General features: G+C 50.3%; 2 protein-coding genes across 4 annotated transcripts; both read right to left on the bottom strand.

Annotated features, from left to right (window-relative positions):
- Positions 1-12,398: 12,398 nt before the first annotated feature.
- Positions 12,399-35,359, bottom strand: STMN4 (stathmin 4). 2 transcript variants are annotated; one of them, XM_053249651.1, is made up of 7 exons: positions 35,244-35,359; positions 28,373-28,469; positions 25,939-26,034; positions 22,958-23,166; positions 18,006-18,197; positions 17,336-17,391; positions 12,399-12,461 (listed from the first exon to the last, which is right to left on the bottom strand). In XM_053249651.1, the coding sequence occupies exons 2-7, from the start codon at positions 28,383-28,385 to the stop codon at positions 12,458-12,460; spliced, it is 570 nt and encodes a 189-aa protein (XP_053105626.1). In that variant the 5' UTR covers positions 28,386-28,469; positions 35,244-35,359; the 3' UTR covers positions 12,399-12,457. The 2 variants fall into 2 exon arrangements, with proteins under 2 accessions (XP_053105626.1, XP_053105633.1); XM_053249658.1 differs by lacking the exon at positions 12,399-12,461 and having other exon boundaries at positions 13,657-17,391; positions 22,958-23,163.
- Positions 35,360-50,278: 14,919 nt separating this feature from the next.
- TRIM35 (tripartite motif containing 35) lies at positions 50,279-68,424 on the bottom strand. Of its 2 annotated transcripts, none has more exons than XM_053249628.1 (7): positions 68,103-68,424; positions 66,179-66,647; positions 60,529-60,624; positions 58,940-59,170; positions 57,844-57,866; positions 56,041-56,162; positions 50,279-52,648 (listed from the first exon to the last, which is right to left on the bottom strand). In XM_053249628.1, exons 1-7 carry the CDS (start codon positions 68,177-68,179, stop codon positions 52,077-52,079), a joined length of 1,590 nt encoding a protein of 529 aa, XP_053105603.1. In that variant the 5' UTR covers positions 68,180-68,424; the 3' UTR covers positions 50,279-52,076. The 2 variants fall into 2 exon arrangements, with proteins under 2 accessions (XP_053105603.1, XP_053105614.1); XM_053249639.1 differs by lacking the exon at positions 68,103-68,424 and adding an exon at positions 67,330-67,639.
- Between the last annotated feature and the right edge of the window lie 1,922 nt (positions 68,425-70,346).

The raw sequence follows: 70,346 nt of genomic DNA, 5'->3' as shown, positions 1-70,346 counted from the left end.
AGTCTCTACCCCATAGCCAGCCCGAAAGCCAGTTTGAAATGGGTCTAGATAATCATTTTCCTCCAAGGCTGTCCAGAGCTGGGAAGCCACCACCCTCTCAGTCTCCTTGCCCAGCCATGGAAGGTTGGAGACGGGCCTGTGATTATTTAACTCTGAGGGATCCAAGGCAGGCTTCTTCAGAAGAGGTCTAATCATTGCCTCTTTAAGACAAGGAGGCGTCCTGCCTTCCCTCAGAGAAGCATTTATGATCTCTACCAGGCCTTCTACAACAACCTCCCTGCCAGATAGTATAAGTCATGTCGGAAAAGGGTCAAAAGAACCGGTGGTAGGTGGCACTGTTCCAGTCAGCTTGTCCACATCCTCAGGAGTCACAATTAAGGGGTTGATTCTCCTCATTTGTTTCAAACCCTAACCCTTTTTTCAAGCTAAGGATATGTGGAAACATACCAGCGGGGATTCAAACCGGCAACCTCTTGCTTGCTAGGCAAGTTACCTCCCCGCTGTGCCATTAGGTGGCGCTAAACTGGCATTGGGGGCTCCCAGTTAAAGCCATTGGGATGGGAATGAAGCCCTGCAAGCCTGCACACTCAAGACCGAAGTAGCCCTTCCATGGCAAACATTCCGTGGCTGAGTCCAAACATTTCCCATCCCAGCTCAAAACAAGATTGCTACTTGGTGGTGATGCTGCAGTTAGGAGAAGGACATGCTTGTTTGTTTTCTTGAATCATCCTTTTAATAATCCTCCAAGAGTCACTGAGCTGAAGATCAAAAATGGACAGCCGGGGATCCCAGCTCTGCAACCCCAGCCTTAGAGCGGAGGCCAAACACTTTCGGGTGAAAACAGCCAGTCAGGCTGAGTGTTCAGACACAGGAGAGGAGGTGAAACTGCCTTGCCTCTTTCGTGTTTTGAGGGATGGGGAGTTTTAAGGCTGAGGGTGAAACGCCTGCCACCTCCCTATACTGCCCCCCAACATCTGCCAACCCCACTCCAAGAATGCCCCTAGTGCAATATTACATCCCAAGTCTGTGGAGAAAATGGCACTCGTTTTCTGTGGGAAACAGAATTTTTTTCTCCAGTCTGTGGGGACGGATCTGCAGGAGGGCGAGTGAGCTGCCCCTATGCTCTGCCCCGCTCCCAACCACCACCACCTCTAGAAATTTGAAAGATGCATGTCCACTGCAGAGGGGGAAAGGAGGTTCTCCTTCTGCCCCACATCACAGTGCTGACCCAGGTCCTCCCCTCCCAACTGTTGTTCTGTCCTTGTCCCCCAGGAAGGAAGCACTCATTGCCCCCCCACACACACACACAACGCAGAGTCATCCTGACCCCCAAGGGGGCCAATCCGTCTGCTCTTGAGTGAATGGAAAACAAGGACCTGCGTGCCCAGGGCATCGTGTCTTTAAGGGAATGTCTAACCCTTTAAGCCAGGGCTGGCCTCACTCTCAACAGTAGCAGCTGGTCCTAAGGAGCCGGGGGGGGGCACCAAAGGATGCTGCTGGGGCTGCTCCTATCTCTCGTCCTGCCCTGCCTGAGACAAGCTTTGCTGCCTGCAGGCTGGCCATTCATCAGGTAGAGCTGTGTGGTTACTGCACAGCTCTACCTGATGAATGACCAGCTTGCAGGCAGCAAGATGGGGAGAGGGAGAGAGGAGCAGCCCAACCTGCCTCCTTTGGCGTGCCTCTGGCTCATTAGGACCAGCCACTACTGGGTTCTAAACCAGGGTTCCTAGATGCTGTTGGACTACAACTCCCATCACCCCCAACCACCGTGGCCTCGGCTTTAAGCACTGCCTGCTCAAATTGGCTGCTCTGGAGCTCTCCCGGTATCCGACTGCCACCTTGTGGCCATTGGTGTACAATCCACATTCTGCCTCAACAGATTCCCAAGCGAGCAAAACTAGAAGATGGGCATCAAAGCATGGATTCTCAGGCATTCTAGAAATAGGGTAGTGACAGGATAAAGCCAGCCTAGCGACGGGGTTGGTTTGGGTTATATGAGAAGCTCTGACTTCAGTGGCACACCTAGGCCATTTGGCCAGGACCAACCCTGCTGCAAAGCCCCCCGTCCGCCAACGTGATTCCCCCCCCCCCGCCACTGCGAGCCCCCTCACCATGAACCTGCCACCACGAAGCCAAAGTAGTCTAGCCGCCACGTATGCAGGGGGGTGAGCCAAGCAGGCCTCCCCCCATGGTGGCAACGGGCAGAGCGGGAGCGACCGCTGAGCCTGGCTGTCCAGCCCAGCAGCCCTTAAGAACTGTGAGGTGCTCCAGTGGGCCTGCGGAGTTCGATTGCCGACGATTTCCCCCTTGTCGTGGACGGACCACCATCTAGTTAAAGTGGGACTCATGACCACTTCCAACCTCCACAGGGGCGGAGGGCCCAATAGGATGGTCCTCCCAAGAAGGTTATTGGATCCAATAGGATCCCAAGAAGGCTTAGAGGGATCTAGTGTTGGCTCTGCCGGTGACCCTATTCACACTCTGGTGGAGAACTGGAACAATCACCTCACCAGGGGAGTGGACACAATCGCTCCTAAGCGTCCTCTCCAACCTGCTTCGAAACTGGCCCCTTGGTATACAAAAGAACTACGGGGGCTGAAGCGGCAAGGTAGACGACTAAAGCGCAAGTGGAGAAAGTCTCAAGGCATCCTCTAGATCAGGGATTCTCAACCACCGGTCCGTGGACCGGTGCCAGTCCGTGAGGAGTTGTGCCAGTCCATGCTGGTCCATCAGGAATTAATCCCCCCACCAAACGATTGTGAGCCAGTGGGGGCCACCACTGCTGGGAGCTCTCCAGAGCTAATTTCTAGGCAGGCAGCCCTCACTGTTGGGATAATGTTCATTTCAAGGAAGCTAAATGAGTGTTATCCCAACAGCAAGGGCTGCCTGCCTAGAAATGAGCTCTGGAAAGCTCCCACTGGCAGTGCCTCCTGGCTTGAAGTTGTTTTGGGAGGTGCCTGGGGGTGGGGATGAGGAGGGGCTGACCCCTTTACTAACTAATGGTCCTGGAAACTGTGCACAAAGGATGTACATAAGAACAGCCCTGCTGGGTCAGGCCCAAGCTGGCCCATCTAGTTCAGCATCTTGTTTCGCACAGTGGCCCACCAGATGCCACTGGAAGCCACAGGCAGGAGTTGAGGGCATGCCCTCCCCCTTGCTGTTACTCCCCTGCAACTGGTACTCAGAGGCATCCTATCTTTGAGGCTGGAGGTGGCCTTTAGCCCTCCGACTAGGAGCCGTTGATAGACCTCTCCTCCATGAAGTTATCCAAACCCCTCTTCAAGCCATCCAGGTTGTTGGCTGTCACCACATCTTGTGGCAGAGAATTCCACAAGTTGATTATAAAAAAAGTATTTCTGTTCATTTGTCCTAGATTTCCTGGCAATCAATTTCATGGGAAGACCCCTGGTTCTAGTGTTATGGGAGAGGGAGAAGAATTTCTATCTATCCACTTTCTCCACACCATGAATGATTTTATAGACCTCTATCATGTCTCCCCACAGTCATCTTTTTTCTAAACTAAATAGCCCCAGGTGTTGTAGCCTAGCCTCATAAGGAAGGTGCTCTAGGCCCCTGATCACCTTGGTTGCCCTCTTCTGCACCTTTTCCATTTCCACAATGCCCTTCTTTAGATGTGGTGACCAGAATTGTACACAGTACTCCAGGTGTGGCCACACACATCAGCGTATACTTGAAGTTGGGGTTTTTCATCCAAATGTGCATCACTTTACACTTGCTAACACTGAACCACATTTGTCACCCATTCACTCAGTTTGAATGTACCGGTCCATGACTCCAAAAACGTTGAGAAACACTGCCCCAGATTATTATACAGAGCACATTTGAAAATCTATGCTCAGGTGATATATGCAGCAATAAAGCAATTCTTTTCTGCCCATATCACATCCACAAGTTTATGTCCAACGGAGTTGTTCAGGGTTGTAAAGGGGCTAGTGTGTGCACCTTCCCCCTTGAACCTGTACTCAGAAACAACAAGTACTCACTGTGGTGTTTTAAAAGAGTTTTTTGTGGACAAAATCTCTCACATTCGGGCTGACTTGGATTCAAACTCCACAATTGTTACAGTGCCTGATGCCGAAGTGTCCAGCAGCTCCTCTTATGTGACGACCCTGGATCAATTTCAATTTGTGACTCCTGAGGATGTGGACATGTTGCTTGGAATGGCTGGGCCTACCACCTGCCCTCTTGATCCTTGTCCAACAGGGCTTATACTGTCTAGCAGGGAGGCTGTTGTAGAGGGTCTGGTAAAGAAGATTAATGCTTCCCTGGGGAAGGGCAGGCTGCGTCCTTGTCTTAAGGAGGCAATTCTTAGACCGCTTCTGAAGAAGCCTACCTTGGATCCCTCATTGTTAAGCATCTACAGGCCTGTGTCCAACTTTCCATGGCTGGGCAAGGTGATTGAGAAGGTGGTGGCCTCCCAGCACCAGGCAGTCTTGGAGGAAACTGATTATCTAGACCTATTTCAAACTGGCTTTTGGACAGGCTATGGGATGGAGACTACCTTGCTCGGCCTGATAAATTATCTCCAATTGGGAATTGACAGAGGAAGTGTGATTCTGTTGGTCCTCTTGGATCTCTCAGCAGCCTTCGATACTATTGACCACAGTATCCTTCTGGAGCTTCTGAGGGAGTTCGGGGTGGGAGACACAGCTTTGCAGTGGTCCCGCTCCTACCTCACGGGCAGATTCTAGATAGTGTCCCTTGGAAACTCCTGTTCTTCAAAATCTGAACTTTTGCATGATGTTTCTCAGGGCTGCATATTGTCTCAGATGTTGTTTAATATCTACGTGAAACCACTGTGAAAGATCATCAGGAGATTTGGTGCGGGATGTTATCAGTATGCAGATGATACCCAAATTTTTTTCTCCATGTCAGCATCATCAGGAGAAGGCATAACATCCCTAAATGCTGGAAGGGGAACTTCCCAGTGTATTGTACAGCGTGCCACATGTATGACTATTTGCCCCATGGGCAGAAGTCATGGGTGTGTGCTCGCTGCAAGGAGCTCCTGGCTCTCAGGGAACAAATCCGTTCCTCGAGACCAAGGTGGCGGATCTGGAGAAGCTCAGGGAGACAGAGAGGCATGCAGATGAGACCTTCAGGGATGTGATAGAGGCATCCCACTCCAGGGCCGGTAGCTCCTCTGCTGTCAGGGAGAATGAAGGTCTTGGGCAAGGAGGACATCGGTCTGAGGAAGAGGGAAATGCTCCTTTAGAAGGGACCCCTTCCGTGGATGATGAGCCCATATCCTCTCGCATGGGGGATACTCTTCTGGGGGGTGGGGGCCTCCGTGTAGTGGGTGATTCAATCATTAGAGGGATAGAGAGATGGGTTTGTGACCCGCGTGTTGACCGCACGGTGACTTGCCTGCCTGGTGAGAAGGTTGCGGACATTATGCAGCGTCTAGACAGGCTCCTAGGCAGTGCTGGGGAGGAGACAGCTGTCGTGGTGCACGTCGGCACCAACGATGTGGGGAAATGTAGTTGGGAGGTCCTGGAAGCCCAATTTAGGCTGATAGGTAGCATTTTGAAGTCCAGGACCCCCAAGGTAGCTTTCTCAGAAATGCTACCTGTTCCACACACAGGTACAGTGAGACAGGCATAGCAGAGGAGTGGATGAGACGGTGGTGCCGGGAGGAGGGGTTTAGATTTGTTAGGCACTGGGACACATTTTGGGGCAAGCAAGGCCTGTACAAAAGGGACGGGCTGCACTTGAACCAAGATGGAACCAGACTGCTGGCGTTTAAAATCAAAAAGGTTGCAGAGCAGCTTTTAAAATGACACCTGGGGAACAGCTGGTGGGAGCTGGGCAGTATCCCGTTTGGCAAAAGCCATCCTTTAAAGTGTGAGGCTGCAAAGAATTCAGATAAAACGAAGGGGACAGAGCAGAACCGCATAAAGAGCAGATGGGAGCCAGTGCCAGCAGGTCAAAGAGTCAAAAGAATAGCATACATCAGGGGAGAGTTTCAGCGTATAGGTCCTTATATGCCAATGCCAGCAGCCTCTGAACCAAGATGGGTGAGCTGGAGTGCTTGGTTGCTAACGCAGTAATAGAAATAGTGGGCATAACAGAAACATGGTGGAACAATGAGAACCAGTGGGACACTGTTATCCCTGTGTATAAGCTCTACAGAAAGGACAGGGAGGGGTGCCTTGGAGGAGGGGTAGCACTGTATGTTAAAGAAGGGATAGAATCTAACAAGCTAGAAAACCTAGGTGGACTGGAGTCCTCCACAGAAACCCTGTGGGTGACCATACAAGGCCTGAAAGGGAACGTGCTACTGGGGATGTGCTATCACCCTCTGGATCAAAATGCTGACAGTGACTGGGAGTTGCAGGAGGAAATCAGGGAGGCATCAAGGAGAGGCAGGGCATTAATAATGGGTGACTTCAATTACCCACACATAGACTGGGTAAACTCACAGTCAGGTCAGGACAAAGAGGTCAAATCTCTAGATACGTTGAATGGCTGTGCCCTAGAACAGTTGGTCATGGAACCAACCAGAGAGAAGGCGACCTTGGATCTAATTCTGAGTGACACCCAGGACTTTGTGCGTGACGTCAGGTCATCGACCCTTTAGGGAACAGTGACCACAGTGCCATCAAATTCAGCATACATGCAGGGAGAGAATCACCAAGGAAGTCTAACACGGACATTTTGAATTTCAGAAGAGGAAACTTCTCCTAAATGAGGAGTATGGTGAAAAGAAAGCTGAAAGGGAAAATCAGGAGAATCACTTCGCTCCACAGTGCATGGAGTTTACTCAAAATCACAATACTAGAAGCCCAGTTAGACTGTATACCCAAAAGGAGGAAAGGTACCACTAAGTCCAGGAGGATGCCAGCCCAGCATGGCTAACGGGTACCATCAAGGAAGCCGTAAAAGGGAAGAAGACTTCCTTCCGAAATTGGAAGGCCAGTCCAAATGAAGAGAACAGAAAAGAACACAAACTCAAAAGAAATGCAAGGTGACAATAAGGGAGGCAAAAAGAGAGTTGGAGGAACATTTAGCCAAAAGTATCAAGGGGAATAACAAAAATTTCTTTAAGTACACCAGAAGCAGGGAACCTGCCAGGGAGGCAGTTGGGCCATTAGACAATGAGGGAGTGAAAGGGATTATTAAGGAGGATATGGAGGTTGCTGCGAAGCTGAACAAGTTCTTTGCGTCTGTCTTCACGGCAGAGGATACTGAGCATATACCTGCTCCTGAACCAGGCTTTTTAGGGATGGAAGCTAGAGAGCTGAGTCAGATAGAAGTGACAAGAGATGATGTACTAAACTGTCTGGAAAAACTGAAAGCTAACAAATCACCAGGGCCAGGTGGCATCCATCCAGGAGTCCTCAAAGAACACAAACAAGAAATTGCTGACCTCCTTGCTAAATGTTCCACTTATCCCTGCAATCGGGCTCTGTACCAGAGGACTGGAGAGTAGCAAATGTAACACTGATTTTCAAAAAGGGACCCAGGGGCAATCCGGGAAATTACAGGCTGGTTAGCCTAACATCCGTTCCAGGCAAATTGATAGAAAGCATCCCCAAGGATAAAATTGTAAAGCACCTAGAAGAACAGGCCCTGCTGGGAGTGAGCCAGCATGGCTTCCGCAAAGGTAAATCTTGCCTCACCAACCTTTTGGACTTCTTTGAGAGTGTCAACAAGTGTGTGGATCAAGGTGATCCAGTTGACATAGTCTACCTGGACTTCCAAAAAGCTTTTGACAAAGTTCCTCATCAAAGACTCCTGAGGAAACTTAGCTGTCATGGAATAAAGGGACAAGTACATGTGTGGATTGCTAACTGGTTGAAAGACAGGAAACAGAGGGTAGGTATCAATGGAGAGTTTTCACAATGGAGGGAAGTAAGAAGTGGGGTCCCCCAGGGATCTGTACTGGGACCGGTGCTTTTTAATTTATTCATAAATGATCTAGAAGCAGGGGTAGGTAGCGAGGTGGCCAAATTTGCAGATGATACCAAACTCTTCCGGGTAGTGAAATCCCAAACAGATTGTGAGCCGCTCCAAAAGGATCTCTCCAAACTGGGGGAGTGGGCGACAAAATGGCAAATGCAGTTCAATGTTAGCAAGTGTAAAGTGATGCCCATTGGGACGAAAAACCCCAACTTCAATTATATGCTGATGGGATCCAAGCTGTCGGTGACTGAGCAGGAAAGGGATCTTGGGGTCGTGGTGGACAGCTCGTTGAAAGTGTCGACTCAATGTGCGGCAGCTGTGAAAAAGGCAAATTCCATGCTAGGGATCATTAGAAAGGGGATTGAAAATAAAACAGCTAATATTATGATGCCCTTATACAAAACTATGGTGCGGCCACACCTGGAGTACTATGTACAATTCTGGTCACCTCATCTTTAAAAGGACATTGTTGTTGAACTGGAAAAGGTGCAGAAGAGGGCAACCATGATGATCAGGGGCCTAGAGCACCTTTCTTATGAGGCAAGACTACAACACCTGGGGCTTTTTAGTTTAGAAAAAAGACGACTGCAGGGAGACATGATAGAGGTCTATAAAATCATGCATGGCGTGGAGAAAGTGGAGAGAGAGAGATTCTTTTCCCTCTCACACAACACTAGAACCAGGGGTCACTCCATGAAATTGATTGCCAGGAGGTCTAGGACCAACAAACGGAAGTACTTTTTCACACAACACGTGATCCACTTGTGGAACTCTCTGCCAAAGGATGTGGTGATGGCCAACAACCTGGATGGCTTGAAGTGGGGTTTGGACAACTTCATGGAGGATAGGTCCATCAATGGCTGTTGGCCACCTCCAGTCTCAAAGGCAGGATGCTCTGAGAACCAGTTGCAGGGGAGTAACAGCAGGAGAGAGGGCATGCCCTCAACTCCTGCCTGTGGCTTCCAGCAGCATCTGGTGGGCCACTGTGTGAAACAGGATGCTGGACTGGATGGGCCTTGGGCCTGATCCAGCAGGGCTGTTCTTATGTTCTTATGCCTGTCTGGAGGCAGTAATGGGCTGGATGAGGGATAACAAACTGAGGCTGTATCCAGATAAGACGGAGGTACTTATTGTGCAGGATCGGAACTTGGGAGACAATTTCGATCTGGCAGTTCTGGATGGGGTCATGCTCCCCCCAGAAGGAACAGGCGTGCATTCCGGGAGTGCTTCTGGATCTGAACCTCTCCCTGGTGTCCCAGGTTGAGGTGGTGGCCGGAGATGCTTTTTATGAGCTTTGGCTCATATGCCAGCTGCATCCTTACTGTTAAGTCAGAGTATGCTTACAGGAGGGTAGCAAAATTTCTCTTCATAGCAAGCAAGATTCGGTTTAGAGTGATTGAGGCACGAGATGCTGGTTTGTGCACTTCAGATTAACCAGTTTTATTTGACTGAAATTAGCCATGTATACGGTATTTGGAGGTATTAATGTTTTATGTATTTCATGTATTTACTGAAATACATAAAACGTTAATACCTTGTTGTTGTTTCTTTTTCTTTTTGTATTTATGCTGGCCTTGGGCTGAAATAAACAAATACATATGCCAGCTGCATTCGTTTCTTGAGATGAACGACCTCAAAACGGTGGTACATATGTTGTTTACTAAAAACTGGACACTGCCATAGGTTGTGATTCCCTGTGGGAAGAGAGTGGCTCCACTCTGGCATCTCCGTGGCGGAAGCCCTGCCTCGGAGTGGGAAACCGGCTTGGTTTGAGTCCGGAAGTACCAATGAGGACTAAAAAGGTGGGCGGCTCTGCTCTTCTTCCTTCCACCTCTCTGGTTTCTGAATCTTGTGCCCTTCTGTGGCGAGATGGCTCTTTATTTAGCCAGCCTCTGGGGGAACATTTGTTTTCTGTCACTTCCAAAGAGGCAGTTTAGAAACCAATTGCTCATCCCCAACAGAATGCTTCTGGAGTCTGGTTTTAGAGCCTCGTTTGCTTTAGTGCCTTGTGTTCTCTTTTGCCCACAGAGGACCGGCTGGGATTTTTTACCTGCAAGTGGGGACCCACAGCCAAATGTAATACCTCGTTACAGGGTATTCCCACCTCCTTAGAGGGGAGGGCTCCTTTCCAGCCAGCCTGGAGCAGGAGTCTGGGAGTGATCTTTGGGGTTCACCGCCAGGTATGGCAGGAAGGGCAAGGACACCTTTTTTCTTCCCCACCCTGTGAAACCATCCCTTACTGCACCATATGGCCCTTTTTTGCTATGTAGCAGCAAAGGTCTCTGTAGAGTGGAGAAGGGGAAAGGCGTACAGTGCATGCAGGGGAGTTTTCAAACCTCACGATGCATCTCAGTCTGTAGCCAGCCTAAATCGTTTTGTTCTTTTGTTTTTGTTTTTGTTTGTTGCAGGGGGAGGGGTATGAGCAGCCCTACCCATGTAGCTCATGTGAACAGCCTCCTATTGTCTACTAGGGATGTTAGGTGTTAAGGCAGAGAGTGCAGGATTTCCCCCTTGTTCTCCCTCATTTCTCTGGCTCTAAGTCCCTTCTGATTAGTAGACGGATATTCATTCCCTCTGTTCTCTCTGTCCCTTCTTCTTCCTTTCACCATGAGTTAGCTAGTGCAGAGTGCAGTTTGTAAATTCGGGGTGGGGGGTGGACTTCATGACGTGTTGTAGTCTTTAAGCAATTGTCTGCAGGGCGCTTTCCAGATTAGAGCCTGCAACGGGGTCACGGTGTATCTCTGAAGTGTGCTTTCGCACTTCCTGTGTTGTGACACCGCAGTCCCTACGCTGACAACAGGGTGCCGTTCACAGTTTGGATGCCTTGTTTCAAATTTAGTCACTGCAACATAGTGCTATAACATTGTGTATCTGGTGTAAAAAAGTTGTTGTTGTTTCGGGTTGTTAGTTGCCACAAGACTGCTCCCCCTGCTGTTTATGTTTCCAATGCAACTTGCCTGAATGGAGGCATTTTGCTGCTGTTGAGCAGCTAGGCTGGAAACGGCCCAGATCTCCTCCGTGAGCTCTGTTCTCATTAAACTGGGTCTCTCTGCTAAATAAGGGGCTAATTCAAATTCTCCCCCAGGGGTGGCGCCACCATTGCACAAATGGGTTCAAAGAACCTGGGCCACCACGCTCAGGGGCCGGGGCTCACACCCCAGCCATGCCCCCTGCTTCTGACGCCAAATGCAGGGGGCATGGTGCACACACAAATGGACTGTGTGCCCCATCTTCAAGCATATTCCTCCCAGCACCACATTTGCAGCGAGGTCAGAAGTGGATCTCCCTGTTTCAAAAGGCAGGGAGCCACGTTTCCGGCCAGACTGGGAAGGCACGCTGGCAGAGCTGCTCCTGGCCTCACTGCAAATGCGGCACTGGGCGGAATATGCTTGAAAACAGGGCATGCGGCTCCATTTGCAAGAGCGCCATGCCCCCCTGCGCCCCCCCCCCGGTAACCTCCAGGCACTGGAAGGTATTCCCCTCAGGGGATGGAGCCGCTCTGGGAAGAGCAGAAGGTGCCCAGTTCCCTCCCTGGCAGCATCTCCAAGAGAGGGCTGAGAGAGATTCCTGCAACCCTGGAGAAGCCACTGCTAGCCTGTGTAGACAATACTGAGCTTGATGGACCAAGGGTCAGACTCAGTATATGGCAGCTTCCTATGTTCCTTAAGACTCCGGTCTGAAGCCTGGGAGACACTGCTGCCATTCAGTGTATTCCAGGGGTTCTCAATGTTGGGTCCCCAGATGTGATTGGACTTCAACTCCCATAACTCCCAACCAAAGGCCACTGGGCCTGGGGATTATGGGAGCTGAAGTTCAATAACATCTGGAGACCCAACGTTGAGAATCCCCGTTGTAGACGATGCTGAGCTAGATGGACCAAGAGCCAGACTCCGCTTCCTATGTTCCCATGATATCAGATGCTGCTTGGAGTGAAAAGATCATTCCAGTTTTGAAAGGTCTACACTGGCTTCCAGTTTGCTTCTGGGTGCAAGTGGTTAATACCTTCAAGGCCATAATGTTTTGGGCCTGAGGACTTCCTGCTCCTGAATGAGTTTCCCCACCTTACAAGATCTTCTGGGGGGATTCTGCTCTGTGTGCCGGGCCTGTTTGGTGGTTGCCCCCAGGTTGAGGAACTCTTTTCCTGGGGAAGTGTGGAATGCCACCTCTCTTCTGGTATTCCAGAGGCTCCTAAAGACTGCTCAAGCTCTTTTTTGGGTGGGGGTGTGGCAGGGGGTCTATGCTGATTTTTCTAGACCAGGGATAGGCCACCTTGACTCTCCAGCTGCTGCTGAGCTACAACTCCCATCATGCACAGTGGCCTACCCCTCTAGAGCAGGGGTTCCCAACCTTGGATCCCCAGAGGTTGTTGCGGGGTGGGCGGGAACCAACACGTTGCTGTTCTAGATGCTGGTTTTTCAGCTCGGTTTTTAGCACAGTCATTGATTCTGTACATTTGCTATTGTGGCTTTTATTGCATTTTTGGTCATGTTTTTGTGTTGTTTTCATTGTGCTGTGAACTACCTGGGGACCTTCAGCTGCAAAGAGATCAAGAAACATAAAGATAAATAATAAAAGGTAATAAAATATAATGTGGCTCCTCTGTTGCTCCTGGCAGTGGCTGCTGCCTTGGCGCTCTTCCTGAACAGATGTATCAGGCACTAAAGTTTTCAGAATGGATTTCTCCTGAGGAGGTTTTCATTCCCCCAGAGACAGAAACTGCAGTACTGATAAGTGACCACCCTTAGTTACACACATGATGCTTTCCCACTCATAGGAAGCTGCCATATACTGAGTCAGACCATGGGTTTATCTAGCTCAGTATTGTCTTCACAGACTGGCAGCGGCTTCTCCAAGGTTGCAGGCAGGAGTCTCTCTCAGCCCTATCTTGGAAATGCTGCCAGGGAGGGCACTGGGAACCTCAGATGCTCTTCCCAGAGCGGCTCCATCCCCTGAGGGGGAATCTCTTCCAGTGCTCACACTTCTAGTCTCCCATTCAGATGCAGCCAGGGAGGACCCTGCTTAGCTATAAGGGGACAAGTCATGCTTGCTACCATCAGACCAGCTCTCCTCTCACTCAGGGCAAGGGCAAAAATTATAGATGCTTAAGCATTGATCTCAATGGATTTAAGCACTCTAAATTCTGTATAAGATTGTGGCCCGAACGGCCAATTCTTGTCAACATAAATAAAAATAAATAAACACGCACAGTTTGTGCAAACACTTTGTTACTCTAGATGTCAGTCAATGAATTGCCCCTATTTCCCTGAAGAGAAGATGACTCAAGACAGCCCCCCCCCCGCCGCTTAAAAACCGAGGTAAATAGAGCTTATACCTCTACTTCCCCAAAAGGAAGAGGACCCCCGATTTCTAACATCAAAGAACTTGGGGAGGAATATGAGTCTTGGGTTCAGGTAATAAGCTAGAGTGTTGGACTAGGACCAGGAAGACCCGGGTTCGAATCCCCATTCAGCCATGATACTAGCTGGGTGTCTCTGGGCCAGTCACTTCTCTCTCAGCCTAACCTACCTCACAGGGTTGTTGCGAGGATAAAAGTAACCATGTTCCTCTGAGCTCCTTGGAGGAAGAGCGGGATATAAATGTCAATAAGTAAGTAAATACATACATACATACCAGTCTCTCTATTTTAGCTAATTTCCCTCAATGCACACCCCCCACACACCACACACCCCCACGGCCTTGCGTGGCAGGGATCCAGTGCATGGAAAATGGTCAGAAAGAAAAAGGAATGCCAGCAGTTTTATTTGCATCCATCGTGTACAAAAACAGAGAGGACCGTTCCTTGCCATCACTGGAACAGCGACCCAGCCCCTTCCCCTCTCCCTCTTGTTCACCGCTGGAGCGCAGCGTTTTCATGTCAAGGAGGAGCCACCGGGGGACGAACGGCCCTCATTGGGACCCTCCCCAGGGTCGCCCCCCTCGCACTCTGCCCCTCCTCGTTTAATCAGCCGCCTAGATGCCTCATCCGGATGCTGGGGAGCCAGAAGGCCCAAGTGGGACCTGCAGTCAAGATGGTGCATGTCAGAGCCTTGTAGCTGGAGAAGCCCATCCCAGGAGGTTGAGACGCCCCTCTTTGCCGCAGCCCAACCACACCTGCACCATCATCCCACCCACCCACCCACCCACAGGCCCTGCCTCGTGCCTGTCCTGCTTGGTTACCCTCATTTCTCTTCTCCTGTCGAAGCGTCTTGGCTTGAGGGATCCCAGGTTCCTGTCATTTAAGCTTCTGCCTTCACGTGGTCTGTTTCTGGCATGCCTACTTGATCGACATCCTCAAATGTGCCGGGGAGGCAAATGTGGGCTTTCCATAGCACTGAACTGTGCTCCCTGCCATGGGTACAGAAGCCATGGGAAACCCAGGTTTGCCTCCTGCTGTGTGGGCAGTGGCCCCTCCTCCTGGCTGATGAAGTGTCTTGTGGGACTCAAAAGCTTGCATATTCCAGCACCAGCTGAAATGTGCATTTCCTGAATCCTTCATGTCAATCTTAGGTACCTCTAGTTAGTGTTGCATCATTAAGTTAATGATTAGGAAATGCACTCTGCACACACTCCAATGCATTCTGTTCCGTGCTATTACTTTGCATGTTCCGAAGCCGAGACAGAGTAAGCGCAAGCCACTTTGCAAAACCTAAGCAGCTGCACAGTCTGAGAAGAGCGCCCCAGGACCCCTTTAACATGACAGAGGATGCTGGGACACCATCTTCAGGCCATACACCGCTGTTTAAAAAATATATTTTGACCTCAGAATGCATCGCAAGACACACACACACACACGTGCCCATGCAAAAAGACGCGACTGGCATCGGCAGGATCAAAGCAGGACGCCAGCCACAGCTTCCACTGGCTGGCAGAGGGCCTGATCAGTTGTGTGGACTGGCAAGGTCAGGATCCATGCCTGAGGGTCAGGCAGCAGCCTAGAAGCTTGTGAGCTCAGAGGCCTGCTTCAGTAATGTTTCAGGGTCATGGACAGCGTGATCTGGTGGTTAGAGTGTTGGACTGGCACTGGGATGACTCGAGTTCAAATCCCCGTTCAGCTTTGAAGCTCATTAGGAGGGTTCTCACAAGCAGCAATAGGGCAGGACAAGTCTAGCCTCCTACCAGGTGCTCGCAAAACGTGAGGTCGGGGCAAGGAAGCGATCGTCTGTCAGGTCCCCTGGGGCGGAGGGCTTTCCCTCCTGCCTCATGAAACAGCTGGGTGCAGCTGCTGGGTGGGACAGAGCCCTCCTTCCCAGTGGGACCCCTTTCCCCTCCTCCTGCCTTGCTTTTTATGAACACACAGGAGCACTCCCGGCTCTTGAACCTGGCTGGGAGGACGCTTGTCCTGCCCTGTCGCCAGTCATGAGAACCAGCCTATGGGGTGTTTCTGGGTCAGTCACTTCTCTCTCAGCCTAGCCTGCCTCACGGGGTTGTCGTGAGGACAAACATAACCGCGTACGCTGCTCTGGGCTCCTTGGAGGAAGAGCAGGAGAGGAGAGATTAGGGTTGCCCTAGTCAAGCTTCCCAAATCCAGGAGGCCTAATTTGCATATTATGTAAATTATGTGGCAACTCATTTGCATTTTGTTTGTTTGTTTGTTTGTTTGTTTGTTTGTTTGTTTGTTTGTTTGTTTGACAGATTTATATACTTTCCCCTCCTTCTCTGCCCTCCCATGTGATCAGATTCAGAGTCAAATCCGGGCAATCCGGACAGCGCATTTGAAATCCGTGTAAATCCGTGTGGAATTTAGCAGCCGAGTGAAGCAGCCAAAATCCAGGGGCTACCCTCAATTCCGGGGAACATGGCAACCCTAGGAGAGATTTAAATGTGAACAGAGCTCTGCAAGCGCATGGCCATGCATACTCCCACAGGGCAACCCCACTGGGTGCTGGTAAACATGTGCCTGGCAGGAATGGGGGAGTTGCTATGGAGCCGGGAAATGGCAGGCAAGAAAAGGGTTGAAAAGCAACCCTCGCCCACCACGCCTCTGCTCGGCAAAAGCCCCTCCGGAAGCTGCTTCCCCGTAGCCCACCCAGTCGCCAGGATTCAAATATGTCCAGCTGGACCCTTAGAGACAACTTCTAAAGGAAGTCTAAAAGTGACAATTTTAAAGGAAGAATCCTATTAGATATCTTGCCAAATCCTACATTTTACAGATATAAAAGGTTGCAATTCTGTGCACACTTACCTGGGAGTCAGGCCCATTGAACACAGTGGGACTTACTTCTGAGTAAACAAGCACAGAATTGCAGTGTGGCCCAAACTGCTTTCCTAACTGAGAACACGGCAGGTGGGGAAGGGGTTTGAGTTCTAGCCAGGAAAAAGAATTTCAATCTGAATTTATGCCAATTCCTAACAGTTCCACCTCTGCTGCTGGTTATACTGTATAGCTTGAAATCAGGTGCACCTATAGACTGCATTTTCTCTGTATGTTCTCGTTCATTTATAACGCTGCCTATAAAATTGTACGTCTCAAGGGTTTGCAAGCAAAGTGACCCAGCAACGATTTCCGCTATCTGTATCACATTTAGGGAGCTTGCCATATCGAGTTTGAGTTCAAAGTTGTGAGGGTCAGGGGAATTCTGTTCATATCTGGCAATACTGAATCTCTGGCAAAAGCTATTTATTAATATTTTTGAAAGAGAGGGCCGTGGCTCTGAAATTACCACCACATGCACCTTCGGTAAAGTCAGGGGTTCTCAACCTGGGCTTGGACTAGAGCTCCCATCGTCCCCAGCGGAAAGGGTCAAAGGCCAACTGACTCACCGCTAAGAACCCCTGAAGCAATGCCAGGCATGTAATGTCTGCAAGTTAGAGACAAGATGAACGATGATGAAGGAGACACAGAAATGAGGGATTTTTTTTTTTCCACACTAAGGACCGACATTAATGGCGCAACGCACAAGACAACACTCACCCCAGAGGTGACATTCCTCCCTCTGCTTGCTCCTTGGCCTGTCACCAAATTTAGTTCACCCACTTTTCCACTTCCCCACCTCCACCCCCTCCCCTCTCCCTGCCTTGACATCATCCCCACCTCATCTGCCATCCCTAGCACCCCTCTCAGTTAGTCTGGGTTCCTTACTGAACGCCACCAGTGCGGGGAAATGACAGAAACCGGGCCTGTCATTCTGGAGGGTGTCTAGCCACCCACCCCGCCCCCTCCCCTCCCCCCCCCCAAATGCACGCTTCTTCCTCCCAGCGTCCTCTTCCCCTTATGTTGCCCTCCCTCCCTGGAACACACGAGATGGCTTCACCACTCAAATCTTTACATTCACAAACAATGAAAGCAGAGGACAATCCCGATCATCAGTCAACACTTTGCGCAAAGGCGGCTGCCGCCACGGCTGCCACCTGCCGCCATCTTCCCTTGGAGCGCCCAGTCCAAAAGTCACGTGTCCAGGGGCCTCTTTACCTTGAGGCCTCTTCCTTTAGCTCCTTGTTCTTCCGGACCTCCTCAGCATGTTTGTCCTGTGAAGAGAGATGGAGAGAGGAGGCACCTCCTTAAGATGTGTGTCTGCACTAAACACTGAAACCAGCTTCAAACCTCTTTAACTGCGGGCCACTTCAGACAATACTTCCAACATGTGGTGATTAGATTCCTCTACATGTGCACCAATGATCATCTGAATGGGAAAAACATACAATCTCTACCCATGATTTAAATACTAGATATCATGAAGGATTTAAAACGTGATTAGATGATCGTTCCATTTGCTAAGTGGTATTCCCCCACCCCTAAGCACTGAGTTCGAATTGCAAACACAACAGAGCCCAGGATAGGAACTGGTCTGTCCATCTCCATTTGTTTTCCATGTGGCCATAAAAAACCACAGATATACTAATTGTATGTTTAACAGTATCATTTGAACTGGCTTTATCATCATGCTTCCCGATCAAGGTGCCCCACAACTGGATTCTGGTCTTGGCTGAGCTTTAAGAAGCGAATGTGATTCGAACCAAGACACCACGGAAACAGGGAAAGTGCATCCTTTTCTTCCACCCATGGTAGCCTGCCATGCATCTCTCTGATTCCCTCCAGTCTGCCTCTCCCAGCCCTCACCTCACCACAGCTGGAGGCTCACCTTCTCCTGCAGGCGTTCCAACATGGCTGCTAAGTGTGCCTCTCGGTTCTCCTTGTTGGACTCCATTCTCTGCATCAGCCTCTCCTTGGCCGTCTTGATGAAATTGTTGTTCTCCTCGATGGCTTTCTGGATGACCTCTCGCTCATGCTCCCTCTTGCCAGCCAGGTGCTTCAGGAGCTCTGCTTCCTGGTACTGAACCCGCAAAGCGAGAGATAAAAGAAAAGTAAAGAGTGGTTATCAGAGCCAATGGGAAAGCGGATTCCTAGGCCAGCGGCCATAGTCTGGACCCCACTGGAAACCCTAGTCCACCCAAGTCCTGCCTTCTGTGCTGCCATCTTGGGTTTGCTAAACCTTTGTCTCTGGTTCATATTGAGAGAAGAGCTGAGAGAAGGTCTTTCCTTGACTTGATCAAGGGACCAGTTCACACAGCCATGCGCTCCTGACAACAATCACATCATGTCTTTTCAAAGTGCTGAGTGAGGCTTTCATCATCAGTGCAAAGAAAATTCACAGCCAGTCAGATTATCAAGACAGGAACTTGGTTCTTCTCTTGTTGCATCAGATGCTGCATAAAGGTAGATGGCCAATTTCTGCACGTTACCCTTGATTTTCCAGACAGTGGGCCAGGGAGGGACCAATCATACCGCCTAGATTCTTTGGAGGAGGCGGTATATAAGAAAATTTAAATAAATCATCAATCTTGCTGTGCAAGCAGAGCCATGCACAGGCGGTCAGGCTCTATAATAAAGTTGGGACTGTGGCACACAGCAAGAGCCCCACAATTATGAATGGATGCCCTTGGGCGCCATGGGAAAATGGGAATACCCAGGTCTGCCCTTGGGGATGTTCCTGGGCCCGACATGGCCTAGGTGATGCTGGTGGCCAGGAGAGGCTGGTGCCATATGCCTCTACACGGAAAAGGTGGATCTAACATCAGTTACTCACATTTTGGTGACTTCCCGGCTAGGCTACTCCTTTGCATGGAACTGCCTTTAAAGATAAACTGCATCTGGTCCAGAATCTGCTGCCGGGGTGCTCATGGAAGCTCATTGGGACACAACTGTAACACCCATCCTGCGGCAGCTGCCCTGTTTACCCCTTTGATTTCTCTGAGCAAAATGCAAAGTGTTGGTGTTCACCTTTAAAGTCTTATACCATCTGGGGCTCGGGTCCCTGGAGGACCCCCTGTACCCATATGGACCTCTCCAGATCAGTGTTTCTCAAGTCCATCTGGCAGCAGTCAGAGGGCTTTCCAACAGTGGGACCCACACTGGGAAGATCCATCTGGCCCCATCACTGGCAGTGATTTGTATACCGCCCTTCCAAAATGGCTTTAGAAAAGCTTTTGGTTGAATCATTTTTAAACTATCTGCTGAAGCATTTTTTAAATAATCTGTAGCTTTATCCTCTGTATTCCTTGTAAATCTGGAACCTTCTGCATGCACGCCCGCAGGTGCTCTTCCCAGAGCAGCCCCACCCCCTATGGGGAACATTGTCCAGTGCTCACACATGTAGTCTCCCATTCAAATGCAAACCAGGGTGGACCCTGCTCAGCAAAGGGGACAGTTCCGTGCTTGCTACCACCAGACCTGCTCTCCTGACCATTTCAGTTTCTCTGGAGAGCAGGATGGGCCAGCATCTGAGGTCAGGTGCTGGTGGGGGAGATTGTCTCCCACACGAGCTGGAGAGGCTGTGATGGCATTTAAGACCAGCGGTGCTGCTGCAGCTCAGTGGTAGCGGCCCCAGACCCAGACCCTGGCAGCATCTCCAGGTGATGAGGCTGGGAAAGACCCTTCCCCGTAGGGTACCCTGGAGAGGCACTGCCGATCAGCGCAGAGCCGGGGTTCCCGTGGTGGTACTCCAGGTGTGGCTGGACTACAACTCCCATCATCCCCAGCTATCATTCGTTGTGGCTGGGGGTGATGGAAGTTGTCATTCAGCCACATCTGGAGTGCCACGGGTTGGGAGTCCCTGGTGGAGACAATCCAGAGCTGAATGGAGCCGTGACCTGGCCCTGAATCAAGGCAGCTACCTATGTCAAAGCATCACATGAGAGCAGTGCTGCTAATGCACATGAGCTGAAGTGGGAGGAAATGGTGAAGGGGTCATCCAAGAGCAGTAAAATCCAGGTGTGGCTTGTGCGAGGAAGGCCAAGGCCATGGCAAGTGTGCAATGCACAAAGCACGGAGAAGTCATTTCTGAGATGGCAAAACTTACAGCACTATTAAGAGATGAAAACTTGGAATGTTTTAAAGAAGATTGGAAACCATTTTTGTTGTATCTAAAGAATTATTTTCCTACTATGGACTTGACAGCAGGGTTTGAAATTTAGTAAAAATCGCAGGTTGGTTAGATTAATTATGTTTGTAAGGGTTTGAATTTACGTTTTGAATTATTATTATAGCAAGGGTAAATTTTATAGTTGATGATTCACGAAGAAATGTGAGCGGGAAGTCCACCTTTTTTGTGTGTATTTGTAATGAATGATAATATTACGGTTGTTAAAATTAATAAAAATTGAATTTGAAGGGGGGAAAGAGAGAGAAGTCATTTCTAAATCTCTCTCCAGGCAGTGTGGGAATCCATCGCTTCCCATGTGGGTAAAGCAGCCAAGAGTTCACAGTGGCTCCAGCGCCCTCTGAGGACAGCAGATGGAACAGGGGAACAGAGTGGGTGGCCTCTTCTCATCCTGCTCTTCTCATTCATGGCCTCCATCCAAGGTCAGGCAGGGACAAGGATAAATGGGATCCACCTCCTAATGGCTGATCAATAATGCACATCCTGATCATTAGGGGAACTTCCTGAGACCAGCCCACAGAGCCTTCTCTGCTCAGAAAGGTTTTGCATGGGAGCTGCTTGCACATGGGCCCACCCCCTTCCTCCATGGTGCCTTCCTTTCCCCGCCTTCCCAAACTCAAGGTTTGATAGCATCCGACATGCAGCATGGGGGCAGCAACCCATCCTACAGACATTATGTCATGTTTCATTACATCGATGCTGCTGTTTACCCATCTTATGATATACAAACAAGATGATTAACCCCTAACTATAAGACAAATGAAAAAGAATGAAGGTCAGAGTAAAAACATGGTTATAATGCTTTGGTGTCACATATACTGAAAATTGTATTTAAAGCAAGCAATGCCAACATAGAATCCTAAACCAATAATATGCACCAGTTGTGTGTGTTTAAGGCTGTTTGCTTTAAACATTCACAACTGGTGCATTTTAGGAATACACCAATTGTGCATTCCAATTATATGTTCAGGAAATAAACGGTTTTACAATGTAGATTCTATTCGTTCATAATTTATTAATAACTTAGCATTCTGAATTTCATGTTTTAATCCTGAATGTTATTCTTTTTCATTTGTTTTACTAATTTTATGAGCCAGAGCCACACACAAAACAGTGAGAAGATCTGAGGGGGTAATACTTCAGATAAATTCAGGAGAGACCTTCTACAAAGGTCGGAATTAATTGATGGAATTCACTGGGTGCTTCCAGAGGGAGAAAAACTTGGTTTGAAAATGGAAGTTCTTTTCACTTGTATGCCTGGGGTCCAGATTACATATACTTCTCCACTGCACAATTTTGCAGCGCCATCTGCTGGCCATTTGCTGCCAATCCATGATGAAAATTGAAATTGTGCAATGAGGCAATACATCATCTGGACTTGGGGTACACAGGCAAAAATAACTTCCCTATTCAGACTAAGTTTTTATCCATCTAGAATCTCCCACTCTCTCCAGACGTGATGCCGGCCAGAGGCACTCTTACCCCCAGACTTCAGGGACAAAGTCAGGGCCTCCCCAGCCCCTGGGGGCTCCCAAATCCTCTTTAGTCTGTCCCGGGTGGTGTGGTCACCCAGCTGAGCATGATGATGCTTAATTTGCGTGGCGGGGGGGGGGGGGCTCCAAAGGCCTTGAGGTCCAGGCTCCAAAATTACGTAGGTGCACCTCTGATTCTGGCCACTAACTTAGATGGCTTTAAAGAGGATTTGACAATTTCAGGGACATTGCTAGGCACTTTCAAGGGCCTGGATCCACAGGACCTCACTCAGGGCAACAGCCCCACCCCAGCATGAGCTGAGAGGGCATGCCTTGCCTGCTAAGGAGGCGGTGGCAGCTGCTACCCATTGCCATTGTGCTGTGGGGTGGGGGTGGGGCCTGCCGAGAATGGAGATGCCATGAAGTAGCAGCCAGGGAGGATGCCCAACAGAGACAGCTCAGGTGGCCCCTCTCACTCCTGCCCCGCTCAAGAGCCACGCTGCCTGCAGGCTGGTTATCTGTCAGGTAGAGTTGCGTGGTTAACTGCACAGCTCTACCTGGCAAACGGCCAGCCTGCAGGCAATGCAGGTCTCAGGTGGGGCAGGAAGAGAGACGCCCGAGCTCCTGCCAGGAAGCAGAGGCAGCTGCGCTTCCTTTGGCACTTGACTACAACTCCCATCATCCGCAGCCACAGTGGCCTTTGGCCATGGGAGTTGTAGACCAACATCATCTAGGGATCTGTGGTTAGGAACCCCTCCTCTAGAGGAAGCCACACAAAGTCTCTCATGACCGTTTTAACCCCACCACTTCTAGCAAGGCTAACAGTGGCGATGCTGTTCCTTCCGGCGTTATAATCTGTGCTTGGGAACGACACCTCTGAGGTCCAGCAAACATCTCAGATTGTCAACGCTTGCAAATGTTGTCCTTACTGAAAGCCACCATCTCCTGGCTGTGGCTTCACACACAGTATGGCTCACCAATGAAACTGCTAAAAGCGTGAAATTGGCCGTCAGTGAACGATCAGGAACCATCCCAAGCCATTCAGCTCTTTCATGGTTTTTCCTGAAATGTGGATCCCTTCCATGGGAGAGAAGAAGGGAGCAATCTTCCTCCCCCTTCCAATCCACCTCTGACAGGTCTGCTCCATTTCCTTCCCTGCCCAGGGGCTCCTCTGGGTCTCACCTTCCGTCGCTCCTCAGCTGCTTCCAGCTTCTTCTGGATCTCCTCCAGCGAGGGGTCACGGCGGCGGGGCAGGGAGGCATTGAATTCAGGGATCCCATCGAAGGAGGGTGGCTTGAGGATGACCTCAAAAGACTGGCCCGAGGTCCGCTTGTTGAGCTCAATGACCTCCATGTCAGAAATGACGCACCAGGTAAGGTCCACAGTGTCTACTGAAAGAGAGACGCAATCATGCCAAGGAGCAACTCAAGGAGAGACGGGCAGAGCCTCCTAGTTTGTTTGTGCCAGGAGTAAATCAGGGCAACCAGATGATGTTGCTACACATCCTCCAGTCCAGACATCTGACCACATGGTCTTGGTCCCAGACTGGAACGGGTGGGAGTTGGGCCCCTGCCACAGAGCCCCAATGCAAGGCTTCCCCATCAGTGAGCCAGTGTGGTGTAGTGGTTAGAGTGCTGGATTAGGACTGGGGAGACCCGAGTTCAAATCTCCATTCAGCCATGATACTAGCTGGGTGGCTCTGGGCCAGTCACTTCTCTCTCAGCCTAACCTACTTCACAGGGTTGTTGTGAGGAGAAACTTAAGAATGTAGTAGTACACCGCTCTGGTCTCCTTGGAGGAAGAGCGGGATATAAAATGTAATAATAATAATAATAATAATAATAATTTAAAAACCATGTGAACTGGATGAGTGGTGCCCCTAAATCATGCCTGTTAGAGGGGAGTCATAGACACCCACTTCCCTCTTTCCTTGGGACCTTTAAGGCTATGGTTATCAAACAGGCAACTCCAGAAACTGACCCCCACAGATTTTAAAATCTAATTAATAACCAATTTTATTGAATACAAAACAAGGCTAGAATCATCTAAACACTCAGAATGTTCCCACGTGTCAAGAAACACGCAAGATGGAAATGCATATTAACACTTCGCCTATGTTAGAGATTATGGTTTTATATGATTAAACTCTTTAATGAGTGTTACAGATGGATTAGGAGTAGAATACCTTAAACCTAAAGAAGGGGGAATGGGAAACCAAGGTGGGAAGGGATTAACCGAATGAAATACTCTAGCTGATGTTGAGGAGCGCTTTGGAATAGGGGTGTGCAGAACCCATTCAAATTGAACCTGGTTTGAGTCAAACCAGCCTGGTTCAACCGGTTTGAGCTCAAGCCGAAAGGATTCCCCCAAAAGAGGAGGCCAGTCCAAACCAAACTGGGCCCGGTTCGGACTGAACCAGTTCAGCCCGGTTTGACCGGTTCAAGTGCCTTCCTTGCAAAGGGGAATCCAGTAAGAATACCTAAAGCGTAGTTGGGTGTGGGGCAAGAAGGCACCTTACTGGCTGTGGTGGCAGCTGTTTCACATGTGCAGAGGCCGGAACTGGGCTGCCCACTGGCCTGTGATGTGGGGGGGATGGGGGGGCTAGAGGGGCCACCGCTGTGAAGCCACCACTGTCATAGCCGTGGAGCTGCCACCACAGCCAGTAAGGTGCCCTCTCGCCTGCCCCCTCAAACCCCTTTTTAGGCAGGGAATTCCCCTTCGCTTCTAAAGGGGAATCCTTACCAGGCTCCCCTTTACAAGGAAGGCACTCGAGCCAGGTCGGCCTGGTTTGACCTGGTTCAACAGTACGAGACAAACTGCTACGAACCAGTTCACAGACTGGGTGGCTGGGTTCGAATTTGGTTTGAATTTGAAGCAAACCACCACTGCTGGTTCCGTGCATAGCCCTACTTTAGAACCAAAAGAGGGCATTTAAAACACACAATAAAGGTAACTGAGTGCAGACTAAACCCAGTCAGAGAGAGTTCAGGTTCCTAAGACAGGCCAGGCCGGTCTGAGTTATCGAAGCTGAAGCCGAGTCAAGACGATCTCAGAAAGCGGAGCTCAGGAAGACGGCTGCATCCGTGAAGGGAGAAAGACTGTCTTGCCTGTTTTATAACCATAGCCTTAAAGGTCCCAAGGAAAGAGGGGAGGGGGTGTCTATGGCTGCCCTTCTCCCCCTTCGTACCATGCCCCAGAATCCTCTGCAATGCAAAAGATGCATAGATATTTCTTGGCAGAAAAACTGGAGCAGAAGCTCTCACCGTGAGACCTCCGTTGCCGCTGGACTTCAACTCCTATCATCAACAACGACTATTGTAACTAGGGATGTTGGGAGTTGTAGTCTGGGGACTTAAAGCTGGGCATCTCTGCACTCAACAGACCTCTGGATTGATCCAGGAAAGCTCTTTGGATGTTAACTGAATCAGAGTTGGCCCTTGATGAAAAGTTGCAGTGCTCAAAACATATGAGGCAATCCATTATCTTTTCTGCACCTTGAGTTCATCTCCTCCCATTTTGTGGGTGTGTGAAAAGGTTGTGCCGTCGAGTCGGTGTTGACTCCTAGTGCCCACAGAGCCCTGTGGTTGTCTTTGGTAGAATACAAGAGGGGTTGACCATGGCCATCTCCCACACAGTATGAGATGATGCCTTTCAGCACCTTCCTATATCACTGCTGCCTGCTATAGGGGTTCCCCATATTTTGGGGAACACACCAGCAGGGATTCAAACCAACAGCCTCCTGCTCTCTAGACAGGTTGCTTCCCCGCTGCGCTATTAGGTGGCTGACTGGACCCCAAATCAGCTGAAAGCCAGGGCTGAAGTGGCTGTCTAGTGGCAGGAATCACTGCGACCACCTTGGCTGCAAAGCAGCATCCGCCTGAGGGCTCATGTGGTCTCTCCTGTGCTCTCTGCAGGGTGTGGGTGTTTCTGCATGGTGTTGTCTGGGATAGAATCATGCATAATGCATGTCAGCTAGAAGAGATGGTGCTGAAGCCTCCTCAGAGCCCTCGGGAGAGGGTGGAGTCTCAAACGTGGTCCTCTCCATCCCCTGCAAAATGCTCGTAGGCAGAAGCAGCTGAGGAGATGGGACCCAACCAGCAGCAGCTGCCTCCATCCTGAGCCCACAAAGTTGGGGGAGATCATGGGCTGGTCGGTGCACCTACCTTCATATTTATAAGACGGTTTGTTTAAAGGGTCGGAGAGGAAACATGAGCAGAAGAGAGACACCAGCGGGAGCTCCTTCATCTTTTCTTTGTAAGCTGCAGAAGAGCACACAACCGAGGCAAGTTCAGACTCTGGCAACCAAAGAGGCTCCTGCCCTTCCCAAGGACTTGGAACCCTCTGCGTGCTTCCCGACGGAGAAAAACTCCACTTGATCCCATAGGTTGTTTTTGCTTCTGTATGTAGAGTCTATGTGACATACTTTTTTCCCATCACGCAATTTCTCAGAGCCATCTGCTGGCCATTTGCTGCCAATCCACGATGAGAACGGAGTCTTTTCAGACTATCTTAAAAGTACTTAAAAGCGTAAAATCTCATCAAGGATTTGCAGCAGGTGGCCAGCAGGTGGCGCTACAAAACAATGGGGAAGTACCTCATCTGAACACCAGGTATACAAGCAAAAATAACTTCCATTTTCAAATGGAGTTTTTCTCTGTCTGGAAGCACTCAGGCACACCCCACAACAAACAAAGGGTCCACCGTCCTATACTCACCTGTGCTCCAGTTCAAAGGGTCTTCACTCTCGTGTGATCATAAGACTAGAACAGCAAATGAGCCGTACTGGATCAGACCAAAGAGGGCCCATCCAGTCGAGCATTCTGCTTCTCACAGTGGCCCAGTAGATGCCTCTGGGAAGCCCACAAGCAGGATATGAAGGCATGCCCCCCCCTCCTGCTGTTGCCCCCCTGAAACTGGCACACTGCCTCTGAACATGGAGGCTTCGCATAACCAACATAAGAACATAGGAACATAGGAAGCTGCCATATACGAAGTCAGACCATAGGTCCCTCTAGCTCAGTATTGCCTACACAGACTGGCAGCGGCTTCTCCAAGGTTGCAGGCAGGAGTCTCTCTCAGCCCGATCTTGGAGATGCTGCCAGGGAGGGAGCTTGGAACCTCCTAGTCTTCCCAGAGTGGCTCCATCCCCTGAGGGGACTCTCTTCCAGTGCTCACACTAGGGATGTGAGAAACGTTTCGGGTACAGAACGATCTGTACCCAAAACAGCCAATTTCGGGTGATTCAGATCCGAACTGAATCACCCTTCTACCCCCCCGCCCCGCCCCCCGAAATTTTTCGGAGCCAAAACGAATCACCCCCATTTCGGCTCCGAATTATCTGTTGTTTCGGCAATGACGTCTATTTGAATTTCCCGCCTTTTTGCCTCCCATTGACTTCAATGCAAAAAGGTCTGATGTGACGTCTACTCGAATTTCGGGTCCCAGGGGCAAAAGAGTGGGGTGGGGTGGTAGTGCCTAATGGGTGGAGGCTACCACCCAAATTGCAGAGGGATTGGGCAAAGGGCTGGCTTTTGGTGAATTTTTGAAGTTTACGCGTCTTTAAGGTTTTCCACCATTAGGTATAATGGAGGGTGTATCGCTTCACGTCAGGGGGAAAGGGGTGGCCTAGAGCAGTGTGGGGTTGGTGGTAGTGCCAGGCAGGGGCAAGGAAGCTACCTGAATTTTTTCAAAGGATTTGGGCAGAGGGCTGATTTTTGGTGAATTGTTGAAGTTTACGCATCTTTAAGGTTTTTCCTTATAAGGTATAATGGAGCTTTCAGCAGCCCCATAAGTGCACTTGGGGGGTGCTGGGGTGGCCCAGAGCGAGTGGTGGTGTAGTGCACATAGGGTGCCAACCACCCCCATGGGTTTCTAACCCATGGGGTACAGGGTTCTGTTGTTTCTGAGGTGTTCTGAGTGTGGATTCTATGAATCTCATTTGCTATCATTTTATTGTATTAACTTTAAGGCAGTATATAAATTGAACAATCAATCAATCAGTCAGTCAAACAATCTTAGTAGTTTTTTGCTAGTAGTGCAAATGCGATGGAAGGGTGACCCCACAAGTGGCTTTTATGGCAGGGGCTCCCAGCCTTGGGTCCCAAATGTTGTTGGACTACAACACCCATCATCCACAGCCACGTCGGGTGAAGGCCACTGCTCTCTCTCATGACCAGGGAGGCCCCTGATTTGACCTAACTTTTGCAGACTGAGTGAAATCACCGGCATGAAATCACCAAGATCTTGGAGTGTGAAGAGCTAGGCACTGCGGACCTGGGGGGGGGGGACCTCCTGTGCTTATCCAAACAGCCTCCCACACAAAGCAGCATCAGGACTCAGCCGGGGTGGGGCGTTCTGCATCCTCTCTGCAGGGCGCTTCCCATGTTCCTGGTTCCATGCACCACTACGACAGATACCAGAAGCAGGAGAACCTACTCTCTGCTCCAGCCCTGATGGTGCCAGAGGCTTTGGTGGGGGTCCCTCCCGGGGGGGGGTCAAGGTCCCACACCAGCTGCGCCCTCTTCTTGCTGCAGCAACTAGCATTGCTCCTGGGGCCTGTGTGTTTATTGGGTGCCAAGGGCAACCGTGCTCCCATACCTGCCAGCGTCATGGTTCCTGCTGCTCCTGCGCTTCCGCTGACTGGGTGGGTGGGTGGGCGAGGATCGTGTCCAGCCGAGAAACAACCCTTTGCAAACTGCAGAGTCAAAAACAAAAATGCACGGGCATTTGGTTAGGGTTCCCAGATGTGCTTTGGGGGGGGAGCAAAGAAATGTCACCACAGCAAGACAAGGCAGTCAAGACACATGGGTTCACCCAGGCTTTTAGCTAGGTACTATTTTAATTGTTTGATTTTTAATCGTTTTAACCTTTTACGTTTTAAATTGTTGTCATGTTGTAACCTTTTTATCTGTTGTTTTTATTGTCTTGTTGTAAACCGCCCGGAAACTTGAATGAATGAATGAACAAACAAACGAATGAACAAGTGAGCGACCAACTCCACCGCGCTACAAAAAGCGGCATGTGAAAGAGCCACCTCCTCTGTTGTGGTAGCCGGGCTGCGGTATTTCAGACCGAGGCTGGGGTGGGGCAGTTTCTGGCACTTTCCCCTCATGCCCCTTTGTCATGGTTTGGATGGCAAGATGCCACTTGGGAGAGCCAGGTTCAAATCCCCACTTCCCGATGGGCCAAGCACTCTCTCTCAGCTTAGCCTACCTTAGAGGGGTGTGTGTGAGGACAGGAACATATCAAGCTGCCTTACACTGAGCCAGACCCTTGGTCCATCTAGCTCAGTCTTGTCTACACTGACTGGCAGCTGCGCTCCAGGGTTTCAGGCAGGAGTCTCTTTCTCAGCCCTACTTGGAGATGCTGCCAGAGATTGAGCCCAGGGCCTTTGGCATGTAAACATACAGATGCTCTCCCACTGAGCTACAGCCCTGCCCCCTAAGGCAGGGTTTCTTAACCGTGGGTCCCCAGATGTCGTTGGACTATAAGTCCCAGAATCCCCAGCCACAAAGGCCATGGCTGGGGATGATGGGAATTGTAGTCCAACAACATCCGGGGACCCACGGTTAAGAAACCCTGCCCCAAGGGGAATATCTTACAGCGCTCACGCATGTAGTCTCCCATTCAAATGCAAACCAAGGCAGACCATGCTTAGCAAAGGCCAGCTCTTCTCCCTGAAAAAATGGAGGGGAGCAGAATGAACGCCACCGTGAGCTCCTTGGAAGGAGGGTGGGAGATAACAGAAAAACATCTGCACGCACACCTGGCACTTCTGGCCAAAGAAGGAAGAGAGTGGCAGAGAGGTCTGCTACCGCCCTGACGGAGCCTTTGCAAACGAAGCGCCAGCTGGGGGGAAGTGGAGGGAGGGGTAAGTGCACCCTCCCCTGCCCTTAAAGTTGTCCCCCCAGCCCACCTTCGAGCCTCCAAACCGCCTGGTCAAACCTGTTCGGAGGCCCGTAAAAGGGCCTCCAAACAGGTCCGTGCACATCCCTATCAGCAGGGTGCCGTCCACATTCCCGAGGGCTAATTTGGGATTTTCTCTTTATGGTAGAGCACATCTGTTGCGGAAAAATAGCTGGTTTTTTCCCATTGTAGGAGTTTGAGATTCTGGGAATCGTTTTCAAGACGATGCTGCCAAGACGAAGCAGGTGACCCCTTTGCAGCATGTGATCTGGAAAGCGCCCTGCTTTCAGTAGGGTGTAAGCCACAGTCACATGTGGGAGGAGAACTAGTCTTGTGATAGAAAGCCGGAATGGTCCGCTTTGCTAAGCAGGGTCTGCCCTGGTATGCATATGAATGGGAGATTTGATGCGTGAGCACTGCAAGATATTTCCCTGAGGGGATAATGGGGCCACTCTGGGAAGAGCAAGGAGGTTCCAAGTTCCCTCCCTGGCAGCATCTCCAAGACAGGGCTGAGCGAGATTCCTGCCTGCAACCTTGGAGGAGCTGCTGCCAGCCTGTGTAGACAATCCTGAGCTAGATGGATCAAGGGTCTGACTCAGTAGACGGCAGCTTCCTGTGTTGCTGCATCCCACTCATTAAAGTGTTCTTAGCATCACTTGTGAAAAGTGGCTTGTGCTCTCCTGGTGGGAAGCATGGGCATCCCCACGACCTTTTTCTGGGGGCGGGGGGAGCAAAGGCAGGTATCCTATACCCCACTCCCTGAGAGTATGCCCCATTTGAATTCAGTGAGAACCGGCACAGCCCAGCGGGGGTTGAATGCCCCTCTTGCCCCCCACTCTGGTTGCCCACGGTGGGAATTCTGCACACAAGCACCAAAAAGCCACTCCGCGGGGCGCTTTGCAGAGAACGCAGGCAAGGGATCCCCCCTCCCCCCGCTTTCTTCCAGAATCCAGCAAACAAAGGATCCGCATGTTCAGCTGCACATTCCCGGGTGGAGCACTGAAAAGAGGCTCTGGGGCTAGACTGTCGAACCCCAGGCCAAGCTTGGCCTCACCCTCCTCACCAAGACATCCTGCGACTGTGTCCCAGCTGTCTGAGAGCTGGCCGGGGTTCCTTGAAAAGCAGGTACTCTGCACATGCTCAGAGACAATCCTTGCCACTCCGTTTTGCCTTCTGGGTGCTCATGAAGCTCCTCTAGACCCTTCACCCCACAATCCTGCCAACCTCCCATGCTGCTCCTCCTCCCTCGTGGTGTCCAGGCGGTCCTCTGCCCTCCACCCTCCTCTACAAAGAAGTCACATTTTGATTTCTAAGATGTGATGCGTCTGAGCGCCCTTCCCTCTTGCTCCAGGCAGGCTGGTTTCGGGGTGATGGACAGGAAGGGACACTTTCCTTTATGACAGGGGTTCTTGACGACGCAGGGTCCCCATATGTCGTTGGGCTACCGCTCAGTTGGGGGGCCCCAAGCTGAGACCCCCAGTGCTTTCTCACGACTTCACATGCTCAGAGAGCTCGGGAGCTCAGCCTTGCTCCGGTGAAAGGGTCTCCCTCTGCAGCAGCTGCCTGACACCCACTCCTCAAAAAAGGTAACCTGGGCCGGGGGAGACAAACAAGCTGTTGCAGGACTGAGGCAGGCTGCTGTCCTCTGACGAGCGGTTTTGCCAGGCATGCTTCATCAGGAAGGGTGGGAGGAGGCCAAGGCAGCCCTGTATAATAGAGGATGAGCTCATTCGAGCTGGAAACAGGCAGGGAGGGAGGGAGCATGGCGGAAGAGGTCTCGCTTTGCAGCCACCTACAAAGGCGAAGCTTAGAGAACACCCCGACACCTCTGTGCCCAAACACATGCATGCACTTATATGTGCCTGGGTTGTGTGGGCATTTATTGACCTCCTCGATGCGCCGTTTTCCTGAATCTGATGGCTCAAAGCAGCACACGACACGGCAATCTACAGCTGCAGTCAAAGAAGCAGGCGGCAAGGTCCATTCTCCTCCCATCGGCAAGGAAGCCGGCCTTCTCCTCCTCCGCCCACAACTCTCTGCCCCCAGCACCCCGAGCAAGCACTGCTGCAAAAATGTGTCCGAAGGGGAGAAGCAGGCTCCTGGGGGCACACTCTCTCAGCCTCTTCCAGCCCGGCATGGCTGAGACAAAGCTCAACCCCTCCTCCTTTGGCAGCATCTAGCAAGCCAGCTTGTGCCAGTCCCCACCACCCTACCCAGCTTCTGAGCATCTCCGCCCCGTCTGTGTCTCCCTAATCAAAGAAGCAGGTGTGGGACCCAGGCCTGGCTTGGTTTCCGGGAGGGTCTACACTCAGCCACCCTGGAGAAGTCACAGCAGTTCCCATGCTTGGATTACGGGCACAGGGCTTGTCTCTCGGCGGCCTTCCCTTGCCGGCGCTGCCTCTCAGGCAAGCAACAATAATGACGTAAGGAAGAAGATGGCTCTCTGCCGCCATGTGGCCTCGGGTAGCTTTAATGCAGTTGTGGGGAAGGCAGGAAACTTAGGGAACCTGGGGCGGCTAAGAGCTCCTGCTCAATACACTCCGCATAGTCACCTTTAAGCCATCCTCATAAGCTCTTTAGGAACATAGGAAGCTGCTGCATACTGAGTCAGACCATCGGTCTATCTAGCTCAGTATTGTCTTCACAGACTGGCAGCGGCTTCTCCAAGGTTGCAGGCAGGAGTCTCTCTCAGCCCTATCTTGGAGATGTTGCCAGGGAGGGGACTGGGAACCTCGATGCTCTTCCCAGAGCGGCTTCATCCCCTGAGGGGAATCTCTTGCAGTGCTCACACATCAAGTCTCCCATTCAGATGCAACCAGGGCAGACCCTGCTTAGCGATGGGGACAAGTCATGCTTGCTACCACCAGACCAGCTCTCCTCCCTCTTTGCCTTTAAGGTGTTTAGATGCCTTGCTTTTACTTACATGGAAGGCAGCATGTCCATGCAGCTGGGGGGCCGGGCGGGGGAGGCAGGGCTGAGCACAAAAAAATGTGTAGTTTTGCATTTCATTGCATGTAACGTGTTGGGAACTCTGTGCATGCTCATGAGGGCTGTGCTTCATTATTACTGCTTCATATGTTCCTAGACTGAACAGTACTATTTAAACATTATTCTTCTGGAGGGTCTTGGCCAATATGAAACCCTGACTGTTAAGCCCCCATGGTCCTTCTTCCCACTTTGTCTTTGGGGTGGAACGAAAGGCATCGTGTCTAACAAGCTGAGACTGGGCAGATTTGCTCTGCAAGAGCAGGAGGTAAGCACAGGGCCCGGCAGAACCTGGCGGAACTTCTTCCCACAAGGAGTGAACAAGGAGTGCTGGCTTGGGCTTTGCTCCCTCCAACTTAGCATGGTCTTCACTGGCTGGCAGCAGCTCTCCAAGGTTTCAGGCAAGAGTCTTCCCCAGCCCTACAGGGAGATGCTACCAGGGAGTGAACCCGGGACCTTCTGCCTGCAAAACGGGAGCTCTGCCTTACACCGATGGATGCTCCCGATGAAGGGATGGAGCGGCCTTATTCTGAGTCCAAAGGTTGGCCCATTGCTGTATTCTTCTGTCTCGTGATCTTTTATGTTTTGCTGTTTAGAGGTTTGTCCCAGTGAGGATCCCATAGAGAGTGTGTGGGGGGCGGGGGGGGAGTCAGAAAAGAAAAAGGAGGGAAAGGAGGAGCAAATGGAGTTGTTTCTGAATAAACTTTGGTTAAATCAACATAAGATTTCTTTGTGTTTATAAGGGAAGCAGCTTTAAAACATCCATCCAGCTCAGCATTATCTTCTCTGACAATGTTTAGGAACCTAGGAAGCTGCCTCATACTGAGTCAGACTTTGGTCCACCTAGCTCAGTCTTGTCTACCCAGACTGGCAGCAGCTTCTTCAAGGTTGCAGGCAGGAGTCTCCTTCAGCCCTATCTTGGAGATGCTGCCAGGGAGGGAGCTTGGAGCCTAGATGCTCTTCCCAGAGCAGCTCCATCCCCTGAGGGGAATATCTTACAGTGCTCACATGTGGTCTCCCATTCAGATGCAACCAGGCCAGACCCTGCTTAGCTAAGAGGACCATTCATGTTTGCTACCACAAGACCAGCTCTTCTCCTTTCCAAGTCCTGCCTGGAACTGCCAGGGATCTGAACCGGGGTCCTTCTACATGCAGACCATGTGCTCTGCCACTGAATGACAGCTCTATCCCCAAATGGAACTGGGAAGAATAGCCTGTTGCCATAGGGAACCGGCGAAAGTACTTTTTGGCAAAGTAGCAGGTGAGAGAACAGGCTCCACCTCCATGCTTAAAGCATGGCTGCTAACTGGAGAAAAGGGACTGTAGGTCTGTCACAATAGGAAGGCCAATTTCATACCTGTTTTCTAAACTATGTGCACCCCATGCTAAAGATAAAACCCCTAAAGTCTGCAATCTAGACCTGTGCTACAAAAAGTGGAATTCTATCAGCAAATGCTCGTCTTCTGCACAATTCTGCAAAAAAACCCACCCTGCAGCCCCGCCCATGGCCATAGGAAATCGGATGTGTCCACGTTTCTGGCTTCTGAGATCTCAGCAGGGGTTGCCCATGTGTTTTCAAGCAGATCTTGGAGGCCATAAAGGCTCAAAACGTATTTTAAAAACACACACACACAAGAATGAGCCCTGGCACTTTTCAGAAAGTGGAATGCTGTGCCCAGTACCACTTTCTGGGCTTTTTTCTGCACTCCTACAAAACAATGAACATCCACTCACAGCCCTGCTCATTGTGATTAGCTGACTGTGGCTGCATCAACGGTGAGTTCATTGCAGATTTGCAGGAGAGGGAGGCAGAGCAGGAAAAGAGGGGGACAGAAACGAGCCCCTAAAAGTGCCTCTAGCCCATGAAAACTGGCAGTGCTTAGCACTTAGGAGAAGCTTGCTCTGTCTCTTCTTTTTTAAGCGACACTCTCTTTTCCCATGGTGCTGTCCCTAAGACACCCCTCACCCAGTGCCACGAGGCAGTCTCTTCTTTCCACCAGGGCACTCTATTATATTGCATTGTGAGAAAAAAAATGGGTTTGTTATAAAAGTATTGCGTGAGTTACCCTGCAGGTTATAGAAAGCAGAGATCACTTGCATGCTGTGCAAAAAATGAAGAATTATAGCCAAGCAGAAAACCAAGATATGAAGAACACTTTGAGAGAGGGAGGGAGGGAGAATGCGTAAGGGGGTTGGGTACCCACAGCACATGGAGGTTGGCGGGGAAGAGCCGAGACAGTCTCAGGTTAACAGATGGATGAATAATAATGTGATAGACAAAAAGTGATGGAGGGGAGAGCAGGGAGAGAAAGGGATATAGAGGCACTTAAACAGAAATCACTCTATAACAGTATCCAGGGAGAAAAAATGTGCAGAAGGACTCCGCCCTGGCAAAAGCCAGTGGAGATGGGATGCCTTGAGATCCAGCCCCACAACAGTCCCCCACACCCCACCCCTGCTTTTGAGAGTCCAGCACATAACCTGCTGGCCCAGGAAGGAACTTCTCTGGCAGGCAGAAAGATCCCTTCCTCCAGGAAGTTTCCCTCCTCCACTCCCCCCACCCCCAGCCGCTACTCACCCCCTTTGCAAAGCCCCAGCGCCTGCTGCCTGCCTCTCACTGCCTTCCTGCCTTCCAGGGAGAGATGCTCAAAGATGCTCTTAGCATCAGCCAGGCTGCCAAGCTCTCCCCATGACATCACCTCTGAGCCAGCCGATTGGCTGCGCCGATGGAGCCTGCTGATTGGGCAGCATCTTCTGGGGAAGAAGAGGGCATTGCCTGAGTACCGCCTTGGTGATCCAGGTGAGCCTCCGGGATGAAATCACCCCAGAGATGCTGCCTGCCAAAGGCGGGTGGGGGGGGCACTCTGGCAGCAGGCCGTTTTTTAAGGAATCGCTGTGTGTCCAAATGACACCCAGACCCAGCTAGTGAACACCCAGTAAACATGATTTGGACACATAACCTCCATGTAAGGAAATGGAGAAAATAATTGGAAACATTGCCAATTTTAATTGTTTTTATTCTATTTTTATATGTGTTGTATTTTAAATTATGTACACTACCTGTAGATACACATATCTGGCGGTATATAAATATGATAAATAAATGTGAAATAAACTGAACTATATTTAAACATACCTCTTTTTGTGACATTTGAAATGAAGTCACAGCCTTATTTCAAGCAATATTGGTAGTTGTAGGGTACTAGCCAAATAGATCAGTAATTATAACCAAACTGTACAAAATATTTTCTCTGTCTCTTTTTAGTTTGAGGGGAAAGAGTAGTTGGGGGGGGGTTATTTGCATGTGATAAAATGTTTTCTTTGACAGGACTCTTTGGAGAAAAACAGAAAACATGTCTGCAGCACATTAAGGACGAGCAGCGGACACTCAGTTAAAAATTCTTTTAAAATGGTAGGTGAGGAGAGAGATTTCCAGAGGCCATCCAGACCATCCCCATGGATGCTGCAAGATGGGTTCAGCCCACTCCCTCCATGGCAAACTGGCATCCATCTAGCAGCAGTTGGGGGACATTTCTAGGGCAAGAAATGACTGTTTCGACATCTTTGCCCAGGAATAATCTCTCCAAGGCTCAGAATCTTGTCAGGTGCTTAACTTAGATTTTCATGAATTTCAGTAGACAAGATAAAGCCGGCTGAGGAGGTGGTGCGTGCGTGCACACACACACACACAGCAGATCGAGAAATGACTAAGAGCTTGTGCGGGTCATCTTGACTAAGACTAAATGACTTGTGCGTAGTGCTCAAGAGAGGGCCAGGAGGTTTCCCAGATGGAGGGGTTCTTTACTACGGGAGGAAGAGGTGTAAGTTAGGACGAGTTACCACAGAAGAATACAAAGCACAGATATGGTATTGACCCAAATATTTTATTTTTAAAATTTATTTAACATATTTGAATACTGCCCAAAATATAAGGATGGTTTATAACAAAACAATAACTACAAGTAAAAAGATCAAAACAACGTTAAAACTATTAAAACAATATCTAATTAAAAGTCTGGGTGAACAAATGTGTCTGCACTGCCTTTTGAGATGGAGAGGCTCTTATTTCAGCAGGGAGTGTGTTCCAAAGCCTCAGGGCAGCAACGGAGAAGGCCCGTCCCAAGTAGCCACCAGATGAGATGAGTCAGTGGCAACTGCAGACAAACCTACCTCTCCTAATGATCTCAATGGGCGGTGTGGTTCATAGCAAAGACGACATTCTCTTAAATACCCAGGGCCCAAGCCATGTAGGGATTTATAGATAATAACCAGCATCTTGTATTTTGCCTGGAAACTTATCAGCAGCCAGTGTAGATCTTTTAAGATAGGAGTGATATAGGCTCTCCGAATTGACCCAGAGACCAACCTGGCTGCCGCATTCTGGACCAACTGCAGTTTCCGGACTACATACAAAGGCAGCCCCACACAGAGCGCATTGCAGTAGTCAAGTCTGGAGTTGACCAGCAGATGTACTGCTGTTCTGAGGTCATTTATCTCAAGAAATGGATGCAGCTGGCGTATCTGCCGAAGCTGATAAAAGGCACCTCTGGCCACTGCCTCAACCTGGGACACCAGGGAGAAGTTTATGCCCATGAAATTGATTGCCAGGAAATTTAGGACCAGCAAATGGAAGTACTTTTTCACACAACACATAATCAACTTGTGGAATTCTCTGCCACAAGATGTAGTAACAGTCAACAACCTGGATGGCTTTAAGAGCAGTTTGGATAACTTCATGGAGGAGAGGTCTATCAACGGCTACTAGTCAGAGGGCTATAACTACCTCCAGCCTCAGAGGCAGGATGCCTCTGAGTACCAGTTGCAGGGGAGTAACAGCAGGAGAGAAGGCATGCCCTCAACTCCTGCTGTAGGCTTCCAGTGGCATCTGGTGGGCCACTGTGTGAAACAGGATGCTAGACAAGATGGGCCTTGGGCCTGATCCAGCAGGGCTGTTTTTATGTTCTTATGTTAAGCACCCCCAGACTGAGTACCTGTTCCTTCTAGGGAAGTGTGACCCCATCCAGAACAAACAGATCAAAATCATCTCCAGAGTTCAGACCCCGCAAAATAAGTAGCTTCATCTTATCTGGATTCAGCCTCCATTTGTTATCCCTCATCCAGCCCATTACTGACTCCAGACCGACATTTAGGGAGGTTATGCCTTCTCCTGATTATGTTGACATGGAGAAATAGATTTATGTCATCAGCATATTTATAACATCCCGCACCAAATCTCCTGATGATCTCTCCCAGCTTTTTCATGTAGATGTTAAACAACATCAGAGAAAATATGGAGCCCTGAGGGACACCATACAAAAGTTCAGGTTTTGAAGAACAACAGTCTACAAGAGGCACCATCTGGAATCTGCCCGAGAGGTAGGAATGGAACCACTGCAGAGCACTGCCTCCCACCCCCAACCCCCTGAGATGCTCCAGAAGGATACTATGGTCAATTTATTTTATTTATTGTTAAATTTATATACCACCTTTCATCAAAACAATCCCAAGGCAGTTGTATCTATTGTATCGAAAGCCTCCGAGAGGTGATCCTGTTGATGCCCTGGTGGAGAACTGGAACAGCAAACTCACCAGGTCAATAGACATGATCGCTCTTAAGCATCCTCTCCAACCTGCTTCAAAATTTGCCCCTTGGTATATGGAAGAACTACGGGGGATGAATCAAATCCAACAGATAACAACATAGAGCACATTTGAAGATCTATGCTCTGACAATACGAGTGGCAAAGAAGCAGTTGTTTTCAGCCCATATTGCGCCTACAAGTTCACGTCCAGCGGAGTTTTTCGGGGTTGTGAGAGGGCTAGTGAGTGCCCCTCCTCCCTTGAATCAGAGCTCAGAACTGTTGGTTACCCACTCTGATGCGTTTAATGAGTTTTTTGTGGACAAAATCTCTCATATTTGGGCTGCCTTGGATTTAGACCCCACAATTACTGCAGTGTCTGAATCGGAGGTGTCCAGCGACTCTTGCCAGGGAGTGAACCTGGGACTTTCTGCAGGCAAGCAGATGCTCTACCAGTGAGTTACAGTTCCATCCTCAATTTAAAAAAGAGGGGTGGGGAGGAAGATCCCTGTCTGTCCCCAAAGGGTTCACAGTCTAAAAAAGAAACATAAGGTAGGCACCAGCAACACTCCTTCCCTGGGAGGGATGCTGTGTAGGGGCTGAATGTGAATAGTTGCCCTCCCCCTGCTTAAAAGAGAGGGAATAGCCACTGTGAAAGGAGCGTCTTTGCCCAGTTAGCAAATATCCAGCACTGGTTATATTTCCGATATTCTCTTCCCCATCACAATTTAGAAATTTCTTCAGTGTTGGCATTGAGGGTGAGGACTCATTCAGGCAAGATGACAGGAGTGTCATGAATGCATCTCCTGCATTTTGAAAGGATCAATGCAGCCCCATGGAGATGGGATTTAGTTTGGGGCCATAGCCCTGAGTGGGGGAGGTTACACTACCAGCCCCTTGCTATTTTCTCAGTCCAAACTCCCTGTGGAGGAACCCTGTGCATGATATGAGTTAGCCTCCATTATCCTAAAAGTGAGAGTGCCACGTTTACAGCATCCACCGGACCTGTCTTTTGCCAATTCCCTAAAGCGCAGAAGAAATGAACACTTTGCACCCCAACTCCCAGATGGTAACTGGAAAACTCTTTGGACTACGGACAGGTGGCCGTCTCAGAGACGCCTCTGCATCTCGCCAGGGCATCTCATCCTCTCATTGGCTGTCAACCTGAGCCCTTGTGGCCTACCTCAGTGGAACGCATGCAGCAGCAGCAGCAGCAGCAGCACACACACACACACACACACACACACAAACACACCCCTTTAGTTAAGAAACTCTTTAAAAGTTAAACGTTGCTTGTGTAACGAGGTCGGCCCCTTTCCATCTATTTGCTGAACCGTCTGTCAACAAGATATGTAATGGCTTTGCTTAGACTTCACTGTAGAATGTGCTGGGGCTAGAAATGACTTTTGTTTTATTTGACTAATGCCTACCCACCTTGTTTCCTGTAGTTTAATAAAGTAATCTTTTATTAGAGAGAACAATCTCGCCTCTTGTGCTCAGAGACTCTGGAGTTGCCACTCCCCACGAGCTGACCACTTGGTTGAGCTCCTTAAAAGGGAAATTTACCTAAAGGGGGATATTTCAAGCCCAGCTCCCACTCTCCAAGGATGGAGGGGACCGGCCAAAGGTTGCTTCATCCCAGACTTGAGTCCTCTTGGAAGCAGAGAGTGGTGGCAGCACCCACCGGACCCACACTGGAGCAGGGGTGAGTGAGTGAACCTGCCTAAACTCCAGTGGGGTCTCCTTTGCACTCCTCTTCCCAAAACTGGTGTTTGTCCCTGGCTGTATGCTTTCACCTGTGGGACTACAAGCAACTCCAGGAGTAGGGGATTCAAAGCGAGGAAATGGCATCCGAGATTTTAAAAAACCCTCCCCTCAGTACTATGGCCCTAATTCGAACCCTCCCACCCCAAGGCTGATCCCCTCTTTAAAAACAAACCAACCCAGTTCTCTGGCCATCCTGTCTATTTGATCCTAATATCTTGGAATAAATCCATAACAACTTTTCAGAGGTGAGAAAAACAGTTCAAGCTGCTAAGCAGGGTTTGTTGAGATGTGTTGGATAGTCAGTTGCCAGCTGGCCAGGGAAGAAACCAGGCCTGAATATGGGGAGCTGCCATATACTGAGTCAGTCCCTTGGCCCATCTAGCTCAGTATTGTCTTCACAGACTGGCAGCCGCTTCTCCTAGGTTGCAGGCAGGAGCCTCCCAGCCATACCTGGAGATCAGTGTTCCCTCTAACAGGGATTCCCAGAGGTTGTTGACTACATCTCCCAGAATCCCCAGCTGCAATGGCTTTTGCTTGGGGATGATGGAAGTTGTAGTCAACAACCTCTGGGAATCCCTGCTGGAGATGCTACTCAGGATTGGAAGATGGGACCTTCTTCAACCTGCAAAGCAGATGTTCTGCCTCTGAGCTGTGGGCCCATGCCTGCTGTGCTCCTGTGCTTTTAAGGCCACCTGGATGCAGTAATCAGCAGACCGAGGTTGTTCCTCCTGATATGGAGGTAATAAGCATGATTATGTGTTAATGTGTGCACATCAAGCTACTGTTAGACCCAGGAACGGGGGCGGGTTGGTGATAGGGAAAAAAATAGCTGGCCAACCTAACTGAAAGAGAAACAAAAAAGGAGGCGATTTTGGCAGGAATTGCGAAACTCCACGACCGCTGGCCAGACAAAGAAGTCAAAGAGGAGAAGGAACAAAAGGACCAAACAAGGAAACAAACCCCTCCTCAAACTCACCATCACCGCCAGGCTGGTGGGGTGAGCTGGTGAGCCCATCTGCTGATTTTCTCGAGGCAGGAAAAGCACAAGGGTATCTTTGACAAGGCAGCTGAAAGAACCAGCTGTTGCCTACACTTGCAGCAAGACGGGCAGGCGGGCGCTCAGCTTTGGGTCCCAGATGCTGTTGGACTATTGATTGATTGATTAAGTGCCATCAAGTCAGTGTTGACTCTTAGCAACCACATAGATAGAATCTCTCCAGGATGATCTGTCTTCTGCTTGGCCTTGAAGGTCTCTCAGTGGTGCCTTCATTGCTGTTGTCATCGAGTCCATCCACCTTGCTGCTGGTCGTCCTCTTCTTCTCTTTCCTTCCACTTTTCCCTACATTATATATGTTGGACTCTAGCTCCCATCATCCCAGCCACAATGGCCTTTGGCTGGGGATGATGGCAGGTGTAGTCTAATAATATCTGGGACCCACATTTGAGAACCCCTGGCTTGTGGCATGCCAGCTCCTATGTGGGTGTCCACCAGAACCATGTCTCCCTGCACACACCCTCATCTGCACACTCAGAGTCCTAAAAATGCTTACCTTTTTGACTGCACCCCCAGCAGGACACACATACATATTTGATGCACACTCCTGATCACTCTCATTCTTCTGGGCATGTATGTGAGACTCTGCACATACAGGTGAAACTCGGAAAATTAGAATATCGTGCAAAAGTCCATTAATTTCAGTAATGCAAATTAAAAGGTGAAACTGATATATGAGACAGACGCATTACATGCAAAGCGAGATAAGTCAAGCCTTAATTTGTTATCATTGTGATGATCATGGCGTACAGCTCATGAAAACCCCAAATCCACAATCCCAGAAAATTAGAATATTACATGGAACCAAGAAGACAAGGATTGTAGAATAGAACAATATCGGACCTCTGAAAAGTATACAGTGTACTGTGCTTGATTGGCCAGCAAACTCGCCTGACCTGACCCCACAGAGAATCTATGGGGCATTGCCAAGAGAAGGATGAGAGACATGAGACCAAACAATGCAGAAGAGCTGAAGGCCGCTAATGAAGCATCCTGGTCTTCCATAACACCTCATCAGTGCCACAGGCTGATAGCATCCATGCCACGCCGCATTGAGGCAGTAATTGCTGCAAAAGGGGCCCAAACCAAGTACTGAATGCATGCTTATACTTTTCAGAGGTCCGATATTGTTCTATTCTACAATCCTTGTCTCCTTGGTTCCATGTAATATTCTAATTTTCTGGGATTGTGGATTTGGGGTTTTCATGAGCTGTATGCCATGATCATCACAATTATAACAAATTAAGGCTTGACATATCTCGCTTTGCATGTAATGCGTCTGTCTCATATATCAGTTTCACCTTTTAATTTGCATTACTGAAATTAATGGACTTTTGCACGATATTCTAATTTTCCGAGTTTCACCTGTATAAACACCCAGAGGAGGACACCCTGTGAAATTCAGGAGGAATATTCAATTACGTGAACCCTAACAAAACTTGCCCATTTGCAGTTATTATTATTGTTGTTATTATTTATTCGATTTCTATACCGCCCTTCCAAAAATGGCTCAGGGTGGTTTACACAGAGAAATAATAAATAAATAAGATGGTTCCCTGTCCCTAAAGGGCTCACAATCTAAAAAGAAATGTAAGATAGACACCAGCAAGCGTCACTGGAGGTCCTGTGCTGGGGGTGGATAGGGCCAGTTACTCTCCCCCTGCTAAATAAAGAGAATCACCACGTTAAAAGGTGCCTCTTAGCCTAGTTAGCAGGTAGTTTGAATTGCTACAGCCCAGACACAGGTTGGTTTTCCATCGGAGAATAAAGTCTAAATCAAAATTGAACATCTGTGAGCCCTGGATTAATTTGGGAACCGAAGATTAGTGTGGGTGTGTGTGTGTTTAATTTGAGAATAAATTGCCGAGGATTAATTTGGGGGGTGGATAATCAGCAGAGGGAGCATCTACATTACAAACCTAAAGTGGTTTAATAGCCATTCCCTCTCCCCAGAGAATCCTGAGAACTTGAGTGAAGTTAATATTTTAACCAAGATGTCTCGGCATGCCATCACCCAATGAGAGTTCTCAGGATTCCTTCGGTTCCCAACCTTTGATCTCAAGATGCTGCTGGACCACCCCCAATGCCTCATTGTGGAAGCTGCTATCCAACAACATCTGGTGACCCAAGTTTGAGAATCCCCTAAGTAAGGGGTTTTAGCATGAGGAGTAGCAGTAGACAGTCTTGGGGAAAGAAATGGTGGAGCCAATACAAGGAGCTGGTGGGTATCGGGGGCGTATTTGTAGAAGAAGATAACAGGGTCTGTTAACAGATCATTTTGTTGGGCAAGACGGTTAAGAATGTTCCCATCACAGAGACTTGTTCAGGAGACGACTTTCCGTACCTTGTGAATGGTCAGATCTCCTTAGATCTGTGTGTCTTTCGGGGAGCACTTCGGTGTTTACACAGCTGACTATTGGCAAACTATTAAGGAGCTGTTTGCTTTTGTGGAATTGTGATGGGATGACTTTCCTTTAATGCTGCCTTTGGACATCTAATTTTCTGGTATCTATTAAATTGGTATTAATTGTTCTGTTAGTGCTATAGGATCCCTTCAATTAAAGCCAGCTGTTTTCAGTACCATTAGAATGAAATTGGCTATTTGGTTGGGTGAATTAGTGCAGCACGTTGGCCCTGAACAGTATATTGCTAAAACTCTGCCCAAGTTAAGTTCTGGGGGTGCACAAGTGCACTATGAAGAGACGATTTTAGTCTCCCAGAACGACCCACAATTTAAGAAGCTTGGAGAAATGTGAAGGTACAGTGTTGGCTTAAGTATTAAAGGACTGGAGTTGACTGGCAGATAAGCTTCATATTCTTCTGAACTTATATAAGTCTGATCTGAACTGAGGCACTGGAGAACCATTTATAATTTATTCTTATTTACATAGGCACCATAGAGGTGCGTGATGCTCTGCTGTGCTGAGTAACATAAAGAGGAAGGCCCCTGCCCTGAGGAGCTTACACTCTTTTCCAGTTGTTAAACTGGAGAAGAGGAGCATTCCAGGACCTTCTGTGCTAAGGTCTGCTTAACTCCTGGAGCGAAACTCTATTTATATACATAAAGTACATACACACACACTTAGCACTCTTTGTTAAACCACAGGATTCCTCACACTTTTAAATTCTACGGATTTCAGAGAGATGGTTAAACCCCTATGTATAAGAGGGTAAAGCTGTAGTGGGAATGAGTGAAACAAGTCTTAAGAAATATGGGGTACAAATTGCCACTTGGGGGCCACCACCAAACTAAAGTATTTGTAGATCCCATTGATCTGAACGGGAGCACATCCACCATTCTCTCATGATGTACTCTGTGGAGTATAACACACTTAACGTCTGCTGGAGAATGCACTTGGTTTTTGGCTTTTGATTTTAGTTCTACTGCATTTAGCGCCATTCTGGGTTTCTGCAGGAAAACCTCAAGATAATAAACTAGAATTTCCAGTTATAAATCCTACAATATGGCCAAATATCCAGCTCTTTGGAGACCTGAGAATTCAGGACAGAACCAAAAAAATTAATCACTAAATAATTGAGAGTGCTCCATTTATAGCCGGGGGTGGGGGGGAGTCACTTCTTATATACTACCATGCATTTAAATAAAAAAACCCGGTGTGCCCTGGTTTGTAATAGCATAACTGTTCACGACATAAAGTATTCATTATTGTTATCTGTGCCTTCTACTCTGCAAGGGTTCCCCCCTTTACCGTCTCTTTATTTCAGCTGAGGATAGGGAAATCAAAGACTTTGCAGGAAAGATAGGTTTAAAGAGGGATTTGAAGTGAGGAACTTGTTTCTCATAGTGCAACATTTGCAGGTATATAAAAGAGTCGAGTGCCTCTAGACATACGCAGAGTGCCTTTCCCTCATCAGTGGTGACAACCGATATCCACAGATTTGGGATATGGAAGAGGACTTCCCGGGGTGGGGTGCAAACTGGCTGAGCTCCTGTTTGTATCCTGGGTCTGTGGAGAAGGAATCTCAGCAAGTTCTGCTTCCCTGATCCCTGCAGAAGTGACAGCTGCCCAAATCTCTCCTCCTCAAAGGCACAAGAGCCTTGCTGCCTGACTCTCTCTGCTAAGGCTGGCCATCCTTTTCAGGTGGAATGCTATGAAGACCACCTCATCGCCAGCCAGCACTGGCTGCTGCCCCTTTGCAGCCTCTGTTCTCCGCAAGCTGCGGATTCCTTTGTTGGAGTTTTATGTGACTGGGGCTGGGTCGCCAAGGCATGCAGGGAGTGGCACTGCAGGGAACTCTCTGGCAAGTCACTTTCCCAGGAGACAGAGTTGGGTTCTCTTATCTGGGAAGAAAAACACACCACCACCACACCACCACCACCACCCCCCAAATGTGGAATGGCAGGCTTGTTTCAGTGAATTTTCCAGTTTACTTTGTTTTCACTGTTCACCCCGAAAAGGAAATGGATTTGGGTGACATTTAACTTAATGACTGCAGAACAATAAAACAGGAAAATTCAGGGCAGAAGGGATACAGAACTGGGAGAAAGGATAATAAAGGTGTAAAAGCCTGGGAGCACAGGAACCAATACTACGAATTATGCATTAACATGCTTAAGGCTGAAAGCAGAAAGAGCTTAAGATTTAAAACTGTACACTGTAGGTTTCCAGGAAAGTCTCCCTGGAACAGCTGTAGGGAGCAGAAAAACCTCCAGGGGTTCAGGCGGAAATGGATTAACTTAGGAAAAATACCTTGCAGTTTCTTTTACCTGCCAGGGAAAGGTGAAAACCCTAAGGATAGCTAATCATGTCTTCCGACAAAGCATACCAACACCTGAGAATAATACCATTGATGTCATGCTTTAGAGTGCTCACAGTATTTTGCATACATTACCTTTGATATCTTTGCAGCAATCCTAAGCGAGGTCAGCATTATTATTATCTGCATATAATAACCCCTACTAACTTGGCAAAGAGGCACTTTTTACCATGGTGATTCTCTTTATTTAGCAGGGGGAGAGTAACTGGCCCTATCCACCCCCAGCACAGTACCCCTCCAGTGACTGTTGCTGGTGTCTATCTTGTGTTTCTTTTTAGATTGTGAGCCCTTCGGGGACAGGGAGCCATCTTATTTGTTTGTTATTTCTCTGTATAAACCAACCACCCTGAGCCATTTTTGGAAGGGCGGTATAGAGAATGAATGAATGATATCATAGATGAGGGGCTAAAGCTGAAAGGGTGGCGAAGACCACCTAGTGTGTTCATGACAGGGTCCTCCTTTTCTAGTTCAGTCTGATCGTGTGTGTGTGTGTGTGTGTGTGTGTGTGTGTGTGTGTGTGTGTGTGTACGCGTGCCAAGTCGGTGTTGACTCCTGGCGCCAATAGAGCCCTGTGGTTGTCTTTGGTAGAATACAGGAGGGGTTTGCCATGGCCTCCTCCCACACAGTATGAGATGATGCCTTTCAGCATCTTCCTATATCTCTGCTGCCTGATAGAAGAGGGGTTTCCCATAGTCTGGGAAACAGAGCAGCGGGGATTCGAACCGGCAACCTCCAGCTTGCTAATCAAGTCATTTCCCCACTGCGCCATTAGGTGGATCATTCACACATTACCAACTGATTAAAACTCTTAATTGCTAGATTGGAGGCATTTCAAATGATACACTGAACTGCCAAAAGAGTGATTCATGCCTCTGCTTATATACTTCCAGAGGGGAAATGCACACACCAACCCCCTGCTGAAATGCATCGGCAGCCTTTGAGAGACTCTGGGGAGATGGATGAGTTCCCCCTTCAGACGCCAGAAATGCAAACCGAGTGCCACAAGCATTCATGTGCACCGGATTCCCATTGCAGGAGACATGCTTGCATTCCCCTGTTAGATGCTACTTCAGAAGGCAGAATGGAGGATGCGGCCTGTGTGCATTTGTCTGGAATATCAATGTAATGTCTAAAACTCATCTACCATATTTATCTGAATTCAAGACTAGTCCCCCCGCCCCTAAGTTCTTTGCTGTTAGAAATGGGGAGGGGTGTCTGAAATTCAGAGTCCTCCTCCTTTTGGATGAATATGGTATATTATCTAATTTATAGCTGTCAGACCCTAACCCATAAAGGCCTGCTGGCCTTTAAAAATTGTACCTCAGGGGAGCCTGCAGCAGGTAAAACCTGTCTGTTTGGGGGCAGGGGGGGGGAATCATACCTAGTGAGCTTTTGTCTTGTGCAATGCTTAAAGACACAGGAACCCTCAAACCATCAGGACCTATTAAACATGCACCATATAGGAACATTTGAAGCTGCCATATACTGAGTCAGACCATTGGTCTATCTAGCTCAGTATCATCTTCGCAGACTGGCAGCGGCTGCTCCAAGGTTGCAGGCAGGAATCTCTCTCAGCCCTATCTTGGACATTCAGGAAAACCCACTCACATTTCTTAAAAGAGTGTGTAGTAGCTAAAAGAGTGTGGCAGGGAGTAAGCAAGCTGTTAAGAGTGGCCTGATTTGAAAAAACAGACTTGGGAAGAACTAACCTTGGGTTTGAGCGATAGAACCTCCTTTTGAGGTCCCAGAAAGAAACCTTCAAGGAAATGGGACGGAACGGGTGCCCTCATACTAGGGAATTGGAACGTTCCCCTCCTCGTAATCAGGTTAGTAAACCTGTATGTCATTTATGCAATGCTCCTGCATAGGAATAGGGAGGGAAGACGCAACCAAGAGGTTCACGCAGATGAGACAGTAAATCTCTTCTGGAAAAGTTTGCATGGTTATGTGCAAAAAGACAAGAGTATCTCTTCTAAACAGCAATGGGACAAATTGTGGAAATGGACGTCGGACGTAACCCCCCGATTACCTGATGTGCCTTGAAATCCCCCACCCCTGAGTTACAGTACTACCTGCATATACTTCATAACCTTGTGGGTTTCCAAATCCTTGTGTGTAAATCTTTGTAGATATATCATGTACAAACAACCACTTTGTATATAATTGTGCTTTGGCAATGTACTGTATGCTTTGGTAGTTTGTTGGTTCAATAAAAAAATCTTGTCCTATAAAAAAAAATCTTGTCCTATCTTGGAGATGCCGCCAGGGAGGGAACTTGAAACCTTCTGCTCTTCCCAGAGCAGCTCCAACCCCTGAGGGGAAGATCTTACAGAGCTCACACTTCTACAGGTGAAACTCGGAAAATTAGAATATCGTGCAAAAGTCCATTAATTTCAGTAATGCAAATTAAAAGGTGAAACTGATATGAGATAGACGCATTACATGCAAAGCGAGATAAGTCAAGCCTTAATTTGTTATAATTGTGATGATCATGGCATACAGCTCATGAGAACCCCAAATCCACAATCCCAGAAAATTAGAATATTGTGAAAAGGTTCAACAGTCTAGGCTCCAGGTGTCCCACTCCAAACAGCTAATCAATCCATAACACCTGCAAAGGGTTCCTGAGCCTTTAAATGTTCTCTCAGTCTGGTTCATTAGGAATCACAATCATGGGAAAGACTGCTGACTTGACAGTTATGCAGAAAACCATCATTGACACCCTCCATAAGGAGGGAAAGCCTCAAAAGGTCATTGCAAAAGAAGTTGGATGTTCCCAAAGTGCTGTATCAAAGCACATTAATAGAAAGTTATGTGGAAGGGAAAAGTGTGGAAGAAAAAGGTGCACAAGCAGCAGGGATGACCACAGCCTGGAGAGGATTGTCAGGAAAACGCCATTCAAAAGGTTGGGGACTTTCACAAGGAGTGGACTGAGGCTGGAGTTAGTGCATCAAGAGCCACCACACACAGACGGATCCTGGACATGGGCTTCAAATGTCGTATTCCTCTTGTCAAGCCACTCCTGAACAACAAACTACGTCAGAAGCGTCTTAGCTGGGCTCAAGAAAAAAAGAACTGGTCTGTTGCTCAGTGGTCCAAAGTCCTCTTTTCTGATGAGAGCAACTTTTGCATCTCATTTGGAAACCAAGGACCCAGAGTCTGGAGGAAGAATGGAGAGGCACACAATGCAAGATGCTTGAAGTCCAGTGTGAAGTTTCCACAGTCTGTGTTGATTTGGGGAGCCATGTCATCTGCTGGTGTTGGTCCACTGTGCTTCATTAAGTCCAGGGTCAACGCAGCATCTATCAGGAGATTTTGGAGCACTTCATGCTTCCTTCCGCAGACGAGCTGTATGGGGATGCTGACTTCATTTTCCAGCAGGACTTGGCACCTGCCCACACTGCCCAAAGTACCAAAACCTGGTTCAATGACCATGGGATTACTGTGCTTGATTGGCCAGCAAACTCGCCTGACCTGAACCCCATAGAGAATCTATGGGGCATTGCCAAGAGAAGGATGAGAGACATGAGACCAAACAATGCAGAAGAGCTGAAGGCCGCTATTGAAGCATCCTGGTCTTCCATAACACCTCAGCAGTGCCACAGGCTGATAGCATCCATGCCATGCCGCATTGAGGCAGTAATTGCTGCAAAAGGGGCCCAAACCAAGTACTGAATACATATGCATGCTTATACTTTTCAGAGGTCTGATATTGTTCTATTTACAATCCTTGTTTTATTGGTTCCATGTAATATTCTAATTTTCTGGGATTGTGGATTTGGGGTTCTCATGAGCTGTACGCCATGATCATCACAATTATAACAAATTAAGGCTTGACTTATCTCGCTTTGCATGTAATGCATCTATCTCATATATCAGTTTCACCTTTTAATTTGCATTACTGAAATTAATGAACTTTTGCACGTTATTCTAATTTTTCGAGTTTCACCTGTAGTCTCCCATTCATATGCAACCAGGGTGGACCCTGCTTAGCTAAGGATATGGACCATATATGCCCATCTAAAATAGTTGGCAGAGACTCCCTTGCTCCCCAAACGTTCAGAACCATTTCTCTTCTAGCACTAAACCAACAAGCACTCCAGTCCTTCATGGTAATCAACCCAACCTGCTTATCCAATTATTTCATCCAGACTTATGCCCATATCTTGTACTTTGGCCTTAAGTTTTTATCAGCTTCTCTGAACATGTTCTCAACACAAAAGAGGACAGAAAATACCAATTCTTTTCAAGCATCTATATAGCTTTAGGGTGTTTGGTAGCTGTAACTTATTTTATTAAAAAAAAAATTAAGCTAACCTTAAGTTGTGAGTAAATTTGTCAGTGACTCCTTAAATTTATTCTGATACGGCCAATTCTATTGTTTTAGAAGAACAGCCCAGCCCTTGCAAGCCCTTAGATACCAGTACCCAGCTGTTGTTTAGGAAACCATTTTATTTGGAATGCAAACTTTTGTAAAGGATAATAAAAATAATAATAGTAATAATAATAATATAACAAGCATTTGTATAGTGCTTTCTTTTGCAGTGTGCAAAGTGCTTCACATGGACTATCTTGATATAACCCTTACAGCATGCCGGTCAGGCAAAGTAGCATCAGTGTCCCCGCAGAAGGGCTCACCCAAGGCTTCCTAGTGAGTTTGTGGCAGAGGCGAGAATCGAAACCCAGAAAGGCTGCTCACTCTCTTCCTGGCTGCGCTAGACCAGTTCTTGGTAACCTGCTCCGAGGCAGCACAATCCTGCTTTTGTTTGCTACAGGATCTACCCCGCACTCCCGTGATCCCCAGCAGAGAGGAGACCCATTGCCCAATGCTGCTTGCAGAACTCAAGCAAGTAAGCCAAGCCGCCTGCTGCAAGGTAGAGTCGATGGGCCACCTGCCCTGGGAGATCTGTAGCCCCAGATCTGGGATGCCGACCCCCCAAATGAGCAACCATGAGCCACTGAGCACAGGCAGGCAGCACTTCACACGAGTGCTGCTAGTCAAGGCAGAGCTAGTCATAGCTTTGTTCTCCAGGGAAAGTCAATGTGGAGCATGGCCACACCATAGGGCTTTCTTCCCTAGCAGCGGTATTTCCAGTGCGCCAGAAGAAGCAACAACAGGCTGTTGGGGTTTTTGTTTTTGCAGGGGGGGGGTGCTTTTCTTGCTCCAAATGGGTAGGTGTAATCTGCTGGATTTCTGCCTGCCACCCAACCGTGAAGAATGCGGGGGCTCCTATGGCAGGGGAGGGTAGCCTTCCCCTGGAAGGTGGTAGCTTCCTGCCTCCCCTGCCACGAGGGGAAGCAAGGAAGCAGCTGGAAGCGGCCAGGAGGGCTTTGCAAGGGGAGAGCCACAAAGGGGTTAATCCCCTGCTCGACTCCAGCACCCGCCCAGCCTAATGAGGCGGCCGTTGTGCCTTCTGATTGGGCGGCAGTGACATCATGCTGTCAGAACCAATCAGGCACCCCCCTGTCTATTCCAAGCCTCTTCTCCAGCCCCTATAAATCTTTGGCTCTGCCTGCTGCAGGGAGGAGGACGACTTTAATTACAGCCTCTTCTGCTGCTTAAGAGAGAGAGAGGAGCGAGCGCGCACACACACGCACACACACAGGCTTCTGCCAGATGGCTAGACAGCAAGGTTGCCTCTTGCAATACCCCTCCCAATCTCCCCATTACCACCACCACCACCACGACAGCCTGCCCCCTCCCCCAGAGCCACTACCCCCCCCCCAAGAACAGGCTGCAGGGCATGGGATGCATCTCAGCACGTGCTGCCATGCTCACGCCCCAAAGCCCCACACGGATGTGCAAGATGAGTCCATTGTGACATGAACAAAACAAAGAGGTGCTTCGTCTGCACAGACTGAATCCAGAGCAGAGCCGCTCAAGCATCGCCTCTCCCCCACCGTGGGACAATTCCTCTGTGCCCACCAGTCCAGGCCCCTGGCTGGCCCCCTCCTATCCATTTCTAGGAGGGCTGCATAGCACATCTGGGGCAGGGTGTCGCCCATGGGTCAAATCCGTCTCTGCCCACTCCAGCCACCCTTCATGGCAGCACTCAGAGTTGAGCCACTTCTCGGGGCTGCCTCCAACAGAAAACTTTAGCCTTCGCGAGCTAAAACAGGGCACTCTTTTTTTTTTTTACTCTCCAAGTCCGTGCCAGCATACAGAGGCTTTCACAAGCATGTGAGGGATGCAAGACGGGGGGGAAGAGGCCAATGCAGAACTGCAGCCCGCTCAGTTGGGGTAATCTTCCTTGATCAGCACCTGGAGCGGGCAGACCCTGAAGGGCTCCGGTTCCTCGGCATCCGCGCTGCAGATGCAGAAGTAGGGGACGACGTCCCCAAACTTGTCGTGGAAGGTGTAGATGTGGTCCTTCCGCTCGGCGTCGTAGAAGGAGAGCTCGCCTTCGTCGCAGTCCAGCTCCACGCGGACCCTCTGGAGGTCCTTCATGCGCCCAGCCTCCGCCAGGAGGGACTTGGAGAGACCCTGGCAGATCTTCTTCCGGGCGCCCTGCATACAGTACATGTACCCAAGCCCCAGGCGGGTGTCGCAGCCCAGGCTCCACTGGTAGCCGCAGCGCTTCTTGGCCACTCCGATGTACCAGCTCTCCACGCCGCCGATATTCACCTCCCAGGAGTGAGACCCTTGGGAGAAGCTCGTGGAGCCCAGGACACAAGGCATGCCGGCGGCCGAGAAGCGCTCCGGGACGTCCACTTGCAACTTGTAGTCGCAGGTGGTGACGCTGGTGAGGTCGTCGGAGACAGCCAGCCAGCCGGCCGCTGTGTTGGGGTCGAAGCTAAATGGGACTGCAAGAGGAGAGGCGTCAGTGATGGGGAGGGGCGGGAAAGAAGGGAGAGACCGAAGGGCCGCCCAGCTGGATCAGGCCCAAGGTGGATTGAGCCCAGCCTCCCATTTCCCACAGTGGCCCACCAGATGCCCCTGGGAAGCCCACAAGCAAGAGGTGAAGGCAGGCCCCCTCTCCTGCTGTGGCTCCCCAGCAACCATTTCCCTCTCAATAGGGAGATAGCCTAAGGCCATCAAGACTAGCAGCCGCTGATGTCCTCTACCAATTTGTTCAAGGACTGTAAATACAAGCCAGTTCCTGCTTTCCTGACATTCCTTGCTTTATACACTTTAGGCTCGCCTGCTACAGAAGAGCGAGGATGAAATCTCAAGAGAACCTCCATGTACAGTGGCAGTCTATGGTCAAATACCAAATGCTAGGGGACAACCAACAATAGAAGCTGTTTGGGTGCCCCTACAGACATCTGCCTGGGCCTTATAGAAAAGCATTCTTTGGTTCTTTAAAGGTCAGTTGCTGCTGGCAAAAGCAGAATCCTTGGCTATCCACATCTCCAACTCTGTCCTTGCTTTAGCTTTCAGAGAGCTGCTGACACTCAAACAACCAGCATGATTACTAGCAAATAAATGGATGGAAGCTAATTTTGCACAAGGGATGATCAGTTTGCATGCTTTATTCAGAGTTCATTTATGTTTTTATTCAAAACACTCTTCTCTCTGCCAAGCCTAAGGTCTGAGTGCAGTGTTCCCTCTAACAGGGATTCCCAGATGATGTTGACTACAACTCCCAGCATCCCCAGCTGCCATGGCCTTTGGCTGGGAATTCTGGGAGTTGTAGTCAACAACATCTGGGAATCCCTGTTACACTGTCTGAGTGGAGAAGCGCTTAAGGAGGAATGTAAAATCCCATTAAGTTGGCAGCCTTTACTGATTGATTTGTCCCCCGCTGTGCGCATCTCTACAGTGCAAACCTTCTTGCTGGAATTTAGGCTGACAAAAGACCCAGTGAGGGATTCGCAACAGGCCCCAGTGTTTCCTCGTAAGTAGGCACACCAGCCGACCACTTAATATCGAATAAATAAAATAAAATAAAACAAATACTACATCAGATTGGGGCACTGAGTTGCAACTATGGCCACACTGGCCTGCAGTTTCAGTGGCACGTGTGCAACGCTGATGCTCCTCATGGCATCTGGGCAGACACCACAAGTGACTTTGCAAAAGCTCCTGTTTTTGTTTTTAAGACAAACAGCCACCTCTGCAGAAGAAAGCCAGGAAGCAGTGCTTTGGTCAGTGACACAGAAAGTGGTGGTGGTGGGGAACATGATTAAGTTCACTCCATGAGTAAAAGGAGCAGAACATCTGCCAGGATTAACTTGGGTTCCTGGAGTTGAGAAAGATTTGATAGCTCTGGAAGATACACCCACTCAATGAGAACTATCCATAAAAGCTTGCAATGCTTAGGTTATCTGTACACTGCTGCCCTCTAGTGGCTACAGCAGGCACCTCCTTCCCCAAGCAAAACCCCACCCCACACACACAGAGTTAAGATTAGTCAACCTCCACCTCAATAGAAAGGTCTTACCTGTGCAGGGGTTTCCCCCCTGTAGCTGGAGCACATCAGTAATGGGATGAGCATGCTCAGTGGCTGATCACATTACCGATGAGCTCCAGCACCGGGGTGGGGGGGGAGGAAATTCCTTCCTTACAAATGAGCCCCCTTGAGACAAGAATGCCCACCGTTAGGGTAGAATGTCCCCCCTCCACACACACACAAACCCCGACCTCAGAACTAGTACTTGGTTCAGCTCTGTGCAGTTCACAGGTTCTGGATCCACCCCACCATCCATGCAGCTGTTCCCGGGCACAGAGGCTGCACAGACCCTCATTACTTTGAGCATCCACCCCATCGCAGAGTGAGAGAGTGTGCATAGTGTGGAGGAGGCCCAGAGGGTCCCAAGCCTGGCAGTCCCTGGTCCAAAGCGCTGAGATCACTCTTGGGGGTCTCTCAATCCCTGCTAACTGGGCAAAGAGGCACCTTTTAACGTGGTGATTCTCTTTATTTAGCAGGGGGAGAGTAACTGGCCCTATCCACCCCCAGCACAGCATTCCTCCAGTGACTGTTGCTGGTGTCTGTCTTATGTTTCTTTTTAGATTGTGAGCCCTTTGGGGACAGGGATCCATCTTATTTATTTGTTATTTCTCTGTGTAAACCGCCCTGAGCCATTTTTGGAAGGGCGGTATAGAAATCGAATCAATCATCATCATCATCATCCCACTCTGCAGCCAGGCTGCTTGGAGATCTCCTCGCCAAACAGACCTCCAACTCCAACCCAGGAAGGCTACAGGAGGGGAAGATCGGGCCCCCTCAATCGCCCACACTAGTATGGTAATTCTTCCCCCTAACCCCCGACCCCTTCTGTCTCTTCTCTGCCTTTTACTAGCCCAGTGGAGTCCTCAGCCACAGACCCCTTTATTACCTTTACCTGAATCCATGAAGGAGGGAGCTCTTACCCCTCCAGCCATGTTCCCCCCGCCGGCACTGGGTATTCAAACGGCCCAGCAGGGCAGCAGCAGCGTACCTCCCTGCCGCCCCGTTGCTTCCTCGGAGCGGAGGTTCCCAGTACGATGTGCGCAAAGACACACTAGGAACTTCTGGTCCGAGGAAGCAACGGGACAGCAGGGAGGTCTGAATACATCGCCGGACCGTTTGAAGACCCAGCGCCGGTGGGGGAGACGCGGCGGGAGGGGTAAGAGCACCCTCCCCCGCCCTTAAAGTTATCCACCACCCTTCGAACTGGCTCGAGCTCCAGTCCGCGGAACTGGTTTGGCACTCCTCGAATGGATTGCTGAACGGCTCCATGCACCTCGCTCAGTGCACACGCGTCTTGCCCCACAGGTCTCAACACTTGCCACCCCCACAAGGAGCAGCAAGTTCCAAAACCAGCCAATAGCCCCCCCCCCCAGCAACAAGGTGGCAAGGCTGGGCACCTGGAGACCAGCCACAGCGCCCCCCCCAGCCCAACACCCCCTCTATTCTCAGTCTGCTTGCCCCGTCTTTTAAGTTAGGGAGGCCCACGGAAGAGACCTCTCTTTCCTCCAGCCCGTTGCTGCCACCTTTGTGGTGCAGGGGTCAAAGTGTCAGCCTAGGACTGGGGAGACCCAAGTGCAAATCCCTATCCAGCCAGGAAAGTCACTGGGCGACTCTGGACCACTCACAGGGCTGTTGTGAGAACAAACATCACCAAGTACACACCTCTCTGGGCTCCTTGGAGGAAGAACAAGGCATAAGCAGCTGGGCTTTCAAGTCTTCCCTGAGGAAGGCAACGTTTAGTCGCCCAGAAGCAACATCACAGAGCCCCCACCCTCAGGAATGCCTCCCCACTCGGACACCTACCCACTTTGATGATATCCAGCATCTTCTTCCACACATTGTATTGCAGGGATCCCAAGTACTTGGTGACTTCGATCAGCGTCCCGGCAGGAATGGCTTCTGGCTCCTCGACTGTCCAGGCAATTCTGGGGAGCACAAGCAAGGCAGAGAGGAAGGAGGTGACGACACCGGAACGGATCCGTGACCAGGATGCTCCAGGGATCACCCAGGCAGGCCAGCCAGCGGCTCTCTCCCCTGAACTTAGCCTCCCTGGGATATTCAAAGGAGTGCAAGTGGCTGGGCTTTCCATACACAGATCTGGATTGGTCCGACTCTCTGCACCATTAAAATAAAAATTCTAGCCACCATGGTTTATGTTTCACTTTGGTTTGGTTTTAATGTATTGCTTGTATATGGTTTTATTGTTTGGTTATTCTTGTGAGCTTCCTCAAATACTGAAGGGGCATGATACAAATGTGTTAAATTAGTTTTCTCACACATATTTGCATGTTACGTTCATGTGAATGCTGTACAAGTGTACAGTGCACACAGGTACAGATCTGTACACAGTTACTGCCATCCACATGTTGTGCTGAATGCAGGTACAGAAGTACACGTCCTCTCTGTCCCATGCATTTGAAGGGCCTGTATTCAGGTTCACATTTAAAATGAACCCAGGTACAGGCATTCACACAAACACATGTACGAGTGTACAGATATCTATACACTCTTATAGCATAAGGTCTGATTGGGCTAAGAAGTCACTCCAATCCAGTGATCTGTTCTGGGTGCTTCCATGGGGGCCATCCCAGTGAAGGAGCCCCAGACACAGCTTCTGCATTCAGTTCAAGATGCCCACAGATTGGGTCCATCCACAGAGAAATGGGGACACCTGTGGGGACACACAGATCTGTGGGGTGAAGCATGGGCCCGCCACGGTTAATTGCAGGGGGTGGGTGGGTTTAATTAAGAAGATTTAGCACAACATCTGAAATGGGAGGGCGTAAAGTATGGAGGATGGGGAATGTTGAGGGAGAAGCATCCTCTCCTCCTCAGACTAGCACGACATTCTAGGCAGAGAGCTCTCTGACCCAGGAGTAACAAGGCAGGGATTAGCTTCTGTCCTTTAAAGTGGATTTGCCAGGGGACTGGACCGGGGGGGACTCAGCTGCAATGCACAGAGGGAAGGCTCAGTCATACAAGCAGATTAGACACAGTTCCCTCGGAGACGTCATGCAACCAAAGTAATGGCTTCGCCTAACGAACTGGGCGGGGGGACCCGATGAGGCAAAGCTGCCTCTGGCTCTCTGCAGCCCGACTGCGTCTGTCTGTCTGTCTGTCTGTCTCTCTCATCCCAGCCCAAGCGTGCACGCTGCTTGCAGGCCGGCCATTCACCCTTTCTGGCTAAGTCCACACAGCTCTACCTGATGAACAGCCAGTCTGCGGGCAGCGTGGCTCTCCTTGGCGCAGGGCCAAACGAGAGAGATGCAGTTGGGCCGACGGGAACCCAAGCCAGCTGCACCTCACTGGCCTGGGCTCGTTAGGACGGGCAATTGCCATGGCAGAGGCATCGTGCAAGGCATGGTTCTTGCATCGCTTCTGGCATCACCAGCTCCCTGCAGAAATAAAGCAGGTGCTCCAAAGTCCTCTTTGGGGAAAGAGCCACCAATCCAAGGGTGGTAAAAAAAAGATAAGTCAACCCACACCACACCCTGCAGCAGCCCCCAGAACGGCATGCTCTCCTCCCAGAGTGAGGTGGTCTCTCCCTCCACCCCAGCACCAGGAAGACAAATTTGTTGGGAAGTTTTCACGAACTCAGCAACCTACCGGCGCTTCCGGGTTTTGTGTTTCTGAAAGAGAAGAGAGGGGGAGAAAAGGGGCTTGAGAAACTGCAACTATTTTTCAAAACTCCTAGAGCATCTTGAAACAGAATCGTGTAGCAGTTACTGATGTGCAGCAGGGGCAGGCAGAGGCAGGAAATAGCCCCACCAGGGGTCTAGGGTGGGTGGGGGTCCTTGGAATGAATGGCTAGGCGGGACCTGGTCTGATCCAGCAAGGTACACGTGTCCTTAATTGTACATCCTCAGAGCACCAAGTACAGATTTGTTGTGCTTTAGTTGCCAAGAGCCCAAGTTTGAAACACTTTGGTGGACCACAGGGTGGGGAGATTCTGCTACGAAACTGCAGGCCACACACAATGGAAGTGGAGAGCTGGTCTTAGGAACATAGGAACAGAGGAAGCTGCCATATACTGAGTCAGACCCTTGGTCTATCTAGCTCAGTATTGTCTACACAGACTGGTAGCAGCTTCTTCAAGGCTGCAGGCAGGAGTCTCTCTCAGCCCTCTCTTGGAGAGGCTGCCAGGGAGGGAACTTGGAACCTTCTGCTCTTCCCAAAGTGACCCCATCCCCTAAGGAGAATACCTTGCAGTGTTCACACTTCTAGTCTCCCTTCCATATGCAACCAGGGTGGACCCTGCTTAGCTAAGGGGACAAGTCCTGTTTGCTACCACAAGACCAGCTCTCCGCTGGTGGTAGCCAGCATGAATTGTCCCCTCTTCTAAGCAGGGTCCCCTCTGGTTGGCCTTTGAATGGGAGACTACATGCGTGAGCACTATAACATATTCCTTTTAGGAGATGGGGCCACTCTGGGAAGAGCATCTGAAGGTCTCAGGTTCCCTCCCTGGCAGCATCTCCAAGATAGGGCTGGGAGAGACTCCTGCCTGCAACCTTGAAGAAGCCGCTGCCAGTCTGGGTAGACAAGACTGGGCTAGAAGGACCAAGGAGGGTGCCAACTAGTTTAGCAGTCCGGCCACAGGCAGCTTCCTCCTGTGTTTCTGAGATCAGCCATGCAAGGCCTTGGCTTGCCAATCTCCTGGACAAGACAGATCAAGCGGTATTTGGGGTGGGGTCGCCAGCCTTACCTTGAGGAAGGAGAGGTCGTCTTCCTTCAGGTCAGCCTGCAGCTGGCTGACCTCCTGCTGTAGGAGGCTGCTCTCTTCCGAGAGCTTCTTGATCTTGTCCTCGATCAGGCCCTGCTTCCTCTGGGCCTCCTCCTGCAGCTCGTCCAGCATGGTCTTCTCCTCGCTCCGCAGGAACGCGTGCAGTTGCTCAAACTGCTTCTTGATCTCCTTCTCCAGCCGGCCACTTTCTGCCTGGGTGGCAGAGGGGAGACACTTGAATGTTTTTTAAAATGAAGTTATGCTGTTGCATGATCATGGGTTGATGGTGAAAAAGAGGCAAGCTTCATATCCCCACCACCACCCGCCCCACCACTTTGTATCGCAAGGACGTTTTTAACAACCCGAAACGATGCTTTCTTGTCAGGACCACATTTTGCGTAGTGCTGAATGATTGTATTTTCGGCCTGATCACTAGTATCTTTATTTAGAAGCCTCATTGACTTCAGTAGGTCTCTCTTTTTAAGCAGGCATGCTTAGGACTGAAGCATTTTGTGTGAATCAAACAAATGCAAAAGGAGTTGACAGGATGTTATGTTTTGGTGCGAGGTCTCTTGCACCAGACGTTAACTGTAGGCTTAATTGTTGATGCTCCAAGGAGAACACAATAGCCTCCACACAATAGCCTATCGGTTGGCATTTTCATTCCGCAGGGTTTGAGTCGCGCTGCTCTTATTGCCTGCAGCAACTTCACAGTTGTCTAGAAGCTGTCAGAATTTACACAGAGATAGCACAGTGGCCTAGAACATGTGGAATCAGGAAGGCTCCATCCTGAATGCACATGTGCACACACTGCCTTGATACTGCCACCCAGCATCCGCACACATGCAAAAAAAATTAGAGGGATCACTGGTGTGAGGTTAGTCTGGACATCAGCCTCTGTCCCTAGCATGTCCCTAAAGGACAAGTAGAAACTTGCTTATGTATACTCTACTAGCTGTTCTTCAGCCAAGGGAATTCCTAGAAGAAGTGGGCAAGTAGGAAGATGGTCAAACCCTTTCCCACTTGGGAACATAGGAAGCTGCCATATACTGAGTCAAACCATTGGTCCATCTAGCTCAGTACTGTCTACACAGACTGGCAGCAGCTTCTCTCAGCCCTAATCTCTCTCAGCCCTATCTTGGAGATTCTGCCAGGGAGGGAACTTGGTACCTCCTACATGCAAGCAGGCAGATGCTCTTCCCAGAGCGGCCCCATCCCCTAAGGGGAATGAATACCTTGCAGTGCTCACACCTGTAGTCTCCCATTCAAATTCAAACCAGGGTGGACCCTGCTTAGCAAAGGGGACAATTCATGCTTGCTCCCACAAGACCAACTCTTCTCACTAGTCTTCCCCATAAACTAACGTCCAAGGTTCAGCTCACCATGGGCCACGTGCAGAGGTCCAAGTGAACATCACACCATATTATCTATATCACGCAGAGCACCCCACCCTCCTAGTCTGTAGATCTACACACACACACACACACACACACACACACCCACCCCAGGCGAAAAGTGCCCTGGGATACATCAAATGTATGCAGCCTTCGGTGCTCAGAGGCACTTCTCACCTTGTTGTGGCCAGCAATCAGTCTGTAATTCGACTGCACTCTTCCAAATTCTTGCATTTTATCCCGCAGGGAGTTTTCCATGTCCTTACATTTGGCCTGGAGTGAAAGAAGAAAAGGGCCACGGGTTAGAGGGCACACCTCTTATATACGCCACATGTTTCTACTTCTAGAAAAGGGAAACAGCTGAGATTTCAAAATGTTAATTCTGTACGGTAACGTATGATAAATTGTACAGTGGCGGTAGGTGGCGAAGCAGCCTCTGCAGCAATTGGCCGGACTGCAGTGATGTCATGGAACGTCACTAAGTACAGCAGCTGCTCAGAGTCTCCACACTGAACATTCACACTGCCTGGATTGTGGAGGGAAGTGGAAGGTCCTCTTTTGCCAAGGAAATCCCCTTCTCACAGGTGCTGGGGAAGGAGGACTCATGGAGCAGACAGACTGAGGACTAGAGAGGTGTGGGAACAGGACTAGCAAGTGGGAGACCTTAGGAGCAGTGAGCCCAGGGCCAGTCAACAACATCAGGGGACCCAACCCTTGCCCTACACCAGGAGGCGGCCATCTTGGCTCCCCAGCTACTGCTGAACTACAATTCCCATCATCCCCAGCTACAATAAACTGCAGCTAGGGATGATGGGAGCTGTAATTCAGCAACAGCTGGAGCGTCAAGGTGGCATATCCCTGCACACACACACACCCCAAAAGTAGAAAAGCTCTATAATAAAGTTATACTGTTGAGAAACAGTTAGGGACTTCCTAGTTAGAGAGCTCTTGCAGAATGTTGCATAGTGTAGTGGTTAGAGTGTTGGACTAGGACCGGGAAAACTCGAGTTCAAATCCCCATTCAACCATGAAACTCACTGGGTGACTCTGGGCCAGTCATGTATCTCTCAGCCTAACCTACCTCACAGGGCTGTTGTGAGGATAAAAATAACCGTGTTATTATAATAACCTTGAGCTCCTTGGAGGAAGAGTGGGATATAAGTATAAAATAAATAATAATAATACACACACACACCTCAATACACAGGAGGCTGCCTTCTACCAAGTCAGACCCTTGGTCCCTCTAGCTCAGTATTGTCTACACAGACTGGCAGCAGCAGCTTCTTTAAGGTTGCAGGCAGGAGTCTCTCTCAGCCCTGTCTTGGAGATGCTGCCAGGGAGGGGACTTGGAACCTTCCACCTGCAAGCAGGCAGGGGCTCTTCCCAGAGTGGCCCCATCCCCGAAGGGGACAATCTGACAGTACACATGTACTCTCCCATTCAAATGCAAACCAGAGTGGACTCTGCTTAGCAAAGGGGACCATTCATGCTTGCTCTTGTTTTGCCTGCAGTGTGATTCAGTCCAAGAGAGGGACGTAGCCAGCTTTAAAAAAATAAAATAAATCTTTCTGTGTGGGAGGAGGGCTCCCAGGGTCCGAGAGGCTCCTTGCTCCGTTCCTGCCTGGCCGTTCTTGCCTTCCGGCCATGCATCCTTCATCCCTTCCTGCTCCCCAGCAGCAGCAGCAGCCACCTCCGCTGAGGAGACAGTGGGCTACTCCTCCCTCTCCTGCCCGAGAGTTGCACTGCCTGCAGGCTGTCTATTCATCAGGTTACCCAGGCAGCTGCACCAGACGGATAGCCAGCCTGCAGGCAGTGCTTGAGGAGTCTCAGATGCCATGACAGACGGTCACTATTGTATCTATGTTTTTAAATCAGTAAAAAGATTCCTTTCATTTATACAGAAGTCCGCGAAGCAGGAAGCTACAGAACATTCATGTCGACTGGCAACCGTTTTCTCACTTACTTGGTGGCAAACGGTCTTTAGAGTATATCCACTCTCAAGCCTTCCTTTACTTCCTTTTCCAAGCTGTTTAGCCCCTTAAAGCCAAGTTCTTACACTGGGCTCTCGGGCGGGGCAGGAGGGAGAGAGGAGCCCCCCAAGCTGGGGGCAGGAAGCAGAGGCAGCTGTGCCTCCTTTGGCAGGCGCATGCACACACACACACACACACACACACACACCCGGCCAGGGCTCGTTAGGAAAAGCCGTTACTGCAGCTCCCTTCCCCCACCCCAGCTGCTTAAAGACAGGAATTTGGCAAGAGGTTAAGTGTTCACTCCAACTGTGTTGTTGGGCGGGACGGGGGGGGGGGGGGTGTTTGGCAGGAACACAGCCGGGAAAGTGTGACTCAGGCTCACATCACAAACCGCAGGCTGAGTCCTCCTTCCTCTCCCGGCTTCAGGCGGTGATTCCTCCTCCTCCTCCCCTCCGACCACAAGAGCCATTTTCTAGAACAGAACCCACTGAGTCCACATCAAAGCAGCTCCCCGGTCCAGGGTCCGGAGCAGGCCTGCTCAACTTTGCCCCCTCCCCACCCTGCAACACACAGCTGTTTTTGAACTACAACTCCCATCATCCCCAGCCACAGTTGCTGGGATTATGGGAGTTGTAGGCCAACATCTGCAGGAGGGCCGAAGTCTAGCAGGCCTGGTCTGGAATCTGTGCTTTCCCCCCCCACTTTCCTTCTGCCCCCCAACTCCAAAGCAAAGCTCGACTGGACAGCCGGATGGCCCATCACCCCCCAGTTCCCCCCAATAATGCAGCTGGGACAAGTCGCAGGCCTCCAAGCACCCCAGCCTCACTGACCGCTGTATGCTGGAGGCTTCCCACGAACTGCCAATGTCTCGGAGAACCACCAGAAACTCCAGCCATTTTGCTAAATGCAAGTATCAAGCAAGGTGGTTGGGATTTCGCCCCATCCAGAATGCCCCAGGGACCTGGAAGCTTGCCAGGAAATCCGGTTTGTCAAGATTGGAAACACACACTTGTTCCTAGCCAACATCTAAGGAGCTAGTTTTAGGCGTCCCCAAAACACACCAGTCTTGCATCATCCTTCAGAGGACGGCAACTTCCCTCCCCATCTGGCATCCTTCAGGCCTGGTTTCTGCCCCTCCCCTCTGAAGATCTTTCAAGTGGCAGCCACGTGCTGCTCTTTCAGGAACTGCCCTTTGCTGCGGCCATTTCAGTTGTTTTCCAGTGTTACCCTGCCTCTTAATCCAGTTTGTATATATCTGGAATGTTACCATGTAAACTGACCTAAGAGCCCTGCAAGGCCCATAAATAATAATTTTCCAAGATGATTTTGCGCAAGGACGCAGCATGGAAGCAAGTTTCTTCCACTCATCACAGACTAGTAGACTAGTGGATTTCCTGAGCCCTGTTCATGAGCCCTGTAGGAGTGCTGTTGAAGTCCTATTGCCCTTTCTTGTAGAATACTCTTCCTTCATATAGATAACACCTGGAGTCTGCAAAATACTTATAAGTCTATGGAGTTGCCTTGAAATAAATTTAACTGCACAGCTGTTTAAACACTGTAGTGATAGTCTGATGCTTTCATTCGTAAACCACGTGGAGGAAAGATGCTTTATAAATAGGTAAAAGTTGTGCCGCCAAGTCAGGGTTGACTCCTGGCCACCACAGAGCCCTGTGGCTGACTTTGGTAGAATACAGGAGGGGATCGCCATTGCCTCCTCCCGCACAATATGAGATGATGCCTTTCAGCATCTTCCTATATCGCTGCAGCCCGCTATAGGAGTTTCCCATGGTCTGGGGAACATACCAGCGGGGATCCGAACTGGCAACCTCTGGCTTGCTAGTCAAGTCATTTCCCCCCTGCACCATTAGGGGGCTTGCTATATAAATACTCAAGTTAAATAAACAGAGTCAGAGCTTTGGCCCATCCTGCTCAGTTGTCTACTTCTACTCCAACTAGCGGGGTCTCTCCAGCATCTTAGGCCACACCCTCGCAGGGCTGCTCCACTTCGGCCCTCCTGCAGATGTTGGCCTACAACTCCCATAATCCCTGGCTACTGGCCACTGGGGATGATGGGAGTTGTAGTCCAAACACAGTGGAGGGACAAAGTTGTGCCGGCCTGGGACAGAGTCTTTCCTAGCCCTGTTAAGTGAGATTCTTTCCATCAGAAATGCCAAAGAATCCAAAAAAGGACCTTGGGCATGTAGAAACTGGTATTCCTCCCCAGAGCTACAGGCCTTTCTCTTTTGGATGGTCCTCAACAGCATCTCTTTGCGAGGGGCATCTAGGGCTTTTATTTTACAAGTTCAGGGAGTAATCAAGACTGAAAGGAACAACTTTCCAAAGCCCCCCACTGACAGAGTTCATGACCGACAGGGGCAGGCAACCTTTGGCACTCCAGCTGGTGTTGCACTACAACTCCCATCATCCCCACCCACATAGTGTGACTGGGGGAGGATGAGAGTTATAGCTCAGCCACAGCTGGCGTGCCAAAGGTTGCCTGCCCCTGTCTGTCATACCACCTCTCTATGTAGGGGACCGTAATGGAGTTTCAGACCCACAACTATGGCTCCCCGTTGGCTCTTCTCCTCCCACATTTCCTTTCCTTGCCCCACGCCTCCTGGCTAGAAATAAACCAGAATTCTGCACAACCTTGCTCTTCATTATGTTAAGCTGCCGACTTGGCTTTCCCCTGCCTCCATCTCCTTACCGCTTTCCATTTCATTCAGGAGAATCAGAGGCTCCCCTGACATGGCTGGACTACACCTCCCATCATCCCCTGCTACAGTATGTTGTAGCTGGGAATGATGGGAGTTCTAGTTCAGCAGCTGCACAACCTCAGCGTGGCCAGCCTTGATTTAATTGGCTCTAGCTTGGAACGGCACAACTTTGGCTGTTCATCCACTTCTGTAATACAACTCCCATCATCCCCAGTCACTATGGCCAATAGCGAGGAGTGATGGGAGTTCTAGTCCAACATCTGCAGGAGGGGCAAAGTTGTGCTGCCCTGCTCTAGCTCAACTGGGGCCTTCAGGCTCGAGGCATCACGTGTGCATACCCCAGAGTTAACGGGATTACAATGAGATCTTTTTATTGCCTGCCTAACGAAACTGTAACCCAATTAAACTTCTTCCTTGCAACGCTCTTTGCTTTCAGGAGCATCAGAGCAGCTGCGGACCCCGCTGGCCCCATTTTATGCAATTAATGAAGCGGCCGGATGAAGGACTCTCAAGAGACTTCCAAGCAGCTAAGAAATCCGTGGGAATCCCCAAGCCTGGTGGGTCTCCTCCTCCTCCTGCACTTTGGCAGAAGGATTGCTTCTCCCATTACAGGCCAGAATAGTTCCGTCTGAGCAAACTGGATGAAGCCGGCTTACTGGGAAGCGGTTTGTGTGCAAGTCTGAGGAGAGGTCAAGATGGATGGGATTCTCCCTTAACAGCCAAGAAAATGGACTTGGGTGGGTCCCCATCTGTTGCTGGACTACGACTCCCATTATCCACAGCAGTCCCCAAGTTGCAGAACCCCTGACCTAGGTTAGGAAGCCTGCACCACCCAAACCCCATAAGGACAGCCTGGCTGCATGAGGTCAGAAGGCCCGCCTCACCCAGCATCCTGGTTCCCAAAGTGGCCCACAGCAGCCCATGACGAGAACATTGTTGGTCCCCAGCCCAATAGCATGCTGCTTCTGAACATGGAGGCTCCACAGAGCAGCCACAACTAGATGCCACTGATCATCCTCTCTTCACCCATGAACTTGTCTCGGATCCCAAGATGCCAATCCCGCAGGCCGACTTAAGAGTCCAGCCATCGTGAAAGCGGGAGGGGAAAGCCGCCCTCCCTCCGCACGAGGCACTCACCCTGTAGTCCTTGGCGGTCTCCCCCACCGGCCGCACCCGGTGGTCTGCGTGCTGCTTGGAGCTCTGGCACACAAAGCAGACCAGCTCCTTGTCATCCAGGCAGAAGAGCTTGGCTGCCTCCCGGTGCACGGAGCAGAGGCCCGGGGAGGCCCCGCCAGCCGCCTGCTGCTGCTGCTGCTGCTGCCTCTTCTCCTGCTTGAGGAACATCTCCACGATGTTGGCCAGGGTGTGGTTGGTGCGCAGGTCCTCGGGGGCACAGGCCGCCTTGCAGACGGGGCAGGCGGGGCGGCTCTGGCCCTCCCAGGAGCGGCTCACGCAGCCCTTGCAGAAGTTGTGGCCGCAGCAGAGGGTGGCGGCCTCCTTGAAGGGCTCGTAGCAGATGGGGCACAGCAGCTCCTCCTTGAGGGTGGCCGTCGCCGTGGGCACCGAGGACGGCGGCGAGGGAGAGGCCTGCTTGGCCATCATCGCCCTGCGGGGCAGGAGGGAGAAGAGACCCCAATGAGGGCGACTGGGGCAGGGCAGGGCAGGGCAGAGCGGCCCGCTCCAGAAAAGGCCCGCTGCAGAATGAGCCAGCCAGCCGCACCCGCGAGTCACAGCTGCCGGCAGCCAAGCTCCTCCTGGCCGCCTGGTCCCAGCAGTAGCAGGAGACACGCGGGCGAGCGACAGGGCACCAGACCAATGGGAGGAAGAGGCAGGCAGGCGCTGGGATCCCAGCCAGAGGTGTCCCAGCCAAGTTGCTGCCCCCTCCTCCTCCTCCTCCCTCCAGCAGGAAGTGGGGCTCCTCTTGAGCAAGGCTAGGCGGAGGAGGGCGCTTGCGGGGAAGTTCTGGGAAGGCGCCGATTATGCAGGAGAAGGGCGGGGGGGGGAGCCCTGGGCAAGCCTTACTCAGGAGGAAATGCTCTCGATCCCGCAAAGGGCTCCCCCCAAATGCAAGCCTCGTCCCTCTGCGTTGAGCCAGACGGCCCCATTAGTTCCAGTGTGGGGCTCACTCCCAGCGAAGCGAGTACAGCTTGGCAGCCCCCCGCTCCCCACAAAGGCCTGCGGGCGGACGCCCATGAGTGGGGTCCCAGGGATGGGGCTTCTCCCTCCCCCGCGAAGCCGGACACGCTCCCCCCGTGCCACTGTCGCTCCGCCACCCTAAGCACACCTACACGGAGGTAAACGCCGCTGGCTCCCAAGAGGGCTCTTCCAGAATCGGGGCCGGCTACCGGGCCACACTCTCCCTTCCTGGAAGGTACACATTGTGTTCGGGGGGGGGCTTGCTCCTGGCTCCCCTCCCCGCTCCCCAGACACTTAAGTGCCACTGAAAGTCCGGGGGGGGGTCCCGTGTATCTCCAGCACCGAGTTTCCTTAAACGGGACGGGGGCGACTAGAGAGGCTCAACGCGGTGGGAGCGGCGGTCTGCCCTGCCGTAGTCCGCCTTGGGCGTCCGCCGCGTCCAACCCTGCGAGGCTTCCTTCCTTCCTTCCGAGTCAACAACCCGCCCGGGCGCCGGCTGGAGCAGGGCCGCTCCTGGGGGAGTTCCTCGGCCCCTCCTTGGGCGCAGCAGCACCGAAGGGAGGGCGCCGCGGGACTCCTCCGGCTTGGCCAGGCAGGAGCCTTCCTCGCGCTTCCCCCGCGGGTCCCAGTCCCACCACGCGGGAGGGAAGGAAGGAAGGAAGCCAGCGCGGAAAGAGGCGGCGGCGGCGGCACGGCAGTCCCTCCCGGCGGGTGTAAACGGCCGTTCTGGGAAGCGGCGGCCGGGAGCGAATCGAATTCGAAGGGCCAGACTCCCGCCTGGCAGAGCCGCAGCCGGCCGCGGCTCTGCCAGGACGCCGGCGCCACCACGTGCGTCGCCGGCGCTCCTCTACTGTGCTGCGAGCGGGTCCCGTCGTGCCCTCCCCCCTCCCTACCCATGCGCCCCCGCCCGCAACCAGCCCCTTACCTGGGCGGCGGGCAGGCGGTCCTGCAGCTCCTCCGCCGGGGGCTGCGGGCGAGGTCGCCCGGGAAGAAGCAAGCCATGTCCGAGCGCGGCGGAGTTCTCGCTTCTTCTTCTTCTTTTTCCAGCCGGAGAGGATTGCCCCGCTCGCGAGGGAGGCGGCCCGAGTCAGCCTTGCCTTTTATGTCCCGGAGGCGAGTTGGGCCCCCGGAACTCCGCCCCACAGCCCGGGCAGGCGGCTAACTTGTCTCGGGGGTGGCCGCCGGGGAAGACGCAGCCCAGCTGCTGGGAGAGGTTACCGGGCTGCTCCGGCCTGTTGAGTTACCTGGCCGGGGAGGCTGGCAGGTTTGGCAAGGACGGAAGTAGGTCAGGCGAGTAAGGTGGCGCCACCCGGGCGCTGGCGTCGTGAGGGAGGAAGCTCGCTGGCAGAGGACACCTACTCGGGAGCAAGTGCAACTGCAGTGCTGGGTAGGAATACAGGAAGCTGCTGCTGCCTACTGAGTCAGACCCTTGGTCCATCTGGCTCCGTGTGGTCTGCACTGACTGGCAGCAGCTCTCCAAGATTTCAGAGAGGGGTCTCTTCCAGTCCTACCTGGAGATAGGGATTGAACCGGGGCCCTTCTGGATGCTGAGTGAATGCTCTACCACCAAGCTATGACCATTCTCTTGATCAGGGGTTCCCGACCTTGGTACGCCAGATATTGCTGGACTACAACTCCCATCACCCCCAGCTACAATTTAGTGTGGCTGAGGGTGATGGGAGTCGTAGTTCATCAACATCCGGAGTACCACAGGTTGGGAGGGACCCCCTGCTCGAAAGAGCAAGATTTAAAAACTGCTAGGGATCTTTCTGAATGCCAGAATGATGATGCATGTAAAAAAATGGTCTTGCTGAGGAAGTCCACACCTTGCCATGTGTTTTCAGTGGAAGCCACACCTTGCCAAGTCTCTTTCAGGTTGTAAACAAATAGACGGGTGAGGCAATCCAAAGACATGGTGTGCTCTAACCAAAGGCTGCAGAAAAAACGTAGCAGCCGCTCTGAAGGTATGAGGAGGATGGATCTGCTTCTTGGTTAGGAGCTGGTTAAAGTGGGGGTTCTCAACCTTGGGTCCCCAGATGTTGTTGGACTACAACTCCCATCATCCCCACCACACTGGGGTGGCCAAAGGCACTCATGGATTAGTAATAGCTTGAAGATGTGAGCACTGTAAGATCTTCCCCTCAGGGGATGGAGCCACTCTGGGAAGAGCAGAAGGTTCCAGGTTCCCTCCCTGACAGCATCTCCAAGATAAGACAAGATTTTTTTTTTTAATAGGACAAGATTTTTTTATTGAACCAACAAACTACCAAAGCATACAGTACGTTGCCAAAGCACAATTATATACAAAGTGGTTGTTTGTACATGATATATCTACAAAGATTTACACACAAGGATTTGGAGACCCACAAGGTTATGAAGTATATGCAGGTAGTACTGTAACTCGGGGGTGGGGGATTTCAAGGCACATCAGGTAATCGGGGGGGGGGGGGGGTTACGTCCGACGTCCATCTCCACAATTTGTCCCATTGCTGTTTAGAAGAGATACTCTTGTCTCTTTGCACATAACCATACAAACTTTTCCAGAAGAGATTTACTGTCTCATCTGCGGACTAAGAGAGATTCCTGCCTGCAACTTGGAAAAGCCGCTGCCAGTCTGTGAAGACAATACTGAACTAGATGGACCAATGGACTGACTCAGTATGCAGCAGCTTCCTATGTTCTTCCCATGTCCCTATAAGGAAGTTGTGGTGGATGGAGTGACAGAGGGTAGAAATCAGCAGGAATATTTTGCAGTGGAGAGGAGTCAGCTCTCCAAGGATTTGTGTTAATCGTTTATCATTGATCTGGTGTTAGAGATGAGCAGTAACCAAGTTTTCAGAATGTACCACGTTATTGAGGGTGCTGAAATTCAAAGAGAGTCTGAGGGATTGTGGAGGAATGAGGACTCTTGGGTGGTGGTGGTTGTTTGTTTTTAAAATAAGCCCTTGTAAATGAATTGTATGATGATTATTGCACTGATGTTCCTAAAAGCCTCATCATTATTGAAAACAGATTGGGATTATAAAATGCTTGCCAAGTCCTTATTATAAAAAAAACTGGCAGGGTCAAGAGTTTGTGCCTGCGGTATTTTATTTTCGCTTTGAGACTGTCAGTTTGGTTTGGGAGGCGAGAGGATTTTTGGAAAATGGAGGGAACTTTGTGTGACACT

The sequence above is a fragment of the Hemicordylus capensis genome, chromosome 1 (assembly GCF_027244095.1).
Source record: "Hemicordylus capensis ecotype Gifberg chromosome 1, rHemCap1.1.pri, whole genome shotgun sequence".
NCBI classification, from domain to species: domain Eukaryota; kingdom Metazoa; phylum Chordata; class Lepidosauria; order Squamata; family Cordylidae; genus Hemicordylus; species Hemicordylus capensis.
The sequence above is the reverse complement of the archived record's forward strand: the minus strand, read 5'-3'. Positions and strand labels throughout refer to the sequence as shown.

What these genes read in the sequence shown, in the direction of transcription:
- STMN4 (XM_053249651.1), bottom strand. An exon ending in CAGCTGAGGAGCGACGGAAG is followed by an intron (nt 18,198 to 22,957) that starts GTGAGACCCAGA and finishes TTGCGGGTTCAG; the next exon opens with TACCAGGAAGCAGAGCTCCT. An exon ending in TGGAACGCCTGCAGGAGAAG is followed by an intron (nt 17,392 to 18,005) that starts GTGAGCCTCCAG and finishes CTCTCTTCACAG; the next exon opens with GACAAACATGCTGAGGAGGT.
- TRIM35 (XM_053249628.1), bottom strand. Translation starts at nt 68,179, where the DNA reads ATGGCTTGCTTCTTCCCGGGCGACCTCGCCCGCAGCCCCCGGCGGAGG. An exon ending in AGACCGCCAAGGACTACAGG is followed by an intron (nt 60,625 to 66,178) that starts GTGAGTGCCTCG and finishes CTTTCACTCCAG; the next exon opens with GCCAAATGTAAGGACATGGA. An exon ending in ACGACCTCTCCTTCCTCAAG is followed by an intron (nt 57,867 to 58,939) that starts GTAAGGCTGGCG and finishes CTTCTCTTTCAG; the next exon opens with AAACACAAAACCCGGAAGCG.